The 72,089-nt window shown below is 37.2% G+C and overlaps 1 protein-coding gene across 4 annotated transcripts; it reads left to right on the top strand.

Moving 5' to 3' along the window:
• Nucleotides 1–34,577: 34,577 nt before the first annotated feature.
• On the top strand, nucleotides 34,578–66,917 carry FAM204A (family with sequence similarity 204 member A). Of its 4 annotated transcripts, none has more exons than XM_028826911.2 (9): nucleotides 34,578–34,628; nucleotides 34,970–35,171; nucleotides 40,455–40,693; nucleotides 41,227–41,314; nucleotides 41,440–41,470; nucleotides 41,655–41,754; nucleotides 51,568–51,657; nucleotides 66,325–66,431; nucleotides 66,729–66,917. In XM_028826911.2, exons 3-9 carry the CDS (start codon nucleotides 40,460–40,462, stop codon nucleotides 66,778–66,780), a joined length of 702 nt encoding a protein of 233 aa, XP_028682744.1. In that variant the 5' UTR covers nucleotides 34,578–34,628; nucleotides 34,970–35,171; nucleotides 40,455–40,459; the 3' UTR covers nucleotides 66,781–66,917. The 4 variants fall into 4 exon arrangements, with proteins under 4 accessions (XP_028682744.1, XP_015003775.1, XP_028682743.2 ...); XM_015148289.3 differs by having other exon boundaries at nucleotides 40,452–40,693; XM_028826910.2 differs by lacking the exon at nucleotides 34,970–35,171.
• The last annotated feature ends 5,172 nt before the right edge of the window (nucleotides 66,918–72,089 follow it).

The following is a 72,089-nucleotide window of genomic DNA, read 5'->3' as shown; positions in this document are numbered from 1 at the left end:
ACTGTTGGTGCACACTAGGTTAATTTTTTTTTTTTTTTTTTTTTTTTTTTTTGAGACGGAGTCTCGCTCTGTCGCCCAGGCTGGAGTGCAGTGGCCGGATCTCAGCTCACTGCAAGCTCCGCCTCCCGGGTTCACGCCATTCTCCTGCCTCAGCCTCCCAAGTAGCTGGGACTACAGGCGCCCGCCACCTCGCCCAGCTAGTTTTTTGTATTTTTTAGTAGAGACGGGGTTTCACCGTGTTAGCCAGGATGGTCTCGATCTCCTGACCTCGTGATCCGCCCGTCTTGGCCTCCCAAAGTGCTGGGATTACAGGCTTGAGCCACCGCGCCCGGCCTCACTAGGTTAATTTTTAAAGCATTTGTAGAGATGGGGTCTCCCTATGTTGCTCAGGTCAGTCTCAAACTCCTGGGCTCAAGTGAGTTGAGCTCAGTCTCCCACCCTGGCCTTTTAAGGTGTTAAAATTATAAACTTGGGCCACCTCACCTTGCCTATTTCTAGGTATGTTTAATGTGAATACTTTTAGCTGCAATTGTAATCACTACTAGTCATCTTGTAATCTAGGAAACAAACATGGATTTAGAATGGCAAAATAATGCTTGGAAATAACCTCTCACAATTTGTCTCTTCTAAAGGAAATTTAAAAAGCTTTCATATATTTAAGGTGAATGGTTTCTAAAATTTGTGATACTGCAGGTCCAGTTAATATCTTAAGCTCATTTATATAGAATACCATAATATTCAAAGTTCCTGGATAAATAGTTCTCAATTAAGTGTGTTAATTAATTCTCAATTAATTATGCTAATTTATACTAATTTCTAATGCAATGAGAAAATTGAAGATTAACCTGGAAATTTGGAGGAGCAATGTTTCTGTTAACTAAACAGGAATACATTATACAGGCAAGAGCTAGGCAGGTTCTTTTTATTTTGTTTTGCTAGTTTGATGCCTATGTAGTACAATATAATCTGAAAACACCTAACTTCAGTATCTAATCCACCTGCAAAATTGTGAAATCAACTCCACCATTCCCTTCACTCCCACCTGTATTGTTTGTCTTCAGCATTCCTGAAATTTTCGAAAGCTGTTATTAACGATGAGAAGATCATCTCTAGCCCTAAGAGGAAAAATAAGACTAGGTTCTTCTAAAGCATTTTGTCAGTGTCTGCCTAGGCTGTTGAAAAGCCACAAAATTGCTAGACTTGTTGACTATTGAAGGAGACTAAGAAAATATGAGTAATCTTTGTTTGCTGAACCCAAACTAAAGACTCTAAAGGACGTGCTTATTGTGACTGTGGCTTAAATTACAAGGACCACTAACCTGCAAAGTTTCAAATAGATGTAAGAGAAAACTGGGGTGGCTGTTGGAGATGATAAGCAATGCCGTTCTTAACCATTGTACTAAGCAGGGGGGTCTGCCCTGATTTTATGATGTATTGCTGCATTTTGCACGCTAGATGGCATTTATAGAGCTTGAGGGGCTAAATTTCTCTATGACTTACTGATATTTACCATTTATTTGGTAAATTACATTTACCATTTACCATGATATTTACCATTTAGTCCATCAGTTAATAACGTGTGTGTGTGTGTGTGTGTGTGTGTGTGGACTGTCCATCCCAGGCTCTGTGCTAAATCTTGATTATATAGAGATGAAAAAGTATAATCCCAGCACTCAAGAAGTTCTCACCCAAATAGAGGTGATGGATGTCTCACAGTTTTCTCAACAGAAAATTATTGCTTAGAGAACACAAGTTATCAGCAGTGGGGAAAAAATATAAAAATAATAAAAAATAAAAAACTATGAGGAAGAATGGGAGGAATCAAAAGAATGGAGCACTTTGAGAGTCTGATTCATGGAGCAACAATTTCCAACTCAGTTCGCATTACTGACCTATCCTAGACTCATGGACAGAAATATTTTGTGGGTTCACATAGGGTGGAATAATTCATCTCATTCCGAAGCTGTAAGGAAGGGGTCACTTTTGCTTCCTTCGCCTCGAGGCTGCAGGAGAAATATTTCCCCATGAGCTAGTAGAGAAGAAGCCACTGGGAATTTGATGTAATCTTTATTTCCCCTCTAAAAGGCTTGTTGACTTTCATTTGGTTCTAACCTTACTTTTAACTCCTAATGAAAACAAATGTTCTTCTTCTGAGGTAGGGCACCCATGGACCTGGGATGCGGGGAAGAATAACAAACAAATGTTTCTGAAGTACTTTAAACATCCAAAATGAAATCTGCCACATTAAAGCCAAGTGTTACTAATGACAGGAACTGCCAACGTGCTAAGAACAAAGCAAAGTGCCAAGCACTTCTCATTCATCTTATCCTTTTCAATTTATTGTGCCTTTCTTTAATGGTAGAACTGATCTTGTAATAAATTCTTCGTCATAAACTCCTTGGTTAAAATCTTGTGACTGTTCATTTGCATAAACCATGAGGTAGATTTCTGCTGTAATTTAAAAACTTAGCAAGTGAGCTATAATTCATTTACCGTTAACATCCAAATAAGAGCTATAAACCAAAAGAAGAAAATGAGTCATGGTTGCATTCCAAGATATATTAAAGAACGAAACGTTATTTTCAGTACATTGGGATTAACTATTATTTGCAAACTCCACCGCTTGTAGCCCTCTCTCTCAAGACAGAAAGTGCAAAAACACATGATTAATCCCAACATGTTGCTTATTAACATTAATCTAGATTAGTGTCTCCCAACCCTAGTTTGTTTCAACTGCAGGACATTTCCAACTACCTCAAGAGATTTTATGGAATTCTTTCAAATTCCTAAAGCACAATTAATTTTAATTTATATTAATGTTAAGAATAAATATATGCCATATGGCAGATTAAGGGAGAAAAAATATTGGAAAGTCATACTAACAACTTAGAAAAAGATTCCAAATCATTAGCCAACTTGAGGATTTAGATAACACTTTTTAAGCTGCAAACTCTCAGTAAACAGGAATGTAGTTCTAGAAACCAAGAAAAAATGACTGAATTTTAAGTCCTCATATTACATATTGAGGTCTCTTGACAGAACACTTTTCTTTATACCACACAGATTTCTAGTTTCAAAAACATCTACAGATATCCTTGTTCTTTCACAGTTTAGGTAAAGATAATGTTTTGCCCTCCACTACTGTTTCATGGTTGATCATACACTTCTGCACGTGTGTCTTCCCTGATAAATGATACTGGGGCCATGTCTGGCCATGGAGAAAGAGAACTGAAAAGGCTATCTCAGTGAATGATCTTCCCTAAACTAAATTTCAAGTAGAATAAGGTTCTACGACACCACTGAGAGTTCACTATTAGCACTTGGGGAGAAATGGGTCATGGAAACAGCTGCTACGTTGATCTTGCCTCCCCAGCCACAGCGCCACCTGTAGAAACTAAACGATGCATGGCCTTGGAGTTACTCTGTCCCGCTCCCAAGTAGAGGGAGGGATGGTCAGGAGCCAGTGGTGGAGGCGATAAAAGAAAATTAGTGGTTCACCATAAACAGAATTGAAAGTAAGCCGTGTGGGTAGTAAGTGCCTGGGAAAACTGGGTGAGTGGGCAGGTAGACCACGTGGATGGAAACTGGAAAACTCACAGTGGAGCAGTTTCAAATGACACCTACAGAGGGAGGCATCTGAGACCCAAAAGCAGATCCAGAGAGAGGCTCGCTCACTCTTTTAAAAAGACCAGCCCTTATACGCAAGTTAAATACAAAGATATTCTGCTCATTATGTCATTCAGGGGACTGAGGAGTAATTTTAATGTCATTCAGGGGACTGAAGAGTATTTTTTTTAAACCAAAATTTCTTCCCCATTTGTGATAATATGAACCTAACTTATATTCTGATTTTAATACTTGTTCAGAAGAATGCTATTGGAAATAATCTTTTAATGTTTTGAGCATATATCTAATTTTTAGTATACTTACAATGAAGTGAATTTACTGAAAGCATCATTATAAAAATAGCTAAGGAAGCTATTAATAATTTGGAAATTCTGAAATTTTAGGTCTACCTACTGAAGAATTACGCCAAACTTGTATTAAACTCACTGACCCTAATCTGAGTAAAATGCAAATCAGGATAGATATGATGTTTCATGCTCTTGGGCTATTCTCTGAATCTCTTCCTGTAGGTGGCAGACACAGAAAAATGTAAACAGACTTTGAAGGGGTTTCTGGTCCCTGTATCATGGCCAAGAATTTGACAACTAATTATTTTTAGTTGGTTCAGGAACAGTTGTTCATCCAACAACTTTTGTAAAACTCTTCAGCAGACTAGGATCTTGGCCTCCAAAAAGTCACAGTTCCGTGTAATAAATAAATATGCCAGCAAATAAGGTTAATACAATATAGTAGAGGGCTGCAAACAAGGTATGTACACAAAAGCCTAGATGCTCATGGAAGGGAATGATAGGCTCTTTCTAGGGGTGATGGGGAAACATTCTCAAAAAAGACAGTCTTTAGATTCCTAAACGAAGAATAGGAGTGACCAAGTATAAGAGAGGGGCATGGAAGGCCAAGGGAAGAGCAAATGAAAAGTCACAAGGGTATGAAATGCATTCTTCAGGGAAGAAGGAGGAGAAACACATGCCTGGGGCACCGAGTGGATGGCGGACAAGCAGAAACAAGGGCAGGGGTACAACATGGAAGGGTAGATGTAAAGCGGAAAAGTTCTGGAAAAAAAAAAAAAAAGCTCCTAAAATGCAAAAGTGTCCAGGAAAACAATATTTGACTTGGCAACCATTCTAGCCTTGTACTTATTCCCAATTCTGAAGCTTCTTGTAAGTAGTTTATTCAAGGGATACTAACCTAATAACAGAAACCAGCAAGAAAATATACCTTTCTCTCTAGAAATATGCTTTACAGTTTATTTGCTGTATCACACTCATTTTATACTGAACTCATGGCTTAGTTTTAGTATTGGAAAATACTTACTAACAAAAAACTAGAAAGGATTTGTGCCCTGATTGTTAAGAAGTGCCAGATTCCTACAATTCTGTTGGAAAATTAAAAGACTTCAAGTGTACAAATTTAATAAAACCACCATCCACATTCACAACTGAACACTTTCCAATGAGACCAAATTTTCACCTCCTGTGTTTCCCCTAGCTATAATCCTCCCAACTCTACTAAGAAGCTGCTGGGAAGTATGCCTATCATGAAAATTGCTCAATTTTCAAAATGATCTCTGAATCATAATGGAAATCTTGGTGGTTAAGTGCCTCCAATAACATAAAAACACCTCCCAGCCCCTAAACAGGTGGTAGAAAGAAGTCAGAAATGACTCTTACAATGGTCTTTTTTTATCCATTTAAATTTCAGTATATCAGGCAGCATTAAGAAATATTTTTAAATATAGAGGATGATTACACAGGTTTTCTGTATGATAATATTGTAAGAGAGATAGCTAAGTGCCTGAGTTAAAATCCTGGATCCATCACTTATGAGCTCTGTGATCTTGGGCAAGTTCTTGGGCAACTGACGCCTCTCTGTGTGTCAGTTTCTATAAAATGCATGCAACAATAGTACCTACTAAATAGGGTTATTATAAGTATGTGGAGTATCTTCTATTTGCCCCTTTAGTTCCACTTCCAACCTTTCTCCAACCTGCTTCTGTACCCTGGGAGGCCGACCTGTACAAGAGGCATCAATGGGCTCTTTGCTCTCCGACTTTCTGTTGGATTTGGCTAATGAGAGTATGGGCAGGAGCGCCAGAGGCAGGAGGACAGTGAGGTCAGAGTGATTATTCCCCTTGTTCCCTGCCTGTTAGGTTGCCATGGGTTGTCTGCCACCCAGTGCTCCTGCCTAGCAGTCTCTAGGAAGGGGCTCTCTCTCGGTACCTCTAACCACTCCCTCTCCGAGGCCCTTCAGGCAGGCCCGGGGGTGGTATAGGCTCCCTGCTGCTGTGAGCCAGGGTGTTGCACAATCCCCTATTGCATTTTCTAAATCCCACTCACACCTTTGTAAATATTCCTTGTATTCAATTCGCTTCAATTTATCCAATTTGAGCGTGCCATCTGTTTCCTGCCAGGATCCAGACTAATAGAATGAGTTTCTCTTTGTAAAGCACTTAGAATAATAGCTGGCACATGGTAAGCACTATATAAGTATTTGCTAAACAAACAAAATAAATGAGATTTAGAAACTTTTTTGTAGTCGACATTAAACATATCTTTCTGTATCCTGTCATACAAAGCAAAAATCTTCAGAAGCTTTTTCCCAAATACAGCTCTCTTCTCTTCAATAGGCTTTTTGTATGTGAAATAACCATCATTCTATTTTTAATCATGTTTGTAGTGCTTTGGTTGAAAAAATTCTGTTAAGTAAAATATTATTAAAGTTTTTTATTCGATAGGAGCCGATGGGGAATTTATATAACTATATTCATTGTAATCGTTATGTATAGTTCTTTTCCTGTTTTAATACTTTGTTGTCCTTTATATACCTTTTAGCACAGGTACAGTATTGTCTCCTTTGATGTTTTAAAACAATTTGGATTGTAGACATGTATGTTTTTCATTCAAACCATCAAATAGAGCAGCATTTCACATTTTAAATGTATCTGGTAAAAACAATAGGCTTGTTGCTTTTCTGGGTGAAAGACAAGAGATTTTTCATGCTGGTTCCACTTTTTCCATCCTTCATTTCTTGAATCTGAAGTTCTGAATGTCTTCCTCACCCCCATTTGATCCCAGGATATTTTTCTGTTTTGTGTACTACTATTTTTTAAGTCACTTAAACCAGAGCAGCTGCGGCCTTCTAGTTTGAGCTCTCGTTTACTTACTTCCGTTTTGACAGGGGGTTACCTCAGATTCATCTTAGCAGTAACATCTCCATTATTTTAAAATTCTAATTCATTTCCTAATATTTTGGTATGTGGCCTCGAGTAAGCTGTGAAAAAGACAATCTGAGACTTTATGGATCTGGGAGTCTCCTTTCTTTTTCATTTATGTGTGAATGACAGCTTCCTTAAGTGGGGTATCCCAAGGTCTCCCACTCTTTTCCTAAGCGTTCCAGAGATGTTAGTCTGGCATCTTGTAATGATTGCTATCGCAGAATATGATAAATGTGGTCTGGTTTTTACCATTTTGAAGTTAAGTAAGGTTAGTGGCTAGAAGACCATCAGACAAAAAAAAATTTTTTTTTAACTCCAGAAACAGACACTTGGAAAATATAAACTTATTTTTAAAAGGTACTATTTATAAAGCAACTAAAAATATAAGATACCTAGGAATAAATGTACCAAAGATTATTAAATCTTACTGAAATACATTTAAAATGACCTAAATAAATGGACAAATTGCACAATCATGAATAGGAAGAGGGAGACTCAGTACTATAAAGATGTCAATTCTCCTTCCTAAAATCTATGTATTCACTGTAACTGGGACAATCGTTTATCCATATGGAAAAAAAAACATTCATATCTCACACTGTATATAATAAAGTCAATGTAGACTCAAGATCTAAATATGAGAGGAAAATGTTAAGACTTTTAGAAGAAAATAAAGTAGAACATCTTTATTACCTTACGGTAGGAAAGGATTCCTTAAGTAAGATGAAAAATCACAAACCACACAGAAACATGATCAATATGACACATTAAATTAAAGACTTTTATTGATCAAAAACATCATTTAAAAGTAAACAAACAAACAAACAAACATAAAAGACACAGACTAGGAGAAGGTATTCCCAAAACATCTAACTAACAAGGATGAATAAAGAACTCAGTCAGAAAAAAGACAATCCAATAGAAAAATGGACAAAAGACAGGAACAGACATGTCAGAGAAAAAATATGGATGACTAACAAACAGAAAGATGATCAATCTCATAAGAATCAAGGGGCCAGGCATGGTGGCTCATGCCTGTAATCCCAGAATTTTGGGAGGCCGAGGTGGGCGGATCACGAAGTCAGGAGATCAAGACCATCCTGGCTAACACAGTGAAACCCCGTCTCTACTAAAAATATGAAAAATTAGCTGCGCGTGGTGGTGGGCGCCTGTAGTCCCAGCTATTTGGGAGGCTGAGGCAGGAGAATAGCATGAACCTTGGAGGCAGAGCTTGCAGTGAGCCGAGAACGTGCCACTGCACTCCAGCCTGGGCGACAGACTGAGACTCTATCTCAAAAAAAAAAAAAAAAAGGAATCAAGGAAGACCAAAATAAGACACTGTAAATACCATTCTGTGCCAACTGGATTGGTCAAAAAATAAAAGTTCTGAGAATATGAAGTGCTGGTAAGAATGTGAAACAGTAGACACTCATATAATGATGGGTGGGAGTATAAGTTGATACAATCACTTTGGACAGCCATTAATATTACAGAATCAAGATGCATGCACCCTCCTGTGACCTGGTAATTACACTTCTAGAGTAGTGAGCTCTCAAACTTGGCAGTGCATCAGAATCTCCAGGGGGCTTATAAAATACAGATTGCTGCCCCCACTCTCAGAGTTCCTGATTCAGCAGGTCTGTGGTAGAGTCCAATTAAAGTATTGTATTGCCAAGCAGATCACAAGTGATAATCAGGCTGCCGGTACAGGACCATGCTTTGACACTATTTTAGAGAAACCCTTAAACATGCATTTCTGAATTCATGTATGAGAAAGTTGGTAGCGGCATTTCTGGTAATACCAAAAAATTTAACAATCCACATATTTGTGGAAGGGAGAATTAAAAAAATAAATTGCAATATGTTCATAAAATATTGTTCATAAAATAAATGAACAGGAGCTATGTGCATCAGCCTAGATGAGTATCAGAAAATATAATGTTGAACTCAAAAAGTTTTAGAAGAAAACATAGAGTATTATTTCGAGTTCCAAAGCATCAAAACTTAAACTACATATTGTTTAACAATAAATGCACTTACATTAAAAAGTTAAGATAATGATAAAACTCAATACAGTGGGCCAGGTGTGGTGGCTCAAGCCTGTAATCCCAGCACTTTGGGAGGCAGAGGTGGGAAGATCATGAAGTTAGGAGATTGAGACCATCCTGGCTAACACGGTGAAACCTCGTCTCTACTAAAAATACTAAAAATTAGCCGGGCGTGGTGGCGGGCACCTGTAGTCCCAGCTACTCAGGAGGCTGAGGCAGGAGAATGGTGTGAACCCCGGAGGTGGAGCTTGCAGTGAGCTAAGATCGCACCACTGCACTCCAGCCTGGGCGACAGACCAAGACTCCGTCTCAATAAAACAAAACAAAACAAAACCTCAAAATAGTGGTTAAAATGTGGGGGTGTGTAGAGAAAAGTAAAATCAGAGAAGGGTAAATGACCAAGTGTCCAGTGGTATTTGGTAATGTTTCCTTCTCTCCTTTCCTTCCTGCCTTCCTGCCTTCCTGCCTTCCTGCCTCCCTGCCTCCCTGCCTCCCTGCCTCCCTCCCTCCCTCCCTTCCTTCCTTCCTTCCTTCCTTCCTTCCTTCCTTCCTTCCTTCCTTCCTTCCTTCCTTCCTTCTTTCCTTCCTTTCATTCATTTTCTTTCTTTCTATGGTCTCACTGTGTTGCCCAGGTTGGAGTTCAGTGACTATTCTCAGCCTTGATCATAGCTCATTGCAGCCTCAAACTCCTGGCTGAAGCCATCTTAATGCCTCAGCCTCCCAAGTAGCTGGGATTACAAGTGTGTGCCACCACACCCAGCTTGTTTTATTTCTTAAACCAGGTGGAGCTTACACAAATGTTTGACATATTATTTTCAGATTGTTCATGATATATGAAATAAACTTGAAATGATTCAAATACAAAACTTAAAAAGGAATCTAAAGTTTTTCTCTCTAAAAGTTGAAAACTCTCGGCCGGGCGCGGTGGCTCAAGCCTGTAATCCCAGCACTTTGGGAGGCCGAGGCGGGCGGATCACAAGGTCAGGAGATCGAGACCACAGTGAAACCCCGTCTCTACTAAAAATACGAAAAATTAGCCGGGCGCGGTGGCGGGCGCCTGTAGTCCCAGCTACTCAGGAGGCTGAGGCAGGAGAATGGCGTGAACCCAGGAGGCGGAGCTTGCAGTGAGCCGAGATCGCGCCACTGCACTCCAGCCTGGGCAACAGCGTGAGACTCCGTCTCAAAAAAAAAAAAAAAAAAAAAAAAAAAAAAAAGTTGAAAACTCTCACCGGGCGCAGTAGCTCACGCCTGTAATCCCAGCACTTTGGGAGGCTGAGGTGGGCGGATCACGAGGTCAGGAGATAGAGACCATCCTGGCTAGCACGGTAAAACCCCGTCTCTACTAAAAATACAAAAAATTAGCCAGGCATTGTGGCGAGCGCCTGTAGTCCCAGCTACTCAGGAGGCTGAGGCAGGAGAGTGGTGTAAACCCAGGAGGCAGAGCTTGCAGTGAGCCAAGATCACACCACCACACTCCAGCCTGGGTGACAGAGTGAGACTCCATCTCAAAAAAAAAAAAAAGTTGAAAACTCTCATGTCTCGGTTATAAGTGACTAAGAATATTTCTTGGTTTATGATATTACTTTTTTGCAGTTCTGAAACGTGTTACTCTGGTGTGATTTGATCTTTTTGTACTTTTGCTATTTGTTCAATCTCCAGAACATTTTTCACACAATTTGGATATCCTTGTTATTATCTTCTATATCAATTATGTTTTTTTGAATTTTTCATTTCTATCACATATATATCTGAAATCTAAAATTACATTTTAAAAGACTCACTTCTGCTAATATACATTTATCATGTATATTATATCTTCCTCAATTTTTTTATTCCATTCTCTCTTTTCTTTCTGAAAGTTAATTATATGTATGCTAGATCTTTCAGTACTGTCCCACAAGTCCCAGAAGCTCTGCTCATTTTTCCCAGTATTTTTTCCTTTATATAGATAGAATTAGTTATATTGATCTGTCTTTAAATTCTCTCAATTTTTCTTCAGTCATTTCCATTTACTGTCAGGCCCATAAGGCAACATTTATTTCAAATATTGTATTACAGTTTTTGGTCTTAGAATTTTTATTTTATCATTTTAATAGTTTCTAGTTCTCTGAGATTTTGTATTTGTTAATTCTTTACAAACCTATTTTCCTTTACATTGAGGAGCATAGTTATAATAGCTGATTTAAAATTTTTGTCTGCGAATTATTTATCTGAGTGTCAGTCTGCATTGATTGTTTTTGGCTTACGTTTTCTTTTTTTCTTCATATGCCTAGCATTTTAGATATTATCCAGAACACTGTGAATGATATGTGGCAGAGCCTCTGGGTTCTGTTGTATTCCTCTGAAGAGTGCTGATTTGTTTTAAGCAGGCAGCTAATTTAACTATTTCAAACTCTAAACTGTCTCCAGTGTGCAGCAACAGAAATCTCTGATTGGTTCTTCTAGCCTTAGCTGGGTTATTTGCACACATGGTTCAGGAGTCAGCCAATGACTTGTGCAGAGTTTATACATAGAACATGTTACTTCCCCCTCTTTGGCTCTCATTTTTCCAAGATTAACCCCTCCTCACTTTCTGGTTACTATAATCACCATGAACCCTGTCTCCTGACTCTTCATGCCAGTAAGACTACAGATTTTCCATTCATGGTTTTTTTTTTTTTTTGAGACGGAGTCTCGCTGTCGCCCAGGCTGGAGTGCAGTGGCCGGATCTCAGCTCACTGCAAGCTCCGCCTCCCGGGTTCACGCCATTCTCCTGCCTCAGCCTCCCGAGTAGCTGGGACTACAGGCGCCCGCCACCTCACCCGGCTAGTTTTTTTGTATTTTTTAGTAGAGACGGGGTTTCACGGTGTTAGCCAGGATGGTCTCGATCTTCTGACCTCGTGATCCACCCGTCTCGGCCTCCCAAAGTGCTGGGATTACAGGCTTGAGCCACCGCGCCCGGCCTCCATTCATGTTTTAGTAGCCTTTATTTGGCATGGATTGGGACTGGCTTTCCAGCAAAGAGCTCTGATAATGGGAACTTTCCCACTGTCATCTCCTTCTTCCAAATGCAGATTCCCCTCCATTGTCTGCCTGCTTGGCTGCTCTTCAGTGCCTCTGGATAGCTGCTTTTTGTATTTTGTCCAAAACCCATAGTTGTTATGTGTAGGAGGATTACAGAAGCCATAGCTTATTTCATTTCTAGTTTGAGTTTGTTTGTTTCCCATGTTTTTTTTTTTTTTTTCTTTCCCCCTCCATTATTGATTACTTTTTCCTCTCTGTGTCCCAGGGCAGCTCTTCTGTGAGACTCTGTGCCCAGAGTCTCACAGCCTCTCCTGAAAACAGCCTCAACAGACTTCATCATTCTAAGCACAGAGGGTCAAATCAAATCCAAGGGGCCAGACAGGGGATGAGGATACGCTATCAATGTCCTTGTCTTAGTTTTATTTGAAAGCAGCATAGTTTATAGATCAGCAGCCATTTATTCAATTCAGCAAATATTTGCAGAGTGTGTATAAGGTACAAGACTGTTTTAGGCCTTTTGGATACATTGATAAACAAAAAACTCAGGGATCTTTGCCCTTGGGGAGTTAAAATTCTAAAGAAGGACACACACAATAAACAATAGACATAATAAATATTATAGTATGTGGTATACAAGGCAGTAATGTCCCCAACTTCATCCTCATCCCCAAAGCAGTTTTGATTGTTTGAAATCAGTCTTTCCCAACACCTTTATCTCTCTTCACTTTGTTGACTCGTTAGAGTTGTTTTCCCAGAACTGAGAAATAGGCCATGAATCCTGAAGGAAAAGCTCTCTGCCTCAGCTGCTGCAGTGACTCAATTTCACCACTGGATGGGGGAAAAAAAATAGAAGGAGCTAAAGAGGAATCCTAAAGGAATAGAGGGCAAAGGAAAAACCACAGTTCACGTATTCCTAAATCCAACCTACTCTCCACTCGCCATGTGACTTCTAGTTTACTTGTAGTGCAAGGATCATACAATCAGGTAGTTTCATCAGTCTTGTACTATTGTTCCTAGAAACTGAGAAAGTATTTTTTGGGGGGGCACAGATTATTTTTGTGTGTGTGTGTGTGTATGTATGTATGTATTCTACTTGCCTTAATACTTGTATTTTTCATATATGTTATATGTAATATATATGTGTATGTGTATGTATTTTATTTTACTAGCATTAATACATTTAATGTATTAAATTCATTAATACATTAATTTACTAGCAATTAATACATTTTACTAGCATTAATATATTTTTCATGTATTACATGTGTATACGTATGTATGGGTGTATCTATTATAGGCCTTCAACAAGCCATTTTGTGTTAATTATTTTCTTATTTTCTGATGCTTTGACATTTTGGGGTCTTGCTGATCATGGAGAGACTGCCCCTTCCAGAGGTAGTCAATACCTAGAGATAGTAAACACCTCCCAGGAGTGAACCTTTCATAAACAAACCAACCAATCCAGAGCCCCTACCCTCAACCACCTCCTTTATCAAGCTCCCCCTCTCAGGGACACTATCCCCCTGCCCCACTTACCCTAGGGCCAGGTATCAGGAGACTTGGGGTGGTTCCTGTCCCTCAGAACCTGTGGAAATTGTCCAAACTAGCCCATCCTAACTGCCTACCCTGCTTGTCTTTCTCGCAGAAACTTCAATAAAGGTTCCTGCCCACGTTTCCCTCTCACCCCCTCTGCCCTCTGCCCGATTTGGTGCTTCTTCCACACGGCCTGTGTGGTGTACCCTGCCTCCTGTTTCTAGGGACCCGTGAATATAACTTCCTCCTTCATGACAGTTATTCTGTGTCTGCATATCTCAGCATACTTGATTAAAACAAATCCCAGGTACATTTAAAACACAGTGTTAAAGCCTTTTCGAGGTATAGTGTCCTCAGTATGATGATTTTACATATATGTACACCATCATCATTGTCATTGCTCACATTAAATAAGTTTACTATGGTCCAAGCATTGTGCTAGGTACTTTGGGGTATTTAATCCTCATGATAATCCCTCAAAGTAGATGCTTTTACTACTCCCACTTTACAGATGAAGAAACTGAGGTGTAAAGAGGTTAACTCACCCAAGTTGGAAGTAGGATTTAAACTCAATTCTGCTTAACAAAGCCATTATTCTTAACAGAAGGTCAGTGCACATTTTTTGCAAAAGGCCAGATAGCAAATATTTCAGGCCTTGTTGGACTTATGATCTCTGTTGCACCCACTCATCTCTGCTGCTGCTGCTGTAGTGCAAACACAGCCAAATATGATGCATAAATTAACGGGCATGACCCTGTTCTGATAAAACTTTATTTGTAAAAATAGGTGGGGGGCTGGGATTTTGTACGTGTGTCAGTTTGGCTGCCCCTGCTCTTAACCACTCGGCTTCACTGTCTCCGTGATGGCAAAGACTCTGATTAAAACTGAACATTCTTCTCCTCTCCCACTTCATAACAGTGCTCATCAGAGGCAAGTCACTGGACCACTCTGGGCCTCGATCCCTCCTTTAATTCTTCACTGTGAACTTCAATCCCTTAGATCTTGGTGGGAAGAGGAACTTGACCTATGCTGTAGCTCTGAACTTTATAATTCTGGATTTTCAAGAACTGAGCTCAGCCACAAGGAGTTGTGTACCATCATAGAAAAGGATAGAGTATGTCAACGTCCATAAGGTGGCTCCATCTGTCTAAAGGAGACATTCAGATGAAAATTGTAAAAGAGCCTTCTCTTCTTTTGTCTCCAAAGCAGTACACTAAGTGGTCTACCATGCTGTAGCCAATGGGTGGACAAGTCAGATATTCTGTTTAGGGGAACAAGCATGCTTACTGAATTTTAGTATGCATCAGGCCATCAGGCACAATGCAAGGCATGTGAAAACCCTTATTTCACCCACAATATCCCTATAGAGGTAGGTATGGTAGTTTAGGGGTAAAGGAGGAGAACTGAGACGATGTCTATATCCAGAGGACTGCAAGCAAGGGCCTCTCTGGACAATGCCTCATTTGGGAACCTGGCAGATCCAGAAACTAGCTATCATTAGTATGTCCAGTGATGACAAATTCAATTACTAAATGAATAGGCCATCTGTTCTGACACATTGGCCAGAGTATCAATGTATTTATTTGTCTGGAAGTATTCATACCTAATGTGCAGTTGGTTCAATGAACATTTCTTGAACACCTCGTATGTGCTAAGGCCATGGGAACAAAGATATAGAAGAGGACATAGTCTTTGCACTGAAAGAACTTTCAGAGTGTCACTGCATGACGCTGAGGGATATGAGTGCTGGGGGAGATGGTGAGTCAGGGACAATCTGAAAGTGAGTCACATCCCAGTACAGACCTACCTGCTGGGGCACACTCATCTGGAGCCTACCTATGGGATAGACGGAGGACACTGAACTGGCTGCCCAGGAGATCTATAGCCTTTCCTCTGCTCCATCTTCTTAGGAGACATTGAACACTAATGATAATGGCTCGTATATCTTGATGCACACGGCACTGTTTGCTAAGTACCTTACATACATGGCCTGGCAAACCAAATCTGCATTCTTGAGTGTGATAGTGTAGGCCTCCTATGATCGAGCCCCAATACTACATGCTAGCTTTTTCTGCTCTGTAGGTACCCTACCCTGCAGCCATACTGCATTGCTCTCCATTAATTTCACATTCCAGCTTTAGCTGATACGATACCTTCCACCTGGATTGCCTTCCCTGATTCAGTCTGTCATTAAGATGGTCTTCTTTCCATGCCCAGCTCACACACTCACTCTTCCTCGAAAATTTTCCTTGACAGGGATCTCTCTTCCGAACACCTGTAAAACTTTGTATCTCACTCAATGGCACTTAAATCTCTTAAAAAATAAAATCAACACTCTTCGTTCTGATTATAAAAGTAAAACGCTGCTCAATGGAAATGACTCAAACAAGAATGGTGAAATTTTGGCAAAAACATCACACTCCTCTCATTTTAAGTTCCTCAAAGACAAGACTGCATTTAATTCATCTTTATATCCCCTGGAATCTGCCCACTTTAGCACCAGATTGTCTACTCTAGCCTTCATTCACAGTAAGAATTACATAAGTATTTATTTATTTGAATGAATGAATTATACTTAGGATTTTTATTGCTAAACCTAGAGCTGATTTTAAAAATTTATATGAGGTTTATGATTAATGATGCTATTAACATGTCTTTACTTCTAATATTATAATATCTTTTCTCTAAAAAATTACTGATACAATTATTTTGTTGCCAGATTAATGCAACGTCTGTACTTTCTTGGAGTGTCAGGCCAAATCCATCTCTGATCATTTGTTATTACTGGAAATTCTATTGCCTCTATCTTCAGACCACTTTAGAGATGAATTACTTAATTCATGCTGAGAACATTTCATTACTTCAGGTTGTTCACCTTTCAAAGTTCCTCAGGTATCTGCAAGAATTTGTAGTTAAAATATTCCAGGGTTGTAGGTCTTAACTTCGTTGCAAATTGACTACACATTTTTATCGTTAAATCATAAGCATCAGGTGACTTTCACATTTCTGCTGAAGGCATGTTTCTTATTAGGCTAAAGCTGTTCAGTCTGTACAATTAATGGTTCATAGCACACTAAGGAACATTTATTAATTTTCATTTTACTTGTTTTTTTGAAGGTTACTTGTTTTTTTTGAAGGGGGTTAAGGGTTCTGAGATGGACTTATTGAAATTTTAAAAGGTGTAAATAGGTAAATATTATGGTCCTTGAAAAAGCGAGACATTTTCCCCTTTAAGCATGTGATTAATATTACTAATAAAAATGTCATCAGCCTTCCCTGCCAGGGTGATGCAGTTAGAAAGACATTTCGTATGTACGTGTGTGGTTTGCTTTCCATATCTAATATGACATTTTGAGAGACAACTTAATGTAAGAAAATTACTTTTAAAAATAGATTCTTGATGCTTTGTTGTTCTTATTCAATAATGCTAAAGGAAAATTGTATCTTCCTGTACATTTACTTAAGATTTTGTCTGACTACATTTGGTAGCTTATATCAGTGTTTGAGACATAAGAATTTTGTCTCTCTTATCAGATCATGTAACATGAATACCATTCTTGTTGAAGTTTGAGTTTCTGGAAAGCAGGCCTCCTTCCTATGCTTTTGTGGATAGATCATTTATCTTATACTTAAATTTGGTTTCATTCATAAGCTAGTTTCTTAAATTATTTCTTATGCTACTATTCATAGTATATGGCATTGGTTATATATAGCAAACTAATTTTGGCATAGATCAAGCAGTACTTTTTAAACAGCCATATTGAGATATAATTGGCATACCATTATAGTTCACACATTTAACAAGCATAATTCAGCACAATTCAGTGGTTTTTAGTCTATTCACAGGGTTGTGTAATCATCACAACCGTCTAATTTTAAAACATTTTTGTCACCCCCAAGAGAACTCCCACACCCATTAGCAGTTACTTCCCACCAGCCCTAAGCAACGACTAACCTACATATTTTTTTTTGAGACAGGGTCTCACTCTGTTGCCCAGGCTGAAGTGCAGTGACGTGATCTCAGTTCACTGCAACCTCTGCCTCCTGGGTTCAAGGTATCCTCCTGCCTCAGCCTCACTAGTAGCTGGGACTACAGGTGCACACCACCACACCCAGCTAATTCTACTTTCTATCTTCATAGATTAAGCAACATTTTAGCAACACATCTTAATTATCTCAAAGTCTTGGTGATTTCATGACCTTATTAAAACTAATATATTCAACATAATATTCGGGTATATGACATTTTTTATCTTTGTACAATTTTTATCTTTAAAATGGAGCATCTGGTTTATCACAATTTCAGATCCATAGTTTAATGGCAGGAGTGTTAGGTTTGCCTGTGCTGTCCTTCTGCTTGGTTGGTACTTTAAGAGCTTTACATTTGCATCTACAAAAATGCAGAAATGTTAAGTTAGAAATATGGTGAATATTTGAATGGTTAGCACGAAACATACTCACAGCAGAACAGCTGAGGCAACTGTATCGTCCTTCCTTTTTATTCTTCAGTTTCTTCTCACTGCCTCCCAACACATAAACACACACACAGACACATACACACTCACACACTCACATTCACACACACACTCACACACACACAGTAGTCAAGGTCACATTTAGTGAGCAGAATATATCCAGTGACAACAAGAAGTAGCAATACATGTCTAGTATTGATATATTATTATGCAGACTGTAAAAATAACATGTGCTGTGTATTTTAATTACATACACATATGGCTTATTTTTAAATCATAGTGGGAGTTACGGAATGTTCTCGAGAGGTTAGAAGTGCTAAAGCAGAAAGCAAAACTATATAAAATAGTATTCTAGGTAGATGTTTGATTCTACTGATTTTACTCATGGCATTATCAGAAAACCTGGAGATCATCCATCTAGCTAATCATTTGTTCCACACGTATTTATTGATTAATGACAACATAAAGGGCATAGTACAAGACCCAATAACAATAAACAGCTAGAATTCAGCTTCCTCGGGAACTGTTGTCCAACTTCAGCACATAAGAGTGGTCTTTCTTCTCACAAGGAAAGAGCTCAGTGAATCATGAATCTTGTACTTTTTCTTGAAAAACCAAAGCCCATATTTCGCAGGAAAATTCAACATAATTGGTATATACCCATCTTTTTAGGTGAATTAGGCCTTAACTGACAGATAACCCACTTTGTTCTAAAATTCAACGAACTCTCGGAAAATCTTATTCCACACAATCTTTTGAATATGTCATTTGCCATTTATATTTGATGGCCTTAAGAAAAAAAACTTATAAAAAGGTATTAATGCAAGTAGATAATAAAGCTGCATTCTATAAATCTATAGCAGCTTACAGTAATCATTAAAGCATGCAAAAGCCTTTCATCTATTCAAAAATATGCAATGCACAGAATGTCTGCTAAGGTGCATGACAAGTCAGAGTTAAATATATATTAATAAATGAATTAGCTTCATAAATAATAGCCATAATGACATTTTAGGAGACAATAAGTCTGAGGATTGTCAGAAAACGGTTGATGTATGAGCTTCACGTCTCAGTGATTCTTCAAAATGAATAGGCTTTCCGAGATAGTTCAGACCCGCGACCAGCCTATTTCCTTGAATAATTTACTTGTTGTCAATTTGTACAGCCACATTACACATGCAAATTGTGCTGCCTGTGCAAACACCACTTGGAGATGATAAAAACAAATTTACGAAGGCTATAGAAGAAGGATTTATTTCACTTTCTCACCCAGGTCAAGCAATACATGTATCTGACGATTGTGTGTACCCAATTTTGTTGTAATTATATCAGCAAATTATTCCTTATAATCTTATTATTTTTAGCAGTCTCCTTGTGCTTGGGATAATTAGCTTTCTTCACTCAGTGTAAAAACAATTCAACTTGCCAGCCAGGTAGGGCATAGCTCCATTATCTGTTTTGGGTTTAAATTTATTCCCTATATTCTTGGACACTTTGTGTAAATTAAAAATTTCATAGTCCCTAATACTGTACACGCTGTTCATTCAGTGATGAATTAAGGCCCCTAAACCTCTCCGTTTGCTATTAGATATCTCACCCACTTTATATGTTAATCTGTGCTAATGAATTCCACAACCCCTAGCCACAGTGAGATGACTAAAATTATTACCACTTACAGAGATATGCCTTTTTCATTTAAAGTTCAATTCAAATTGCTCGCATAAACAGTCTGCCACACAAAGATACCTCCTATAAAGGAGAGTTACTTACCTATAAGTAGAGTTCTCTGAAGGTAGTATTATCTTTGGATGCACATTCCTGGGTCACGTGCCCTCAGGTCTGTGGCATGAGGGGAGAGAATTCATCGCTGATGGGCAGGTCTTTCTTTCCTTGGGGCCCTTCATTAGCTGTGTGGCCTGTATTCCTGAGGGTTATTTGTGCCACACCTCTTTACCCAACCAATCCTTTCCTTAGCACAACAGACCCCAAGGAAATAGTGGGGTAACAGAACCACCTAATGAGAATTGTAGGACTGGTTATCATCAACGATGGCTGATGAGCCAGAAGCAGCTTCCATCTTTATAGAAGTTACCTATAAAATAAAGTGCCCAGTAACTAAAAAAAAAAAAAAAAAAATCCAGTTTTTTTAAACATATAATATATAATTTAAAATCTATACATTTTTACTTTTTGCAGAAATAGCATTTTCATTATGGAAATAATACATTCTCATTGTGGAATTCTCATAGTAGAAAATATAGATAAACAAAAAGAATAAAAATCATACATTCCCACCAATGGTCCCACCACCCCGTGACAGGCACAAGTGGTTTCTGGTATCTATTTTTACAGACTAGTTTTCTACTTAGATACCATCTTAAGATGACAACAAAATCACTAGTCTTATCAGGTCCCTCTTCAACCCACTCCAACCAGAGGTTCCAGGACAGGATGCCTACCTCCTTTGCCCCTATGTCTTCCACTTAACTCATTTTAAGAGTGCTGTTTGCTATCTTTGCCTAAAGTTGAGTGATTCCCAGAGTTTTGGGTGCTGAGCCCTTTGCTCCTTCCACCTATCTTTCCTCAACAGAATATCCAAGCAAGTTCTCATCCTGCTTTAGCCCTGATTTACTCTCTATAATTACCACCTTCTGAAATAATCTTCCAGAAATGATGCAGTAAGACACAGAGTGTAAAGCACAGTCTGAGGTCAGCCCCTGGGCCAGACCTCGCTGTACCTTGTATACCTGGATTGTCTCAGTGGTACAGGTGGTGCTGCGCTCTTATTGCTGCCTCTGCATTTGATCCTCACAACTGCTGTGCAAGCTGGCAGAGCACGTGCTGTTATTCCTGTTTTGCAGATGAACATCTAAAGTCTTGGAGGTTAAGTAACTTGCCTGGGAGAAAAGAATTGGTATCCAGGTCTTTGCAACTCCTGAACATGGGACTCTCCATTTTAATTATTGCTCTTAATTGTTGCTTATGATTTTGGAACTTAGGGCAGTTGGTATGTTTTCAGTATTTCTTCTTAAAGATGGATTCTTTCTGAAGGTAAATCTTTGGAAATCTTTTTGGTTAGGGATTCAGAGCTTCATACATTATTTTATTTTGAGGTTCCTTAATTATTTATTACCTTGAGAAGGCTATTTACATAAAGCAAATATTTTGCTTTAGGAGAGTTTATAATAGTCTACCTTTTATAGGATTCCCTGCTTAAAAGTCAAAACAACTTCTTGGGAATGAGAGTTTTCCAGTCTATGGTTAAGAAAATACTCACAGATTAACTTAATTCATTATCACACCTGGATGGAGTATGATCAGGGCCCAACTTGAGTCCTTCCCACTCTTTGCTTCTCTTTTTGCCACAGGGTCACTTATAGCATTACACACTCATGCAGTTAAGATGGCAAATCCCATGTGATATATAGTATGGGAATAACATCAACTTAGAGGAACATTTAGTACATTGTTTGAAAATGTGAAGCCGTCACATGGATGATAGATTGAGCCGCCTACAATTAACCTGAGTTAATATTTGGCAGAGCCAGATGGATAGCTCTTAACATCTAATCTCACGCAGAGTGCTTTATGTTGTTCATAAATAAAGAATAATAAAAACGAATATACTTGAATTCAGCATCTTCTCTGGAACACAGTGTGTTCGCCTAATTGTCTTATCTCCATTTCTGAATTGCAAATGTGAGTTTGGTTGCAGCAAGACCAAGCCCAGAAAAACATGAAGTAGGTGAGCGTGGCTTTCTGCTTCTCAACCATCCTCATTAACTCCTTTCTTCCTCCTCCCAGCGTGCCCCGGCCCCTTCTTCTTGGGTGCCTTTGGCCTGCTAGCTCTCCTCTCATTAAAACGACCTCCCCGAACCCAGATGGTCATTCAGTTTCACTGCAGTGCAGTTGGATAATGAAGTTTACTGTGTTCTCGCCCCCAGGATTATTTTTGTTTCGATAGGGGAAAACTGTGGAGAAGAGATTTAGGGACCAGGAAGACGTTCCCGGTGGCTATCAAATGATGTTGTTTGGCTCCAAGTTCTCAACTGTTATGCACATCTTGGTTGTAGAATTGTTGAATGCCATGTGGAAGATCTAGGTACCTTGTTTGGTTTACTCATATACTAGATGGAGATAACAAGAAACCTCCCCGCTATGACTGTTGTGAGAATTCAATTAGTCAGTGTATGTAAAAGCACTTGGAATCGTTTGGCAGTTAGGAAAGACTCAGTTCGTTTTTAGAGATTCTTCCATCCTCGCCCTTCTCTTCTTTCCTGGGGGAGGCAATGTGGTATAGGAGAAAGCATATGGGCTTGGGAGTTAGGTGATCCTAGGCTCAGATCTAAACTCTGCCATTTGCTAGCTATACGATCACGAGCACATAACCTTTTCTGAACTTTAATTTCCCTTAGTTTAATTTAGGGATAATCAGAGTATCATGTATGGCTGTCATGAAAATTAAGTGAGATAATGTGTATGTTATGCTTAGCATGGCGTTTTGTACCTAGCAGACACACATTAGTGAATTATTATTCATGCTAATAAACACAAAAGACATAAATATATTGAAATTCAACAGCACGATTTTTAAGCTATTGCCTCTTGTAGTCACTTAACTATGAATGTCAGCTTGTTTGCATTTAGTAAGAGTTTCTAGGCTTATGAACCATAGGTATCATTTCCTTTCTGTGAATATTTCCCCACTATTCAAAAAAAAATTTAAAAATCCAATAGTATATATGGATAAAACATTTTAATGAAGTTCTAAGGAGGTGTTAATGAGTGGATCGTGGCTATAAAAGAGATGTAATATATGGCAAAACATGAAGTATATGTTAATAAGACCTCAATGAACAAAATAGTAAACAAAAATAAAATCTAAAAATTCTGTCAAGCAAAATTATGGAGAAAGATCTTTAAGTTTTAATTTAAAAAATTAGTAAACATTGATAATTTTTTTTTGCAGCATCTTTCAAGTCTTATTACCACTTAAAATAGTTTATGATTATTTCAAAATATATTTTAAATAATTCTCTTTATATCAGAAAAAGAATCCTATGTATATACCATATAAAATAATAATATATAATCTACAATAATTTCAGAGCTGTTTCATTAAATTGGTTCTAGCTGTTTCCATTAAACTTCCTGAGTTTCCTTCTTTCCTTTCTCCATAGAATCAATGGCCAAATCCTTTATATTTGTTCCCTCTTTCTCATTTTTTTCCAGTCTATGCTTGGAACAGAAAATACGATCTTTTGTTTTTGGATTCAGTCCTATTGCCAATACTTTTTACTTTATTATTGTTACAGCCAACTAGCAGGCTTCCCTAACTACAGTCTACAGGCCTCTATTAACCTACCTTTTCAGAGAGAGTCTCCACAATTTGAACTCCACTCACCTTTCCCATTTTTCTGATGATGAAACTGAGGTTTGGGGAAGCTTAGATTGTTGAACACAGTCATACATATCTTTGTGATTTCAAAGTCCTAGGTCTTATCATTAAACCATGCTACTCTTTCCTAAACATGGCCGAACATTTTCCAAATTTTTCTAAGATAAATTTTCCTATCATATATACCTATTAAGCTCTTTACTTCCTCCTAAGGCCGGTATATATCCTACCTTTACCAAAAAACTCTTTGGAATCCTGAACTGATTACATTGTTTTCTATTTACTGTGATCTTGATAGTTTTATTTTAACATTTATTTTAAGTTCAGGGGTACATGTGCAGGTTTGTCACACAGATAAACTTGTGCCATGGTGGTTTGTTGTACACATTATTTCCTCACCCAGGCATTGAGCCTAGTACTCATTAGTTATTTTTCCTGAACCTCTCCCTCCTCCCACCCTCCACCCTTCGATAGGCCCCAGTGCGTGTTGTTCCCCTCTATGTGTCCATGTCTTCTCACATAATAGTTTGTTCTAATCTCAATATAGCACTTAACAGTTTTTTGCTTTATATTAAAGTTATTTACTTCTGTCTGTATCCCCAACTAGATTTTAGATTCTTGGATGGCAGGGAGCATGTCTTTTCTGTCTTTTTAAAAAAATTTTGTTTTCAGATAAGGGTTCTTAGAATTATCTGTCATATTTAATTATCCTACCCTTTCACACAAAAATAGTGTTCTCTAAAGTACTTTGACATTAATAGATTTTAAGTCAATGTTAAATACATGGAATCAAAATTTTATTTTAGAGGAGAAGTGAGGTTCTGTTTTTAAAGAAATCTAAGTGTGTTTTTTTCTGCTCTAATGGCAATTTTTAATGAAAAACAGCAATTATTAATTAGGTCTTCTTACACAGAATAAATTTTCTCAACAAGGATATATTCTGTATAGCTAAGAAAAATGTATGCCAAGTTTACTCGTTATTCATCATTTAAATATTTACCAAGTTCCCAGCATCTACCACTATAGATAATACAGTTGTCAAAGTGGTACTGAACATAAAATGTAACAGTCCTTGATCTTAAATAATATAAACTAAAATGAATAAACTCTAACAACAACAACAACAATGATGACGAAAAGACTCCATGAAAAACACAAGGGATGTTTAAGGAGGTATGTAACTGTTTGAATTACAAACACACTTCCCAAATAAGCTTCTGTGTTACCAACCAACCTTTCCATACATAATAACTGTAGACTTTAGAAAGAAGCAAAATAACTGTTCTAAGGCACTGGAGAAGAAACAAAAGCAGACAAACACTGGAGAGGTTAGATACTCAGAAGAAGTGGAAGGCAAGGGATTAGTTTACCTTTTTTTTTTTTTCAAGCTTTTATCCTGAGACCAGGTCATAGCCAAAGCTGGGTAGGAAGGCTAGAAACTGAATAGAAATCTTACTTGGGGAAAGAGTTTGGGTCAATAACAGCTGCTATAAACTGAACTGGAATCTTGAAAAGAAGCGAGGCAGAAAGGGTGAGCCTAATTTCTACATATAAGCTATGTACTAATCTTTGGATGACCGTTGAATTATGCAAGTGAGGGGCAGACTTTAAGGAGCCCAGCTAAGGCTAAAATAACTGAGCTTAGCTTTGAACTGCCACCTATTGCCAGGGAGACAGAGCTTACAGTTTGGGCTTAACCTAGTTAGGTGTCTGCTTAAAAAAAAAATATATATATATATATAAAAATTTTTTATATACATTATATATTTATTTATATATAATGTATATTCATTTGAAGAAGCATAATAAAATCCAGAGTTTCTACAACATATCCATCACAATTTCTAGCATAAAGTTCAGAATTACTTGTCATATAAAGATAAAAAAAACATGAAGCAGCTTTAAGGAAAAAGAAAATCAATAGAGACTAATTCTGAGATGACACCAAAGTTGAAATCAAAAGATAAGAATTTAAAAAATAATTATGCTTCAGGACTGAAATGAAAATATATTATAATAATGAAAAGATAGAAAACCTTAGTTGGGAGATATAAACTATAAAAAGGAAATAATAGAAATTCTAAAACAGAAAAATAAAATATGTAAAATAAAAAATTCACTGGATGGCTTAGATGCAGAATGGATATGATAAAAGAAAGAATCAGAGAACTTGAAGATAGACCATTAAAAATAATATATTCTGAAGAACAGAGGAAAAACTTTTTTTTAATATATGGTTTTTTTCTAAATAGAGATGGGGGTCTCACTATGTTGCCTAGGCTGGTTGTGGCCTCCTGGGCTCAAGTGATCCTCTTGCCTTGGCCTCTCAAAATGCTGAGATTACAGGTATGAGCCACCATGCCTGGCCTATTTTAAAAAATGATCAGAGCCTCAGAGTCCTGTAAACAAATATAAAATATCCAAAATTGGAGAAAAGTAATGAGAGAACAGACTAGAGACATTATTTGGAGAAATAATGGCTGAAAATTCCTCAATTTTAGCTAAAGATATAAATTTTGTAGTTCAAGAAGTTCAGTGAACTTCAAGCAAAATATTTAAAACATAAACAGCATATTTAGAAACACTACAGTCAAACTGTTGAAAACCAAAGATAAACAGACAGTCTTCCAAGCAGTCAGAGAAAAATGACACATTCCATATAGGGGAATAATAACTTGAAGGACCTCAAAGATTGCATCAGAAATAACAGAGGCTAAAAGACAATGGAACAACAATTTCAAAATAATAAATGAAAAAACTATCTACCCAGAATTCCATATCCAGAAAAAGCGCCTTCAAGAATAAAGATGAGTTCCACTTCTACCTAAGACATAGAAAGCTACAAAGAGCATTAATACCATCGTAAAAATAAGAAAGTGTCATATAAATGACAAAAGTATAACTTTCCTTGAACCCAGAACACTAAGTTCACAGGGCAAACAAATAGCTATAAATCTAAGAAATGACAAGCTCCTTCAAGGAGCAATGATACGGGAGCACTGACTCACCTGGGAAAAGCACAGGAAGAAGGAACAAAGAAGAAATAGAATAAATACAAAATATCTAGAAAGGTGGTAGATTTAAATGACTATACCAATAATTACATCAAATATAAATGCTCCAGCTACAACAATTTAAAGAGATTGACAGGATAAAAAAGCAAGACCCAAGTACGTATTATCCATAAGAAATACACCTTTTTTTTTTGGAAACAGGGTCTTGCTCTGTTGCCCAGACTTGAGTGCAGAGGCATGGATCTTGGCTCACTGCAGCCCCAACCTCCTGGGGTCAAGTGATAGTCCCATCTCAGCCTCCAAGTAGCTGTGTCTGGCTAATTTTTGCACTTTTTTTTTTTTTTTAGAAGCGGGGTCTCACCATGTTGCCCAAGCTGGTCTCAAACTGCTGAGCTCAAACACTACACCTGCCTCAGCCTCCCAAAGTGTTGGGATTACAGGCATGAGCCACCATACACTTTAAATGTAAATCATATATATGTTAAGAATAAAATAATGGATAAAGATATGCCATGCAAATACAAATTTTTTAAAACCTAGAGTGGCTATCTGGATATCAAACAAAATAGACTTCAGAATAAGGAATATTACCAAGGATAAAGACGACTATTACATAACAACAAAAAGGTCAATTCACAAAGACGTCATAAAACCCCCATATATATGGGCACCTGAAAACATAGCTTCGAATACCAGAAGCAAACCTGATATAAATGAGAGAAGAAATAGACATATCCATAATAACAGTTTGAGAATTCAACATTCCTGTCTCAGTAATCAATTAAACAAGTTGGCAGAAAATCAATAAGGAAGTACAAAACTTGAACAGCACGAGCAAGTTGAGCTAACTCATGTCTGCAGAACAATCCATACAACAACAACAAAATGCATAATAAAAATCTAAAAATTATTTATATATAATAGCAATGAAAAGTTGGAAATTGAAATTAAAAAGAGTTCCAACACAGTTTATAACAATTTATAGCATAAAAGCCATGAAACAGTTTTAAATATAAAATATGTGCATGATCATATGTTTGAAACCCCAAAATATTCATGAGAGAAATTAAAGAAGACCTAAATAAATCTAGAGATAAACTTTTCATGGAAGACTCAATAATGTTAAGACATCAGTTCTCTCCAAATTGATCTATAGGTTTAATGCAGTCCCAATCAAAATATTAGCAGCATATTTTTGTAGAAACTGACAAGCTAATTCTAAAATTTATATGAATAAGCAAACAAACCAGTATAGTAAAAACAATTTTAAAAAAAGAATGTGGTTGGAAGACTGACATTACTTGATTTCAAAACACATCATAAAGCCACTGTCATTAAGACAGTGTATATTGGAGAAAGAATATATGCATAGACTAATGGAACAGAATTGAGTCTAGAATATATATGGTCAGTTTGATTTTCAGCATAGGTGCAAAGGCAATTCACTGGAAGAAGGAGTTTCAATAAATCATGCTGGAACAACTGGACATCCAGGTACCAAAAAATAATCCTTGACATATACTATATCATATATATAGTTGACGCAAAATGGATCATAAACCTATAATCTAAAACTATAAAAATGTGTAGCATAAAACAGAAATAATAAAATTGAAAATAATTTTTGTGACCATTAGCCAGTCATGGTTAATGGAGACTCAGGGCGCTGAGGCGGGAGGATGGTTGGAGCCCACGAGTTTGAGGTTGCAGTGAGCTGTGGTTGCCTTGAGCTATGGTTATGTCACTGCACTTCAGCCTGGGTGACAGAGTAAGATCCTGTCTCTAAAAAAAAAAAAAGAAAAAAGAAAAAAGTTATAATAAAAAGCAAAAAAAGTCTTTGTGTCCTTGGACAAGGCAAGGATTTCTTAGAATTTCCTAGACATAACATCTGAAGCATAAACTATGAAAGAAAAAATTGATGTTAAACTTTAGCAAAATGGAAAACTTTGCTCTTTGAAACACACCGTTAAAAAGTCAAAAGACAATCCAGAGACATCATAAGTTATTAGATAAATTAAAATCGATACACAATGAGATACCACTATACACTTACTTGAACACACTTACTTTTTATGTCCATACCAAAGAATGGGGAGCAACAGGAATTTTCATACGTTACTGGTGAAAATGTATAATGGTACAGGCACTTTTGAAAACACTTTGGTAGTTTCTTATGTAGTTAAATAAAAACTTATCATTTAATCCAGCAAACCCATGCCTAGGTATTTACCTAAGAGAAACGAAAACTTTTTTTTATACAAAAACCTTTATGTGAGCATTTTAGCATCTTTATTTATAATTAATAATTGCTAAAAACTGAAAACAATTCAAATATCCTTTATCTGGTGAATAGACGAACTATGTATAGCTACACAATGGAATACTACTTAGCAATAAGAAGGAACAATCTGCTGATACACGCAACAACACGCATGATCCTCATATGCATTAAGCTCCTTGAACTAGGCCAGACTCCAAAGACTACAGACTATTTGATTTCATTTATATGACTCCATTCCAGAAATGGCAAAACTATGAGGACAGAGAATACCTCAGTAGTTTATAGGGGCTGGGGAGGGAGAAGTGGTTGACTATATATGGGCATGATGGCAACTTGGATATATTCTGTATACTGATTGTGGTAGTGTTTACATGATTATATGCATTTGTCAAAAATCATAGTGTATACAGAAGGCGTGAATTTATATTGTATGTAAATTATAAAATTATTCCTCAATACACTTCACTTTAAAAAAGATAAAGATATTTTCAGATAAAAGAATACTAAGAAAATCCATTGCTGGCAAATCTACACTACAAGCCATGCTAAAAGAAATTATTTAGAATGAAGGTAAATGAAAGCAGATGTAAATTCAGATTTACAGGATGGAGTGAAAAGCCTTGGAAATAGTAAATATGTAAGTGTAAAAGACTATTTTTTCCTCTGTATTCCTTTAAAATACATAATAGTTTCAAGGAAATAAAAATATCTTAATGTGAGATTTACAATGTGTGTAGATGCAGTGCATATGACAACATTAAGAGTGGGCCAAGAGCTTTGAAAGGACCCACGCAGTTCCAATATTTCTACATTTCACACAAATTGTTAAAATGTTAACTTTAAGAAGCCTGTAAAAAGGATGAGTACTGTAATCCCTAGAGTGACCATTTAAAAATAAGACAAGGTATAGATAAAAAGCCAATGTATATATTTGATCTGGTTTGAAAGGATGAAAAGATATTTAGCAGATACAAAAGAGAAATGTATTTCAGGCAAAGGAAATAGTATATAGTAAATTCCACTTAGCTTACTTTTCCATTCTTAGGACTTCCATAGTTCATATTTACATCATGAACCTCACAATTATAGTACTCATGGTTTAAATATTATTATGTCTCAGACTACAAACTTCTTGAGGCCAGTTTCTACACAGTTCTTTTTTTGCATCTTCAACCCTTAGCATAGTGCTGAGCGTTGGGCACATAGTAAGGACTATGAAGATATTGACAGATAATCTAATACTCTATCAACATTTATGGGTTTCTTAGTTTTTACACGTGAAGGAAGGAAGGAAGCTAATATTAGCCACTGACTACATGCCAGGCTCTATGTTAAAGTTTTACATGTATTCCTTCATTCAGAGACATTAATCAGACAGTGGGATGTTTTTGAAAGGTGAAAGTATTAAGAAAAGGAAATTAACATAGACTTCAATATAACGAATCAGGAATAATTGAAGAGGATGCCTCGAATGGGATCTGATCACTCACTAGATCCTGAGGGGGAAGGAGAGAGAGAAGACATTCTGCTACTGAAGCCTCTCTTTTTATGAGTTCCCGGTGGGTATAACGTGCCACTGGGCAGTAATGATATCCACACTTTATTGGTTGCATTGTGCTGGCATTTATCAGGAACCTCTTCTTAAAAGAGGCAGTATGTGGACAGTGGAGACAGCAGGATCTTTTGAGTCCAGTGAAACTTCCCCACTCTGGTTCTGCATGTTACTAAGCACATGACATTAGACAAGTTTCTTAAGCTCTTGAAGTTTCAAATTTTCTTAGCTATAAAATGGATACACTAATAGCTACCTTATAAGATTACATAAGATATTAGATACAAATTTCGTAGCCTACAAAAATGCTCAATAAGCCTCCCTCTCCTGTTCTGCTTTCTGCCTATGTACAACCTGTTGGAACTGAAAAATTAGAATTACTAGACATGACCAATAAATAAAAAGCGTTTTTCTTTGGCAATGTTCTGTATTACAGAAATTTTGTTTTCTCAAACGTCAAGTCCTGTTGATATCGTAGTGTTAGTTATTCGACATATTCTTGGAAGACTAACATGGTTTATAGATGCTTCAGTTTGCAAACCTAAAAAAAAAAATCCAGATAGAGGGCCAGGCACAGTGGCTCACACCTGTAATCCCAGCACTTTGGGAAGCCGAGGTGAGCGGATCGCAAGGTTAGGAGATCGAGACCATCCTGGCTAACACTATGAAACCCCCCGTGTCTACCAAAAAAAAACCCCAAAAAATTTAGTCTGGCATGGTGGTGGGCGCCTGTAGTCCCAACTACTTGGGAGTCTGAAGCAGGAGAACGGCGTGAACCCGGGAGGCAGAGCTTGCAGTGAGCCAAGATCAGCCACTGCACTCCAGCCCGGGTGACAGAGCCAGACTGTGTAAAAAAAAAAAAAAAAAAAAAAAAAAAAAAAAAAAAAAAAAATCCAGATAGAGAAATTGTCATTCCTTAATCATGAAGGATATCAACATGAATCCTGAAATTCAGAACTCCCTAGTTTCAATTCTTTTGCTTAAGTCACTAAATCACTTTTTCCTCTCAATGCCAAAAAAGAGGTGTTTGTATAGAAGGAAATTAATATTCTCTTTCTCAGTTTCAGCAAGAAGTACATTTATTATATGTTCAACAAAGTTGTATTCACTTTTCCAACTTAAAAATATTTAAGGGGTTTCATTATATTTTGAGAAATTATTCATCAATCAGGGATTTAACAGCCACCAAAAAGAACTCCACAATTAATCTTTTATAATATGGGTGTGACTCTACACTAAAAAATTGTTAAATGTAAGGAAAAGCTGTTCATAAACTATAATATTTCTTGGCAAAGAAAAACTGCTTTGTGTTTTTAAAGATATGGTTGAGAATTTAAATGAGAGCTACATGCTTGAAATTAGTGCCAGATGCAACACAATTCAAGCACAATTCGCTAACTGCATCAGATATTTCACTGTGATTTAGTAAAAGGTATCCAACAATTCTACATTTCATAGAAATCTCACAAACACAAGTATTTCATTCACAAAACTCATGGCTTGGCAGGCTTCCAGGGCAGGAATTTGCTGGAAGAAAGGTAAATTTATTGATCAACATAAATCAAAGGACTGACATTTTCCCTAGAAAACTGACAAAACAATAATATTCAGAAACTGAAGTTCTTACAACCAGAGCGAGAAGAAAAGTCTGAGCTATTATTTACATTTATTATAGGCATCCAGTATTGTGATAAACAATTAGGTAGTTAAGAAGTCTCAAATCAGCATTGAGAAACTTAATTTTAAAATGTTAGATATTTTTGAAATAGGATTTTCCAAAAACTTTTGCAATGAAACCTGGTGTTTGTAAATCTTTGTAGTAGTTATAATTATATGCCACCTCTCTCCCTTGCATTTACTAATATATGCACTAAATAATGAGCATTCTTTGATGGGATCTATATAGAAACAATTGAGTTTTACTTTTTGTTTTTGGTATTTTTTTGAGATGAAGTTTCGCTCCTGTCACCCAGGCTGGAGTGCAGTGGCGCAATCTCAGCTCACTGCAACCTCTGCCTCCCGGGTTCAAGTGATTCTCATGCCTCAGCCTCCCGAGTAGCTGGGATTACAGGCACGTGCCACCATGCCCAGCTCATTTTTGTATTTTTAGTAGAGATGGGGTTTTAGCATGTTGGCCGGGCTGGTCATGAACTCCTGACCTCAAGTGATCCACCTGCCTCGGCCTCCCAAAGTGCTGGGATTACAGGTGTGAGCCACCGTGCCCAGCCCCAGATCATTCTTAAATATACAAACATTAATTCCTTCCTACCCCATGCCTCAGTTCTTCCCCCTCTGCTATCTCTTTTCCCATTCTGGTTATATTTCCACCACCAGCAATTGTTGTGAGCTGAATGTTTGTGCACCCCTACAATTCCTGTCTTAAAGCCATAACCCACAGTGTGGCTGTGTTTGGAGATGTGGCCTCTAAGGCAGTAATTAAGGTTAAATAAGGTCAGAAGGGTAGAACCCTGATCCAACAGGATTAGTGTCCTTTTAAGTACAGAGAAGAGACACTCGAGAGCTCTCCGCACAGCGCACACAAAGAAAAGGTGATGGGAGCGTAACAGGGTGAGGGTGGCTGCCTACCAGGCAAGAGAAGAGGCCTCAAACAAAACAAAACAAAACAAACACAACAAAACCTACTTTGATGGCATCTTGATCTTGGACTTCCCAGCATCTAGAATTGTGAGAAATAAATTCCTGTTGCCTCAGCTACCTTGTCTGTAGTATTTTGCTATGACAGCCCGAGCAGATGAAGAGCAATTAAGAGGCCTGATGCAGTTACAACAGCACTCTTAGGCACACCTTTTTGTTAACTGTTTAACTTTTTAAAGATTTGGATTCAAGGAAAATCCTATTGAGAAGCTGAAGAGATTCGGCCAAAAGAGTTTTATACAGATCCTTAACTCATTCAGCCTTGCTTCTACTTTAGAATCAGAGAATGTGAACAGGAAGATGGACTTCAGTGATCCTAACTTGTTGATTCAGGTTTTACTATGATGCTGGGGTTATATAAAACTGATCTCTAAACTTGGTGCATCTTCTAGAAGATGTTGGCAGTGAGGTGGTGTAGTGGATAGTTAAGTAATAGGCTTAACCATCCGTTGATGCGAAATTGAGATATATTACTGAGTGCAATGCAAAATTTTATACACATTCAGCTTTCTTTGAAGGAAGACATTATTATGTTAACAGCAAAAAACAGCTGAGATTGAAAATTAGTGCGGGCCAGGTAATATGTTAAAGTCTTTATGTGTACAGTAATCTCCCTTATCCACAGAGAATACCTTCCAAGACCCCCCAGGAGATGCCTGAATCCTGGAATAATGGCGAACCCCATATACGGTTTTTCAATCTGATAACCAAGATGGCTACTAAGTGACTAAGAACCTGGTGGCATAACAGCATGCATATATACTAGACAAAGCAATGATTCACACTGCAGGATATTTCATCAGGATACCCAGAATGGGATTGCAATTAAACATTTGAATTGCTTATTTCTGGAATTTTTTACTTAATGTGTTTGGACCTTGGTTGACTCCAGGTAACTGGAATCAGGCTAAGAGAAGCCACAGATGAGAGAAGCCTACTGTATTTTCTTTCTTTCTTTCTTTTTTGAAACAGCGTCTGGTTCTGTCGCCCAGGGTTTTCTTATATAATCATCACAAAATTAGCAAATAGGTACACTTAATGTTATTCTTATTATAAAACAGATTTCGGAAAATGCAAATATTTCTAAAATAGCACTATTCCCATCCCTATCACATAGGATACTTTATCTTCTTCACAGTGGTTTTCTCGTTTTTGTTTTTGTTTTTTGTTTCTTGTTTCCTCATTTTCTATGTTCTCCAAGTACTCCCTTCAGGGCATAACACAGCGCCTGCCACAAAAAAGAAAAAAGAAGTTCGGTAAACTTTTGGTCCAGTCAGCGCCATCACCAGATGGTAAGCGCCATGAGAGCAGGAGTCTGCCCGTTTTCTGCTAACCAGAGATTGGCATGATGCCTGGTACAAAGTAGACGCCCAATAAATAGGCGAAGAAAGAAAAAAAAAAACCAAAACAAAAATAAAAAAAGGAAGAGAGGGAGGGGAATGGATGAAATGAATGAAGACGTTTGCAGAAGGGCCTAGAAAGAAAGCACTGCAACATTCTCCCTCCTGGTGGCATCAACTCTTAGTTCAAGGTCTATCTATGTCAGCCCTTTCCTCGCCCAGACGCACTGGCCGACAGCAGAGAATGAAGAAAGGACAAAGTCTTTAAAAATGTTCAGAAGAAAGAAAAAACGGCAAGAGAAAAGAGAGAAAAAAAAGCAAGGAACCACCTCCTTCGCACGGACTAAAAAGGCACGCCCCACGAGGCCGGTTGCCAAGGCGACCCTAGGGCCAGAACGGCCCCAGCCCATTGGCTGAGACGCAGGAGCCAATGAGAAGGCGCGATGTTGACGGGGTCTTAAGATGGCTGCCGGGCGACCCTTTCCTGACAGGTGAGTACGGCTTATGGAGGGTTGGTTACCCGCCGGCTCGGGCTCCGGCATGATGAGTTGGGAAGGCCTCTTGCCGGCAGCCGAGGGGGGCGGTATGGGCGGCCTCATAGCTCCTCGGCCGAGCCTCCCGGAGCAGGCTAGAAAAGCCCCCGGCCCGGGGCCGCGGAAGCGACGGCGGGGCCATCCTCAGCCTTCCTCGGAAGGGGCGTCGCAGCGGCCTCCCCAGCCTGTTATGAGGGAGGGTTTCTCCGTCCCACTCCAGTCAAAGTGAGAGGGGATTGAGGAGGCTTTCGATAGGGGAAACAGGCTCATGTTTACAGTTGCTGTATCCCGGAAAACAGCTCCAGTTAATGGGACTGCCAGCAGGCTAGACATCCTTCGCCGGAAACTGCAGCGCTTAGTTCTGTGCCCGAGAGGGGATTCTGCCTGTTTTGGGATTGGAGTGGGGCATTGCCGCCAGAAAGCCTGCAGAATTCCCGGTTGTGCAGCCAAGCAGGAACAGGTGTACCTTACTAGACCCATCCTCTTGCCATCTTGGACCTTGTAAGTATTCTCACAGCGGAATCGACTTAAAATGAGCCTTGAACTGTTAACTTGGTTTATTGTCTTTCCATGCAGGATCTTGGGTCTGGGAAAATGTTTTTCAGGCCAAGTAAACGAACACTCTCTTTAATTAAAACAGTTGCATACATGCAAAATCTTGCTAAATAAGTAGGTTTTCTGGATTGGCCGATTGTCAACCTAAATTCGCTTTCAGGCCTGTAATTCAGTTGTCCTTTCTGTACCTTTTTTGAGAAAAGGAGCACATTCATTTCATAAAAGTAAATAGGATATTTACGTTAATGTTGATGTTAACATGCTTGAAAATAGTAACCATTTTTAAGTCACCGACACTGATTATGATGTAAATTACAATCTTCAGATTGTTAAATGTGGTGGCTTATAATTAGTATATAAGTGAAATTAATTTTAGATCAGATGAAGTTCAGGCTTCTGGGATTACTTCTAATCAAATACAAAATATGGGAAATAAGCCTTATACAATGAAAATGGAATTTAAATTCTGGAATAGAGACAGAAAACATTTACCCATCGAGCTGCTCAAATAATATCTTTTGAGTTTTGGTTATAAGCAGCTGCCTGGTTGTCCAGAAAATATGACATTATTACTCAAACCTCGGACTGTGACTTTGACTTTGATGTATGTAACTTAGTATAGCATCTTACATAGCTTTCTGTACTCAAAAAGTACAGAAAAAGAATTCTTAACCAAATTTAACAAGTCTGTAATTATAGGCTAAGATCGTTCTCAGACCGAGTCTCAAATCCTTGTCTCCGCTTACAACTCTGCCCTGTAAAAGTTCATAATCTAAAGCCATGGGGCTATTTTTGTAAAACAAGTGGATCAGAATTCATTAGGCAAGTCAGTTATCCTATCTGTAAATTGAGGGCGGAGCGGGCAGGGGAGGGGGCAGATATAGATAGTAATTCCTAGTGGAAGGTTTGTTGTGAAGATTAATGGTAAACCAAGGCCTGCCACACTGTTTGTATGCCATGTGTAGCAGTGACTTGCTTTGTTTCCCCTTTCTGGTTCTTGTGTTTCCTGTTGTAACTAGGGTTCCTTCCCCTTCTCAGTGTCCTGAAGTGTACAGCATCTCTCCGAAAACATTCTCTTGGCTGAGTTGCTAGGTAGAGGAGAGAAACCTTATCTACTGGGATACTGGGCTCTAATCAGGATTGCAGTCCTGGAGAGAATGGAGTGATACATCCAGGAGTGAGATGACTCTGGGCATTTGGGGCACTTATAATATCAAAATCTTAAAGAGACACTTTAGAGCTGTAAGACATCTCAAAGATCATTTGATCAAACCTTTATTTTATAGCTTAAGAATGGAGGCCCAGACAAATGCAGTGACTTTTAATTATGTTGCTCAGGACTAGAAACCATCTTCCAACTTTAAAAACTCTTTTCCCCTGTAATGAGTGCACAGTCTAGAACAGTTTTTATTGTAATTTGATTTCTCCCTGGCTGCTATATTTTGAAAGATTGTGTCTACTAAACCTTGTTTATGAATGTTTTTTTCTGATAAAAGTCAGGCCTATAACTACCATTGAACCTCTGATTATCATGTGGTGAAGAATAGTGCTTCGCTAAATTTGTCTTTTCCTGTAATGGTGAATGGTACTGTCTCACTGAGGGGAAAAATAAAATAGTTTGGGCTTTTTGAAATTAGCTTAGAGACTCCTGTTACTATATTCATACTTAGATTAGGAACTACTGAACTGTACCCTGTTTTTGAGTCATTGTTATCTGACCAAATATGATAACTAATGACGATGGGTGGTTTTCAAGGGCAAACAGACAGACAAAAAAACCCTAGTTATTCAGACTAGGACAGTATATAAATATTTTCAGTTCGTGGCAAATTGTGTTAGCCGAGGACTAAAGATGTGTTCTGCATAGTACACACAGAAGGTCTTTGAGGATAATTGTGGGATGGAATAAATCTTAACTCTAGAGGTGGAGGGTGTGTAAAATGAAGAAGGTGATATTCAAAACCATAGAGAGAAAAAGGATTCTGAGTCATTTACATTTTCCTTGGGGCGAAAATGATTAAATTGAAAATTATTTGGGTTGCAGGGTAAAAAAAACGAAAGCTTATGAATTAATACATTGGCTGCTACATGGACTTGGCTATAATCTATAGTAAAAAGATTTAAGTTTCTGTTTCTCTGATATTCCACGTCTCTTGAGACTGGCTGAGTGAATTTTCACAGTTAAAGGGTAACTTGGGATTATCTGCTTTAAAATAAAGAAATACACTCTGAAAGACATGAGTAAGAGACACAGATAATCATCCTCCACAGCAGCCAAAAGAGGAATAACAGGAGGCCTAACATGGTGCCAGTTGGAAACTTTGTGAATGACAACTATATGCTATGAATAGAAAGACTATTTTCAAACATGAGTCCAAAGCAAAAGTCACTAAGCAGCCACTCCATATTGGCTGATCTGTAATTGGGCTGCTGCTTACACAGGCAACTCCATTTTGCAGGCTGCACAGTGAGTGGCAGCAGTTATCCATGTTTATCAGTGACTGCTCAGTCTCCCTTGTGTTTGGTTTTTTGAGAGTCATGGGAAAATGGCACATGACTTTAAAGGTTTTCAAGAGTGGAGTCCACAACCTACCTGATTTGGATTTTGCCTGGATTTAGAGGTGGATTCCACTTTTTTCAAGCTATTTTAATTTTTTTTTCCTTTGGGTACACTCAAGAAATTACCATACCAGGCAGATGCCACATCAGCGGGAGCTAAAAATATATAATTTTGAGAAAATTTAAAAAGCCATAAAAAATGCCTACTTGAAGGCTGATTAGCAACAACAACAGCAAAAATCTTGCCTTCTTCAGGGCAACTGAGACTGTTCCCCAGAGGGAGGTATGTTTGGGTGCCCAGAGCATAGACTATCACCCTGCAGAGATGCTAAAACAGTGGTTTGGTGGGAGACCTGTGCCATTGCCCACTGGAGAGGCACACGCATTTCATAAGCAGTCACATCTGAAGTCCAGGTCAAGGAATACTTGGCTCAAAAATTGAACAGAAACTTGCCATGTGTGTAGATGTCATTTCATGAGGCTAGGGATTTTTGCCTGTTTATATACTTCTGTCCCCAGAGTCTTGAAGAGTGTCTGGCACACAGATGGGCATGTAAAATATTTTATGGACAGGAAGGGAAACACTTACTTCTAACATAGACTCCAGTGATGCTAAGAAATCCAAACCTGGAATTTGTTACTGTTTTAAGTCCTTAAATGATAATGAGCCTAAAGGTATATTATATGCCGGTGGCCAAATCATACTGGAACTTATTACTTCTTCCTTCCCCTTGCTCTCAGAACAGGAGAAATCTTTTTCATTAATAGCATGATACCTATTTTTCAATATTGTCATATTTTACATGATGTCTTTTGTGCTCTCAGAGTATCTCAAGAGTACTTCTGTCTCAACTTTAAAAATCCACAGACAGGTTTAGGGATAGATCTGGGTTTTATGGGGCCTGGAGCTCATATAACTTCGGGTCTCTTCCTTTAAAAAAAGAAATGCAAATTCTGAAAGTACAGTACTTTGGAAAGACCTGTGCAAATGAGGAATCTTGGAGCTTAGGTTACCATTATCTTCCTGGTAATTTGCCCTCATTTTATTGCTCCATTCAGAAAACTAAACATTAATATTTGTTATAGACACTTCATCTCAGATTGTGACTATCAAGGAAGGAAATGATGGCATCAATTGCTAAGTGAGTGCACCACAATTATCAGAAACTTCAAAACTATCTTACGAACCCAGTCACTCATAATAGAAATGATAAAAATGTAATACATGGCCATAGAAATAATAATAGCAAAGAGAACTTAACATTTATTGAGCCCCTAGGACCTCCTAAACACTATGTTGAGGGGCTTATCTCATTTAATCCTCAGAATAACCCTATAAGCAGTATAATTATCCCTGCATTACAGATAAAGAAATCGAGGGTCAGAGATGTTAAATGATTTCCTCATACTACTAGTAGTGGCAGAGTCAAGATTCTATTTGGAGCAGTTAGATGCCAGAGTCCTTCCTCATAAAAAGCCAACAGAATATTTGGTGAGGATATTTCAGAGAGCCAGCAACTGATGAGACTGGACCAAAGCCACAAAAAGTAAGATCTGATTCTTCGGACCTGGAAGGAAGTCTTGAAAAGATAACATAAATCTGTTATCGCAAAATCCCTGATGTGTTTGTCTCAGAGAGAATGGTGGTGGTTTTTTTTGTTTGTTTGTTTTTTAACTAGGTTAATCACAATATGGGACAGAAAACTGCAAAACAGATTTCCGTCCTTCCATTTTATTCCTTCAGGTTGATAGTAAATCATGAGCAGTACAACCGGCTTCTTTATTTTAAGCATCTTTTGAAGGAACTGGTTTTGACTCAATATATGTGCTAAAATAGACTGTGCCATGGAGATCAATAGTGAATATGTACTTGAGTATTATACTTTTAGCAAATGATAACAATTTTGCTATTTTAACACGTTTTATTAAACTTAATGGTTCTCTCTACCAATGGACTGTATAGCTAATGCTAAGTAATATCTTGAACTTTACCATTAGTTTCCCAAATATAGTATTGTTACTTTAAAAAGTGTACATTTTTGTTAAATTGTTAGGATTATATTTCATTTAATATTATTTTAGCAAACAATATTAAACTAAAAAGTAGGATATCTGTTTTACTACCATACCTTCCTCCAGCTACTTACATAGCTTAAAAATTTTCCTTTAGTTGCTTTCCTGCTCCTTAGACAATACGCCCTCTGGAAGCTTGGTCCATTAAATATAGGTGAAACACGCAGTTTTATTCTCTAATTGGTATAGCTTCAAATATGGTATTTTAATCCTAAATTGCTTGCAAAGTATGTTGTTAGGTTTTTAACATTCTTGAGCAGTGCATTACTGAATTTCATGTTTTTTTAGACAAAGCTACTCATATATTAGAGAATTAAAGCTCTATTTTCTTTGCCCGTAGGTGTGTGTTGTAACAAACTTGTTTAAACAGCTTTTAAACTTCTAAACTTTTTTTTTTTACTTACACAAGTGAAGATTTTAATTATTTTAATATGAGTTCATTCTATACCATTTTAGATGGGGGAAAAAAAAAAGTTTAGATGGACTGTTCCCAAACCATTGTTACAATTATTAGGCACCTGGAATGTCTTCTAATGGTCTTAAAATTATTTCTATGGTTATTCTACATGTGTAAATTAATCTTTTTCCTCATAGAAGAAAAGATGTGGAGTGGGCTGCTACCTCCTGGCCTAAATGAAAGTGATGCTGAGTCAAACTCTGAAGATGAAGCTACGTTGGAGAACTCTGGACTTAACTTACAGGAAGATAAAGAGGATGAGAGCATCAGAAAAACAGAAATCATAGATTTCTCAACAGATGAACCACAAACTGAAACAGAGTCAAATGTAAATGCCTATGAAGAGTGTCCTTCTGGAATTCCCGTAGATATGTGGAATGTAGGTTTTCTCTGAAATGCTCTTGCTACAGCCTGTGCGTGTACACACCCCTGATTGTGTCTCTGCCCTGGTCAGAATGTGCATGTGTTCTTGGGACTTAACAGGGAGGGAGATGGACTCAGAATGCTTTTACTATTCTCTGAGGCATTGGCCACTTAGATACTTGCTTTTATTTTGTTTTGTTTTTCATAGAAAGACAAAGAAAAAAAACCCCAAACCACTATGCAGGATTAGCTGTTTGCCTAGCGTGGTACATGAAGAGTTTCTGTCTTTATTTTATCTTTTATTTATCTTTTTTGTTATCTACATGAGCTTCACTCTCAAATTATGAAATGACTTATTTCAAAACAAGTGAATATCAAAACTCAGGTTGTGAGTCTCAGAGAATAGAGCTTCTCAAGAACTGACTACCATCATTAAATTGGTATCTTTATACATGCTGAAATATAATTGTTTTATTACTTCATTATTTTTTAAATGCATGTTTTTCTGGAAAGTGTATTTGCTTCTCAATATTTTTTTCTTTTACATAGAAATTTCAAGAATTGCATAAAAAACATACTGAACAGAAAAGCACAACCTCAAGATTCAGAGGGAAAAAAAGAAAACGCTCCAGAAAAGGTGTTTTGTTTTAATTCAGGTTGTTAGTCGTGCTAATGCTAAATTGTGACTGAATTTAACCATTTTTTTAAAATATGATTTTGAAATTAGTGAAGTTAGGTATTGACACTGTGAATTCTTTTCAGATAAATCGAAGAATGAAAAAGAATCTCATAGGTAGGTGGACTTTAAAATAGTTATATATTTTAGGCCATTGTAGAAATTGTTGAACTAATTGTTTCTGATCGTAATCAAACATATATGAACTAGTAATTGTAGTATAATTGTAGTAACCAATTAAAAACAGTAAAAGTAAAGACAGTATATATTGTATAAAACAAAACTTACTATCTTCTTTTAGTGAAACATCCTCAAATGAAACCCAATGGAAGGAGCTTACTCAGTATTTTGGAGTCAATGATAGATTTGACCCACCTGTTAAAAGGAAAAAAGTTGAGAAGGTAATATCCTTGTTATTGCATCTTATACCAGCTAGGAGGATACGTTTGTAATTAGCCTTGACTAAAGTACTTGTTCTCATTAATTCATTCAGTTAAAAAGTTAAGATGCCTACTACGCACCAGAAAAGGTGCTAGATAAGTAAATAGTTACAAATTATTAAAAAACTGCTAAGAGAAAGAACGGGCTGTTGTGAAAACATTAAAATGGGGGCTGTACTTTAGCATGGATGGTCAGGGAAAGCCTTTCATAGAAGGTGCCATGTCACTGAGACCTGAAGGATGGAAAAAACTGTTTATATAAAGAATGCTAGCACAGAGGCATGGGTAAAGATCCTAGAGAAGAGTCGTCCTGGGACATTCCAGTAATCGTAGGAAGGCCTGCCTGTCTGGAATGGGATCAGTGAGGAGGAGGGTAGCCCACTATATGATTATAGAGGCAGGCAGTCATTGACCAAATTGTGTAGGACCTCAAAGGGCTTAGTAAAAAAATGGGTTTTATTCACAATGCAGTTGACAGTCATAAAGGCTTTTAAGTCAAGGGAATGACATGACCTATGTTAAAAAGATTCGTATGACTGTTACCTGGTGAACTGATTGTGAGGCAGCAAAAACAGATGAGAACAGAACAGTTAAGAGACTTCTAGGCATAAAATGATGATGGATTGAGCCAGAATGGTTCTGCTGAAGAAGGAAAAAAGTGGATGGATTTGAGGCATATTGTATAAGTAAAATTGATGATACTTGCCTCTGGATTGCTTGCGAGGTGATAGGGAGGGTTTGAGGTATGTGGAAGGAAAGAGGACCATTCAAAGCTTTAGCTTAAGCAGCGGTGTGAATAGTGATGTTACAAAGAGAAATTTGGGGAGGGGAAAGGATTGAGAGTGGGACTTAGCCAAAGTTCAGCTTGGGACTTGAGTGTTATTGGAAAGCAGGAGCAGAGTAGATGGTTAGTATAATGAGGGTAGGGGCTCAGAGGAGAGCCTGACCTTTAGATGCACATTTGTAGTTGTCAGTCTCTAGACATACTAATACTTAGTAGAGGCTTGTGTGAATGAGTAACTCACTTATTCACACAGGGAAATGTTGGAGCATGAAAATCAAGTGCTGAGTGCTAGAGCTGGAGGCACAGGGGGCTAGTTGAAGCCCAAGTATATTGTATCCTGTGTGTAATAGACAGATGCCTCTTTCATGGATCATTGCTGTAGACTAGTGTGTGTACCTAGAGACCTTTGTCACTTTCTGATCCATCTGTATTTCTTCCAAAGTACCTCTGATTTTAAATCCATCATTGCATGGTACTGTGTCATTGAGGGTGCACACATTAAGGAACTGTCAAAACAGAATTTTACTGTGAATTTCTTGATTCCAACTTTGCAAAAGTTTCTTATCATCCAAAAACAGTCCCTGGAACATTGGGGAATTGGAACCAGAATCTCTTTCTGCCTCAACTAATTATTGCTCCTGAGCAATCTCATTTTTACAAATGTTCAAGCAGGTGCAGAAATGCTAAATTTCTTGCAAAGAAAAATCACTGGTACAGTTGAAACTAAAAACCAGGTTTCATGACAGCAGTCTCAGTTTCCTAGGCTCAATGCAGAAGGGGTGATAACTGTTTGCAAGTGTAATTGCCATTCTCTTGTGATGCTGGTGGGCCGAACAGTGGCTGTGTGACGGGAGATGCTCTTGACTGTACCAAATGTGTTCTAAGGCATTAGGGAGGAGGACCATGCTGGTAGCCCGGGTCCGGGTGTTATCTCTGGCAGACCTGCCGTAGAGTTCCAGCTGCTGGATGAATTGTTCTTTTGAGGGAAGGAATGGTCAAATATTGGTTCTATTAGGAAATATTTTTTTAAATTTTACTTGTGAATTAGATGGTCTTTGAGTTTCATTTGTTTACCATGTTTGTTAGGTTTTCTCATAACTATATTGACATTAGAATGTCTAAATTGCTTCTTAGTGAAGTTAAAGCCATGAAATGAACTTCCTAGCTACTCTAAAAAGTAGAAACTTAGACATGATTTTTTTTTACAGTCTATCTTTATTAAAATTTTATTATCCTACATATAAATTGTACCTTCTTGATACTGGCTAGATGCCAGGCTTACTCTTATTCATTGTCTAGGATTTGGAATTTGTATGGAGTTGCTTTAATACAGGTTACTAGGATTCTTTGCACAAAATTAAACAACTCAATTTTAGGAACCAATGTTCTATTTCACATTATGCATTAAATGTGTTCTGGAAGGAAATTATAACCCAAACACTATTGTGAAAGTGAGGTCTCTGTGTAAGGGAGACTGCTATAAGTCCTTTTGTAACTGCCCATTGATCTGTTTTATACGTTTGGGTTTTCTTAACTTTAGATATTCATCCTTGTGATGATATTCATCTTAACAGTAGCTACTCGTCCACATAAATTACATCTAGCTAAGGAAGTTATGGTGGTTTTCTAAACAAGGAGCCTGAGCTAACCAGGCTTCTATCTGTCTAGGATTTTCCCCGCATTTAATATTCCACAAATAAACCCAAGCATAAGAGGAAAGGAAGGACTTAGTGAAGCCAGATTCTTTCATATTCTCTTGGTGGTTCAGTATAATTGCATGCCAGCAGGTTCCCACTCATTCTTTGGTTTGGGATCGTTGGTTTAAATGGCACTCCTTTGGCTGTCCTGCTAAAGTTTCTACTGCAAATCCAACAGAGTAAATAAACTTTAAAGAATGTCCACATTGGAGATGCTGAGATAAAAATTAAATAAATGTAAATCCAGCACATAGTAGCGACTGCTTATGAAATCTAGAGATGATCATGAAAATCTGTGATGCAGTTAGAACAAAACTAGCATGAATTTCCATCCACTATTTTATTTCTCTGGAGCAGAGAGCTGATCTGTTACCATATCTGAGAGAACCTTTTTATTTTGTATTTACTCAACCCTCTAGAATGGTAAAACAAAACAAACTTCTTAATCTGTGTCTATCGTGCAGTCTTTTTTTTCTCCCTGTTTTTCTTTTTTGGAACACTGCCAAACTGAAACTTGCTCAACCAAGAATGTCTGTTTACAGCACTGCTGTCACCTGCCTCTCAGACAATGCAGAGGCTTGTATTTTTTAAACATAATCTCCCTAATATCCAAAGCTGTTTTAAAGTGTTCTTTGTATTAAATACAGCTATAATTGTGTTTCTGGCAGCAGTTCTGGGACTTACTAGTAATTCTGTAATCATAGCATAATTATTTTGAATCTGTGGGAATTTCTTTAGAATAAATTTCACTCATTAATTTCACTATAAATGTCTCAAGTATTCTTTAGTTGAATCAGTTTGATTAGTCAGCAGTCATTATTGAAGTAGTTTTATGTATACCTAATGGATACTTTTTGGCATGAAAAACCAGAGTTACTTTATTAAATGTTAGAGTAATTGTACAATGTCTTTGATGAATTTTTCAAGTTTTTTATGAGAGGAAACTGCTATTGTATAGTGTAGCTTTTTCGAACTTTTTTTTTTTTTTTTTTTTTAAGCAGAGTGCTTTTTCCAAACAGACTCTTAACATGGTTCTCCAATACATAGATCAGTTAAAAATCTGGCTTCCTTGGGTGGGTGGAGGGAGGAGGTATAGGAGAGGGAGGTTTAGGGGTGTGATGAGAGAGGTATGGGGAGTGTTGAGGTGGTACCATGAAGATCTCCTGGTATCAGTTACAAACCATTGCCTCTTGGTTCCTATGTGATTCCTGTGGGGTGGGTTGATAGGTCCAGTGTTATTCTCATACGGATAAAGAAACCGAAGCTCAGCATAATTTGCCTAAGAAAACAAACCAGGTAAGAAGTGAAATGAGACTTTAAACCCAAGTCATTTGGTCCCAAATCTAGCTTTTTCTGAATGGGGTTTTTATTTACCTGACTCATATGATTTTTTTTTTTTTTTTTTTTTTTGAGACAGAGTCTTGTTCTGTTGCCTGGGCTGGAATGCAGTGGTGCGATCTCAGCTCACTGCATCCTCCTCTTCGCGGGTTTAAAGGATTCTCCTACCTCAGCCTCCTGTAGCTGGGACTACAGGTGTACGCCACCACACCCAGCTAATTTTTGTATTTTTAGTAGAGATGGGGATTCGCCATATTGGCCACGCTGGTCTTGAACTCGTGACCTCGTGATCCTCCTGCCTTGGCCTCCCAAAGTGCTGGGATTATAGTCATGAGCCATCGCACCCAGCTGACTCAAGTGATTTTAAGTAGGTATGATTATATATATATATAAAGTTAACAAAATTATAAATAAATACATGATTTACATTTACGTATGAAAGTACCTCTTCCCCTCTCCCCCACTGCCCTTCTTTATGAAGAGATTGCCTTATTTTTTCTTAGATATTTAGGTTCAGTAATGCAAACTTCAATGGATAATTCATTTGTGTTAAGCTTTAAAAATTGAATATATTAACCGAATAAATATTTAGTAGCAGAATTTTCATATAAATATATTGTGGTATAGTTTGACTTTAAAAGCTTTAACCATATATAAAAAGTTATTCTACATATGCACATATAGATGTTAGCCCACAACGTTAAACCAAGTACCCACACATTTCTTAGATATTTGTAGTCCTATCTTCTTGACATTTATGGTAAAACTTTATTAATTGGCAATTGTTGCCTTGTGGGTTAGATACTTCGTTTAGATGAATTTTTCACCTGCGGCCAAATTGCCATTCCTAGGTTTGTGTTGAGATATATCTTAAATTATGTTTTGATTCTAACCAAAAGGCAACTTAGAAGCACACCAAGGCGCTGCAGGCTATCAATAGCTCCTCTGTGCCTCCTGCCACTCCTGTAGTATGGAAGACATCCTAGATAAGTCAAATAAAGGCTACTCTTGAGTCTAGCTTAAAACTTTTCAAAAAGCCTTAATACTCAGACTCTAGTTCATGAGACTATTTACTGACAAAGTTGAATGCTTGAGTCTTGTACTTGGGTCTGAGCTTGAAGTATGATACAGTCTGTAGCCTTATAGAGATAAGCCTTCTCTTTTGCGATAATGGTATCCTGATATTTAGGTTTAATAATAGGAGCAGCTTATTATTTATTGAATGACTGCTATATTCTAAAAATGTGGCTAGGTATTTTATATATATGTTCTTTGACTCATCATAATCTTGCAGAGAATGTGGTTTTATTCTCATTTTATTGCATGTGAGATAACTGCAACCCACAGAGGTTTAGAAACTCATTCAGGGTTGCTTAATTCATAAGTATAGGAGCTAGTCTGAACCTAGGTCTGACCCTGCCAGCTGTGCTCTTTGTGAACTGCTATGAACTTACAGTCTTTAAGGAGATGGGAATGTTTTACTAAGTGTTTTGAGTGTATTTGGAATATTAATATGTTCTTATGGAAACAAAGTTTGTACATGGAACCAGGAGTTTTTCAGAACTAAAAGAAGCTATTACATTTTATTTAAATAAATTGCCAGAAAGAGAGATAAAAGGGCTAAAAACAAAGTTGAAAATATGATAGAAATCTAGAATTTTTATTTATAGAAGGGTTACTCATTCAAGCCAGTCTTTTCATTACCTTTGAGGAAACAGAGGCTTATGAGTCAAGTATGTCATTTACCCAGAACTTTGACCATATCTCCTGTCTTCTAGTCCTGTGCTCTTTCCATTGTAATATGCTATTACCTTTAGATTCTGCTCTGAATGGCTGGGGGAATGGAAAGGCTTAAGAATGGAAGCTGTTAGTGAGCAGGTTGCTGAGATGAAAGGTTGGAGCAGGTCTAGGTTGATTGCTTCCTTGCATGAGATTGGATAAGTTCTGAGTTGAGGTCAGGCTATGCAAGAATTTGTAGTGCAAGGAAACTTGTAGTTTGATATTAATGTTTTGTACAAATACATTTTGACACATACAAATATGCGTCAGTGACATTTGAGGCAATGCCTAATATTCTGCACAGGAAAGTGAGACTGTTGTATTTACATTTTTAAAATAAAATAACTATTTTCAATATAAATTAAATAGTAAAGTTCTAGGTGCAGGTACTATTTTAAGCTCTGTGAGCCCAGGATGGAGAAGATACTCCCCGTGCCCTTGAGGAATGTATATATTCTAGTACCAGGATAGATGCATATATAAATGAGTACAATACATGTACCTTTTTTTAACCATAGGGGCATTATTACTTCAGTATTACTGTTGTGAATTCTCTTGGAAGCTTCTCAGAGTAGTTGGTTGTAATAAATGTTCCCAGTTTGAGTGGGGTCCTTTTAGTATGAATGCAAACATGGATGACTGCAGTGTGAACATCGGCTCAGTAGCACAGACTGAATTAATGTCTTCTATGTAGAAGGAACTGGGCTGGATTCTGGGACACACCAAGCCAGTGACACACAGCCTGCTCCCACTGAGTATAGGACCCAAGAGGGGAGAATACACAACTTGCTGTAGTGTGTCAGACAAGTTAAATGCTGAAGGGACACAAGGTACAGCAACAGTACAGTGTGGAGAGCCTTGTGTGGGGTTTGGGGAGGGTGATGGGGTCATAGGAATGTAGGACTGAGGAGCGCTACATAGATAGGGAAGGTAACATTCGACGTGAGCCTAAAGGAATGATTAATATTTTTCCAAGAGAAGCACATCAGAGGCACAGGGAACATTAAGAAAATGGTAAATGTGGCCAGAGATTAAAAAGCATAGCATTGCTGAAGATGGGGCTGAGAAAGCATTTGGGGACCCCTTTGTGAAGGGAGTGGGGTGTTATTCAAAGGGAATATGAAGTAATGCTTTAAGCTGGGTAATGATATCTGTTTCAGAAAGAGAAGACTAGTTTGGAGATTGTTATAATATTCCAAATAAGGGATTGCATGCCCCTGAAGAAGCACAGAATGAAGAAATGAGAGACCTTTGCCAAAATAGAGTTCAGATAGGAGCAAGGGGTTGGAAGCATTGAAGATAACTCAGGATTCTATCAAGGGTGACTACGGAGGAGGAGAAGTGGGACAGCAAGTATTGGGCTTGTTACAGACCTTGCCTTTTCAGGCCTTCAGTGTGAAGATGATTAGCAAGTAGCTGGAGATGCAGATATTAGTACGGGGGAAGTCAGGTGTTTTTAATTATTTAGAGAGCGCAACCAGCTCATAAAAAGTAATTGAAGCTCCAGGACAGAGTAGATTACTGGGGAAGGTGAAAAGTAAGACGAAAAATATGCTAGTCAGAAACTTGAGGAACACTGTGATTAAGGGACAACCAGAGGAGATAGTGGGTAGTTTTGAGAAGGAGGACATGGCCGACTGTGGTGGCTCATGCCTGTAATCCCAGCACTTTGAGAGGCTGAGGCAGGCATATCATGAGGTCAGGAGATTGAGACCATCCTGGCTAGCATGGTGAAACCCCGTCTCTACTAAAATACAAAAAATTAGCTGGGCGTGGTGGCATACGCCTGTAGTCCCAACTACTTGGGAGGCTGAGGTAGGGGATTCACTTGAACCCAGGAGGCGGAGGTTGCAGTGAGCTGAGATTGCGCCACTGCGCTCCAGCCTAGTGACAGAATGAGACTCTGTCACCCAAAAAAAAAGACACAGTTGACATATATTTTAGCATGCATCAGAATCATATGGATTGCTGGGCCCCTAGTCCAGAGTTTTTCACAGAAATTGCATTTGCATTTCCAAGAAGTTTCCAGGTAATGTTGATACTGCTAGTTCAGCACTTAAACTTTGAGAACCACTGGCTTAGAGTTTAGTTGATAATGGTAATTGTGGGTTGCAAGTTAGAGAGGAAGAAGAGGAGGATCTAAGAAGGGACTGAAGGACTGTGCCAGGGAATGAGGTTCCAGTAAAGGCAAAGCAGATGCATTAGGTAAAAAGACTTAGGGTGAGTGGAAGAATTATATTCAGGGAGTAGAATTCTAGATTATGAAGTTTTGGAGGTGGAACTTTCGGGCAGTGTCTATAACATGACATACAGCAGTCTTACTCCAAGTGCACTGATAGACAAAGAGATAAGGAATGTGTGCCTGAATGTAACTCAGTGTACTACTTTCCTCATGGAGAAATTCTAGTCCTCCACCACCCCCAGCAAAAGCCATCTAGACAAACTGTTTTGTTGTTGTTTTTAAGAGACAGGGTCTTGCTCTGTCACCCAGGTTAAACTGCAGTGGTGTGATTATAGCCCACTGCAGCCTCAAACTCCTGGGCTCAGACAATCCTCTTCTGTCAGCATCCCTAGTAGCTCTGGGACTAAAGGTGTGTATCAGCACTCCCGGCCACTACAAAACTGTGTTTAGTCATGAAGCTGATTTGTATTCTGGCACAAGCTCCTCATCTTTACATGGACCAAAATAAACGGTTCATGGGTAGGCACTGTGTACAGACCAGACCTGGCCCACAGGCTGTGACTGAAGCGGCACTGACCTAGAGTATAGATTTCTGAAGTGCATGAAGTTAGAGGTCCCAGGGTGGTGTTTGGACCATTAGGAGAGGAGTTCTGTAGAAATGGAAGAAAGAGATGTTTCTGGAGACTGGTAGATGATCATAGGACAAGAATGGGAGGTGAGCATTAGATCCTTATGGCCTCAGGTCAGACTATGAGGCACTGTTGAATGGTCTCCAGCTAAACAGCAAAGCAAGCAGAAAAGTCTGTTGCCCTTGCAGGTATTAAATACTTAGGTGGGGTCTGTGAGAAGGAATCATCTTCTCTTAGCAACAGACATCAGTGACGACCTTACTGGTCTTTGTTTCTGTAATCTGTTTAGGCAAATTATGTTGTTATTTTTTACATCTCATCTCAACAAAGGCTACACAGGAACAGAATTCTCTCCGTTGACTGGCATAATCAAGCAATATGCTGATGGAAGAGACATTCTTAGGACTTCTGTTATTAAATAAGGAAAAGTCTGTAAGAGGTAGAGTATTAACAGTGAATGTGGAAGTTAAGAGACTAGATAAGACATTGTTGGGATAAAATTTGCTTCTAAGAAGCATATATTAGACCATATTTTAAATTTTTTATTATCTGTAGTAACTATTTTCACAAGCTAGAACTGCAGTTATTTAAGTCTAAGCATCTTTTTATAAATGTGTGATGCATTCTACCCTAGTCTGTTTGGTAATCCCATTAAAATATTAATTATAATTTCCTGAAGTATCTTTAGTAAATAGAAACATATACATAAGAAAATAAAATCAATCTTATGTGTAATTTTCCTCTGCTGTTTAATATTCAGCCTAACGGTCATAGTCAAAGACTGTGGAGGCTATTGATTGAAAGTCTTGAGCTATAGGAATGGGCAGTAAGAAAAGAGACAGAAGAAACTTGTGGTTGAGAATGCAGGCTCTGAGCAAACCTGAATTCATGTGATGGCTTTACTGCTTACAGACTGTGGCTTTGGCCAAGTTCAGGAGTCTCAGGCTCTGTTTCCTCACCTTTAAAACAGGATAGCATTATTATTCATGGTGTTATTATAAGAATTAAATGAGCCTTCTTACAGTACTAAGCCCAGAATCTGCCACGTAATAAACGCTGCATAATTTTTAGCTATTGTTTTCATCAACATTATTGTTGTTATTAAGGGAAAGCATAGGCTTTGATTCACAAAAGTCTGGATTTGCATCTTATTTTTATTAGTTCAAGAAGTTATATGACCTCAGGTAAGCCATTTACTGTTTCAGCCAGTACCAGTGGGAATGGTAGCAGCTACCTTCTGGTGTTACTGTGAGAATTAAATGGTCTACATGTGTAACACATTCAGTATAACCCTGTGACATGGTCTTGGCTAGCAAATGTTTGCTTTTCTTCCTGCCCTTAATTTTAGGTTTCTTTTCTTTGTAGTCAGGCCTTGAAAAGAGGATAGACCAGGCTGTGGAGGAGTGGAATATTGAGAAGGCTGAGGAACTTAGCAACCAGCTAGCTACTCGAGAGGTGAGTCAAATGGGTTACACATTTTCTGTGTTTTCAAATTTTCTAAAATGAATGTGTATTCTTTTTATGATCATTAATAAGTTCAGCATTAAAATATTTCATCTAAGGTTTTCCTTTTTGTCCATTTTCTTCTCTCTCATTCTGTCATTTAAATCATTCTGGTCTAAAACTCTTGCTAGAAATAATGCATGATTGATACTGAACCTTAGATTTTACCTAGATCAGAGAGGTTTGTTTCATGTATGATTAAAATGCTAGCTTTCTTTTCCATTTGCATCTTTAACTCATTTGAACTCTGAGGGCAACTGTGTATTCTAAGGTCACATCCCTCAAACTTTTCTTAACCCTTGGTAAAATGCTTTCTTACTGTTTGCTCAGCACATCCCCCCTCAGCCCTAAAGAATTTTGAGTCTTTTTTCTTTTTTTCTATAGTATAAAACTAATAGATATATTGGATATTCTTTTTCCAAGTACAGAAGACCACAAGAAGATTCTGACTTATACTCCTGGAGGTGGGGTGTGGGCAAATTCCCCCAGTTGAGAATTAATGTCAGTATAGATTAAAGAGCTCATATTGGCATGTGTTTTTATTATTTTTGTTGTTTTGTAATTCCTTTTTTTCCTTTCTAGGAAAAAATCTCCACCATAGTCTTTTTTAGTGCCTTGATCCTTCCCTCCTTCACCTCAGACTTAAACTACTCCATAGTGTTTTGTTACATAGAGAGCATCATGGGTTATCTGGGTAAATTACTGGCCACACTCGCTATTCGGACTTTTTATCCTAAACTGAGACCAGAGATAACTTTGTGATTTCTATGGAAGTACTGTTGCACTCTTTCATCGTTAGATCTGATGTAAAAATATCTACTGTGGATGGATGGATGTTGTGATTTTTGCATTTTTCGTTTTGTCTTTTTCTTTTTGACTGCAGGCTTTAAGTATCTTGTGAATTTTTTATTTTGGCATAAGGAAAAGCAAGTTCAGAAAGGGGATTCAGAAATTATCTTTTTTTCTTTAAACCTTTTAAAATCATTTGTCACATTAAATACTTCTGTGTTTAATGTGTGTGAATGTGTTTGTGTGTGTGTGAGAGAGAATATATATTAATGACTAATGTAAAGGAAATTATAAAGCCATGGACTTAATTTAGGGAAATAGCCAAGAAATAACACAAATGGCAGTTATTTGGCCTTTCAGAAAATAAGCTGACATTTTATATAAGGTATTTTTTAATTGTAAAATGTGCGTAACATAAAATATACCATCTTAATCATTTTTAACTGTGCGGTTCGGTAGCATTAAGTACATTCACATCGTTATCCAACCATCACCATCTTCCTCCAAAGCTTTTTGTCTTGCAGAACTGAAACTCTGTACCCATTAAACTCTGTACCCATTCTCCCCTCCACCCAGCCTTGGGCAGCCACTCTTCTGTCTCCATGAATTTGACTGCTATGGGTATCTCATATAAGTGAAATTATTTAATATTTGTCCATTTGCATCTGGCATATTTCACTTAACATAGTATCCTCAGATTTACTCCATGTTGCAGCATGTGTCAGAATTCCTTTCCTTTTTAAGGCTGAATAATATTCCGTTGTATGTACTTCTTACATTCTGGGTTTACATTGCATTTTGCTGATGTATTCATCTTTCAGTGGACACTTGGGTTACTTCTACCTTTTGACCATTATGAAAATGCTGCTATGAATATTGGTGTACAAATATCTGTTTGAATGCCTGCTTTCAGTTCTTTTGGGTATGTACCCAGAAGTGAAAGTGCTAGATCACAAAGTATTTTCACTGTTTTTTTTTTCTTATAAGATACAATTCTCCCCTTCCCATCTTATAAGTTCTTGTGCGTGCAATTTAACCATTACTCTATTTCATCTCTAAGGTAGCCATATTTTGATTCATTGAGTATAGCTTTCATTGTGTATAACAGCATTTTATTAATCTATTTTAGAATAGAAAGGTACAGGTATCTCATTTTTAATAAAGTGAATTTGAAAGTGTGTTGAATGGTGCCACAAACTCAGTAGGATTTCAGTGTTAGTTGTTATTACAGTGGCTTCTTCAATATGAATAAAGTAGGAGTCCTTCTCCCTATGATGAGATCTGTGCTGAAAATCATCTTTAAAATTCTATTCAACAAACATAATCTGTTTTGTTTGTTAGTAAGTAGACTCTTTTGGCACTTGAAACTTTTATTTCCATAGAAAGGCTTTTAGAAATAGTGGCTTCGTTTCTTGACCAGCTTGGAAGTATAGTTACTTCCAAGTATAGTATATACTTTCAAGTAATTGTACTTGAAAGTATAGCAAAATTATACCAGTAGTATATCTAATCTCCAAATTTTGGAGAGTTGACCATGAAAATGTCAGGAAATGGTGGGGAGGGGCAGTGCCTGTGGGGTTGGAAGAGACTCCAATGCATAGATACCTTTCTGGCTCTAAGGATGGGGGAGTATAGTGAGGAGTGGCTGAAGATTTAAGGGAGCTTTCAGGGACTGAAAAGCACACAAGGCAGCAGTAACCAGTCCCTAGGGATACAGAAGCTGGTGGAAGTCTGGTCTGAATATCTACCTCATTTGGATCAGAAACAGAACCTTCTAGAGAACTGATACTTAAATGCATTACTAGTGATGATGAAGTATTCCATGTCCTGCCGTATGTTGAACAAGTGTCTCTTGAATCCCTTTAACAATTCTGGAAATGTGTTACCAGTTGCTGTCAGATGCTGCCTGCTCTGGAGTCTGTGAGATAGTTCCGAGTAAAGCATAAGACAGGCGCATAAGAAAAACTAACAGAGACATAGAGTATGGCTGCCCTATTGTTCTTAGAAATGGTATGGAATTTTTCTCTTCGCTGGTCTCTTCAGGATCACAGGACTTAACAGACTGGTGTCCTATTGCCGTTGCTTGTCCATTCTTCCTTTTGGAAGATCCCAGAGTTGCGTATTGTGTGATCTCTTCCAAGTAGCAAGTGACAGACCAGCAGAATCCCCCAAGTCAGTCAGTTTCCTCAGAGTTTGCTTTGCTAAAGGAAGAAAAGGTAAGGCAAAGCCTAGTCTTTAGGGTTAAAATGTGGACTCTGTGTGATCTATGCACAACTGTCCATCTTTTTATCTTTTTCTGCTTATTAGTACCCCCATCTGAAACAAGGGGAATTCACAGAGAAGCATTTATTTTACTGCAGGTTCGATGCTCCTTTTAGTAGAGTTAGTAATGCTGAAGTTTTGAGTTGAACACATTTTACTTAAAACAAAAAACAACAACAACAACACCCTTTATATTTTGCAATTATTTCAGACTTTCAAAAAGTTGAGAAATTTGTAAAAAGATTTCCTATTTACCTTTCCCTCAGATACTGGAAATACATTTTACAACATTTGCCTTCATGTTTTCTAGTTTGACATAATTTATTTAAGTTTGCCAGGTGTCCCACTAATTCCATTTATAGCAAAAGAAAGTTCTTTTTCCTGGTCAATGACTTTGCATTTTGTCATCATGTTTATTTAGTTTTTTTAATCTGGAATGTTTCCTCAGTCTTTCTTTGTTTCTCAGAACCTTAATATGAAGAGGCCAGTTACATTGTAGCATGTCCCTTACAATTTTGATTGTCTACTGTTTCCTCATGATTAATTTTAGGTTATGCATTTTTGGCAGGAAAATCCCGGGAGTAATGTGTGTTTCTCAGTGTCAGCGATCCAGAGACTCATGCAGTCTCTTTGTCCCTTTCCTGATGGTGTTACTTTGATTAACTACTTCAGGTAGTGTCTCCAGATTTCTCCACTGTGACGTTATTGTTTCTTCCTTTGGAATAAATAAGTGTCTTGTGGGGAGTTAGGAGATAATCTGAGACTGTGTAAATGTTCTCTTTCTCATGTTTTCCCCGTTTGTTTTAGTGTCCACTGCTGATTTTCTTGCTTGTGACAGTTTTTATTATGGTGACAGCCAGATTCCTTTTGATCTTTAAAATATGACCTCATTGTACTTTTAATCGTCACCTGGCAAACTAAATCTAAAACTTGGCTTAAGTGAGCTATTGGATTATAGAATCTTTTATGTGTCTTTGTTAAATTTCTCAGTAAATGTGGACAATTGGGATTTGGATAAAGTTTTCCTAAATGATGCACTGGGTTGGTGTAGGGTCACCATGTGACATTCTGCCCACCAGCAGTTGCATATGCACTCTGTCCTTGTCTGCCGCGTTACCATTCACTGCAAGCTTTCCTTCTATGTGCAGTTTGAAGCTGTTTGTCAAAGCATACAGAACTAGTGCCTTAGAGGTTTCAGAAATGTGAGTTTCCTTTGAGGATATTAGGATTCTTTTTTTTTTTTTTTTTTGCTTTGTCATACTGCAGTTTTAGAAATGGGAATTGTATGATACTGACTAGATGTTTTCCATTTTTTAAGGGCTATTTCCTGTCATACTTTTTGACAAATGAGATTGCTTTAGAGATACATGAGATTTTCAGCACTTGTAAATGTAAGAATAGTAAATGTTTTCCTCAGTGTTCTTTTTAGGTTCATACAAATAAATTTATTTGATGTGGGATTATAGCATTCTTTTAATCAGATTATAGCATTCTGATTAAAAGAAAAATAATTTAGGCCCTGTTCTTTGCCCTGTATAAGTGGAAAAACATCTGGAAAATGTTTGCAGTTCAGACACAGGCATTGGAAAGATACCGATGTTACTTTCATTAAGCACCCGTGAGGAATAATCAAGTTGGAATTTTTGAATGAATAGTTTGGTTTGAGATTTAATTTTACATATTTATCTCCTTGGTACCAATCACTGTGGATATGAGATGGGATTTTGAGAACTAAGTGTGAGTTTGGGGACAGAAGCCCTTTATGAATTAAATGTATACGTGCATGGTAGGTGTCCTTTTGGAAATCAGGTATATTGGTTTTCATCAGTACCGTTTTCTTTTTTCAAGCAGCAGTGACTGGGACCTGCTGATAAAGCCTTTGCTTAGAGGCACAGATCTCAGAGTTCTTAAAGCCTTTTCCAACCATAATAAGTGAAACTAATTTTTGATGTTTAACATTTATAAGCCTATGAAACCAATGGGGCAGCATCAGTATTGAGAAAAATGAAGCCAAAAGTAGAACCATGTCTGAGAATAGGCCTTGAAAGTAGTTCTTAAAAAGAAAAAAAAAACCACACACACACAAACGGTATTCCAAAATAATACTGTTAGTGTGCTCCTATTGTGATACAGCAAGAACATAGTTTTCCAGAATCATGTTCTCTTGAATTAATGATGACATTAAGATGTGTAGAATCTGGTTTGGGGGGATGGCTCAATCACGTTCACATGTTTGAAGCCTAGATTTTGCCATCATCTTTGGTTTTATCATGTAATGTGGTTGAGACTGTCCCTCCTGTTGATTACTTTGTTAAAAGTCTTGGAGGAGAGATGAAGTAGAAACATATAGTTGGGTTTGTGTCATACTGATGAAACTGTTTTAATTTGAAATATGTGTGTGTGTATGTGTATAAAATACACATTCAAGTATTTGAGCATATTTGTGGCTTGTTAAACTCAGACTTGGTTTGATGTACATTTCATTCATTGATAATGATCATTGAAAATGCCACGCTTTGGTACTTTCTTTTCTTATACATTATGTTTATTAAAATCTAAATCATACCAATTTATAGAAAACAATAGAAACAAATACTTTAAGATTAAGTGCTAAAGCCTAGATTTAGCTAAGGAAACAGATTTAACTAAAAATTGTAATAAATAAATTATTTTAATTTAATTTTATAAAGTTTATTTTATTTAATAAATTAATTTTTTATTATAAATGAAGTAGAGTGCTTAAAATTTTGGATTTTAAAATACAGGTAAAGTTAATAATGTTAAAGAAGTAGCTGCTTACTACTGATTACTTAGATTGAACCTCACATAAAAGGGAATTTCTCTCTAGGCATCTTCATGTTAGCCTGCTGTAGATAAAAACCAACTTGGTTTGGCTGCAGAACAGTGAGTGTCTGCCATCCAAAGCATCATACCTATTGCTCAGGTTGATTTCCGTTATACCTGTATAGTGTGATGGCAGAAATGAATGGGGAAAAAGAGGTTGCCTGTGAATTTCATTTTAGCTTTTTTATGCCCTTAAAGATTATACTTTTTCTGTAAATAGCTGAAACAGGATGGTCTTTGACGGCAGAGTAAACCTGACTCCTTGAAAACACCAGAATTTCATGTTGTAACATAATAGTTTTGCACAAGCTACAAAGAGTAATCATATTGGTTTTTGATGATTTGCAAGGCATTTAATATAATATTTACATCTGAGATCCTATGGTTATAATGCACTGCCATCTTTGTTGAATCCAAACCCTTTGATTTAGAGTCATGATATGATAAAATTTTTCATATTTTAAAGCTCATTTTTTGAACTTATAAAAAAGGAACTAAGGCAATGACTTTAGCCTTTAGTGCTGTTGAGCTTAATATTATTGAGTATATAACCACGGTGTATCACAGGTAGAAATGATAAATATATCTATATCTCATTTTAATGGTACCCTCTTTATAGATGTAAGTGTGGTATTGGCAGAATGAATTGTGCCAGGAATTGAATTTTAATTTGATTATAAATGAAGTAGACTGCTTAAATTTTTGGATTTCAAAATACAGGTAAAGTTAATAATGTTGAAGTAGTAATAGTTTGTCAATATTTCAAGAAGGTAGGAATGGCCATTAAAAAAAAAAGTTTGAATTGTTCAAGTTTTATTTTATAACTAAGTGAATTAAATGCTTCCTAAATTTGGGCAGACTGTTAATTTGTAGCCTAATCTCTGTAAAGCAATTGCGTAGAACATCTGAAGGCATTCTCCTAGAAGAGGACTGTACATGAACATTTGAGGAGACAGATTTTTCATTTTATGTTAACATCTGAGAAGTAGTCCTTTCTCAAAAGTGCTGTGGATGCTGTAGCACTTGCTCTAATATTCAGGAGGACTTTTCCAGTCAGTTTATTGTTAGCTTTTGGTTTCCTTGAGAGGGTTCGACTACAATTCTTCCTTTTCATTTCAGTTATTAGTTTTATGTAGATGCAAGTGCTGTTATCTTGGTGGAAAAGGAGCTTGAAGTCCCCTCCCCCTGGGGGAAAAAAACCCTCTCCCCAAATAATACAATTTTGATCAGAGTACCTAGAGTGTTACTGTATCTGGAGTTCAAAACATTTGTTTAAATTTTGAACTAGAGATGTTCTCAAACTTAAGTTTAAAGTTACTTCTAGTCAATGCCATTATGTTTGCATCAAAAAAATAACTGAAAAAAAGTGAATTGAAAGACAATGTTATAGTGAAGCAGATCTTTTTTCTGTTTTTGTGAATACTTTGTGTAGAAATGTCTTGACAACCATGTTTCTGAGGTAAAACGGTTTGCTCAGATACGAAGCTTAACGGTGTATTCCAATTAACTGTTCTAACAATTGACCCCTGGAACCTGTGACCCTGCGGAAAGGTTGCAGGTCTTTTCTATTGTCTTAATTGTGATTTCTAGCCACTGAAGACTGAGTAAACATAGTAAAAATGCATTAAGTATTATATGTATTTTAAGGGTTTAAATTTAATATCTCCAAATCAACATTTTATTTTTATGGAAAGGAAGTTGTTTCATTGCTAGTGTCAGGGATGTGTATGATGAATATAATCTAGGTTTTACTGTAAAAGCAAATGGTTGTTTTTTGTTTAAATGGTTATTTCATACAGAGTCATCTAATATCTGCACTCTCCGGCAAAATATATTTTATGTCTCTCTTTCAAATTTTACTACTGTGCCTTCTGTCCCTTACTTTTTCTTTTGTTTGCTTGTTTATTATTACACTTTCCAGTAAAGCAGTAGAGTTTAGGAGACCATTTTCTTTTTGGTATATTTCACTAATCAGCAATGAGAAAGAATCTAGGAGACTGGGGAGGGAAAAAACCTCTCACCAAATAGGCTTGTGTTGGTCAGCAGCTAATTCATCACCTAGGGAAGGTGGGAACTCTGCCTTTGGGAAGGGTATGTGTGTCTGTTGAGGATCATCTAGGACTCGCTGTAATTCATTAACTTTGGTCATTTTTCAGTGCTTTTTAATTTAAAAGTTCCTCTGTGTATCATTTTGTATTCCGCACATTATCTAGGGGGGCATTTAAAGGGCTATTTTAATTATTTGAAGCCTTGTTCTCCTTAGTTCTTACAAGTAATTCAGCTATTACATGTAGATCAACAATTAGCAAAGTTTATGGAAAATAAGCTGTGTCTTCCCAAGTAGGAGAGGACCTGGATGAATTTCTTTACATCTAGTTTAAAGATATGTTTGTTCCCATACAAAATTGTGCACAGCCGTGACATTGCAGCATTTTAACATCAGAAAAATAAGGCTAGTGTTCAGTAATGGTTTTTTTCTCTCAGGTTTTTAGGTGTGCTCATTCAGATCTCATTACATTGAGGATGTTTTCTTTTAACCTTTGGGGTATGATTGGGTGATCACCTCGAATGGCGTTCCTTATGCTCTCCTTTAATTATGTTTATCTGTGCTTTTAACTAACCTTAAAAGATTTCAGATGTTACAAGTCTAATTAAAGAGACAGACAAAGCACAGTTTATACTGTAGATTTTTTCTGCAGTTCAATTAATCAGCATGTTTTCTCTTTTAATTAAAACCATTTTAGTAAATTAAAGCCCACAGCAAAACACATATATAATTTGTTTGTAATTAGCTCTTAATTGGTGGTAGTTGAAGCTTAGCACCCTTGGTTTCTTTCTTCATGATTGCCATTTTATTAGCAGCCAGTCATTAATTAATCTTTTTCTAATTAGCTTATAAAACTGTTGATGGCACATTATTGTAAATGTGATTTTAAGTTCAAAGCTTGTTAATAGGCTTTCTTACTTAGAAGAACGGAGATAAAGAAATTGCTGAAAACAGTACTACAGTTCTTTAAAAAAACTGTCTTTCTTATGGGGGCTGTGTAAAGCATCTAACAGCTTATGGTTAATTTTTTAATGCTTTTTTCCCTTATGAATGGCATAAGTTGCTTGAATATAAAGGTCTGTATCCAGGAGTAATTTCAACAGTAGAACATCTTCTTCTCCCTCCTTTGGAATACTGTAATCCACATATAATTTGAAGCCTTAATAGTCATCATTAAAACAGGTGTTATGTAAATGATTTCACTGTGAAATCAGAGTTGAGTATATGAATCATATATGCACATATACACACATATATGAATGATATGTGGATATACACATATATGATAAAAGATATTTGTATATATATCTGATGTGTTTTAAAAACAGGATTTGTTGGGTTATGCTTTGAAATAAAGTGATAGGAGTTGTAGGTATAAAAATAAATGATAGCTGTTTATACAATTGTACATACATATAGATATATGTAGTACACAAACATGCAAACATATGCAAACCTGTCCATGCACATTTTAAGGTGACAGTGAAATTAGGTTATTTTTTAGAACAGAAAATGATTTGATTTAAAGAAGGAGTTAAGTGACTGGATATGGCCTAGTTTATTTGCTTCACCAGGGCTTTGGCATCTCAGGTGTGACCACGGAGGGAAAGGTACCAGTTCAAATGTAGATGTCTTGAATTTACTAGAGCACATACCATATTGAATTGTGGTTTGAGTGAAACACATTGGTCACATTGTATTCTTTGTTGAAATATACCACCAGTTTCTTAAAATTCCTTCACTGCATGGCATTCTGAGCTGTTTTTTAAAAATCAATCTTAGTGCAGCGTTTCGAAAGTTATTTTTTAAAAACACAGTATTACCAGTCATTGAAAGTGCTTTTTCTTATTTGCTTCTTGAACTTTGTACGTTATTTCAACTTTGGCTATTTCTTTGCTTGTTTTTTGGAAGGCATTTTATGATGCTATGCAAGAGACACTAGAAAGGGATAGCTGACAAGGAAAAAATTAAAAATTGGATAAAAAGTAAATGAATAATGTCATATTACTAAAAAGATGAGAGGCTAATTTGTGCCGACTTTTTGCTAATTTTGTTCAAGCCTCAAAATGAGGAGCTGTCACCCGTTCTGTGTAGCACTGATGACAGTGCCAATGATCCATGAAATAAGCTGCCGCTGGCTTTGTTCTGATAAGAATGAACAAATCTGCACAATGTTCGGCTCCCAGAATCTCATTTTCATACTTGCATGCAGGCTAAAAGAAATAAGCTGTTTGCAGGCTTGATTAATCAGACATTGGAGGGGTTTTTGTCTCTTTGATCTCTTTCGTCTCCTAGGTAACTTGCTTGACATTAATGTTGAGCTTGAGTAAAGACAATCAAGAATTGTCGACCAAACTGATATAAAAATTAAAGACCTTAACACTTTAAGTACTCCAGTAATGGTTCCGCTTTACTTCAGAAAACATCTGTTTTCATTTAATTAAAGAACAAAAGAGAATGGCATAAATATTTTTCATAGAGACCTATTATTCCATAAAAAGTTAAAGTATGATAATTGGTATTTTTAAATAAGTGCCTTGAAAGTGTTCAAAAGGGAGGAAAACTTTAAAAATCTGTTACAAGCTAGTAATTTTGAGATGAGTAAAATATATTCTGAAACGGATAAGAAATTTACAGTTATGCTAGATTAAGCGGTTTGAATCAGATGCTTCAAATGATTATCAGCAAACTTTATAATGACAAGATTTTGCAAGAAAAACTAACTTAATTTGAAGTTTGTCTTTTAAAAATCTGTACTATGTTACAAGGATGTGCCATTATATCTATTTTACAACCCAATATGATTTACACACGCTAAACCTGTAAAATTGAAAGGAATTTAAAAAAATGTCGCCGTGCATTTGCTTGAGGTTATGCAGACGCTTTTACAAATCTTCCAAGTGGCTGTAAAGATGAATGCCTCAAGGGTCCAGCCAGGGCCCTGCTTTTCCAACCAGCTAAAGCCCTTATCTTAAATCCAAGCAAAGTACCATTAATCTTTTTGAAAGACCTTTTATGGCTTTTAATATATCCCAAATTAGAACATTTTACACCCTTGGTTCCTGAAATATGGTGATAAAAAGCCTTTAGAGCTTAATTTTCCTTACTGCATGCTCTGACCAATTTGCAGTTCTTTGTGATAATGTTTAGACACCTTAATTAAAATGCAGCAAAATATTGGATGTTCTATATGGAAAATGCTGATACTTTGGCTACACATACAAGAAATTTTGTATATATTTTTATTCATTTAAAGAAATTTCTTTCCACATTGTGTTGCTATAGTTATCTGATGACCCAAAACCATTTTTTAAATATAAAACCATTGACCAAGGTTTTGTGATGTTTACATTGAGCATGAAGATGCATTTTTCTTTTTATAGAACTGAAAGAGGGATTCTTTTCGGCCTATTTTATTTGTTTATAATACTGCAACACAGCATGATATTCTTTTATATTCTGGAACCCAGGTTAGTCATCTCGACTGGGAAACCATTTCTTCTCAACTGCCTGTTTCATAGAAGGTCTTATTATCCTTTTATATTTTCAGATATTTTTTCTTTCTCCAGAGAAATAAGTGAGACACATTCATTTTAATTATATGAAGGACACAAAAAGGCTATGAGTTTTCATCATCATTACAAGCTATAAGATGTCTTTCTGTGGAGAATACATAGACCAGGTTTGTTTAGTGTTTTATCAGCTGAAGAATAGTTTAACCTAAGCCAAGGTAAAATACAGTTAGAAAATACACCTTTTATAGGATCAGGTCTGTTTGAAAGTGTTGCCTATGTACCTAGTCGTTTATTAAGTTTACAAAATGATAGAGCCCTCTCATGTGAATGGCTGTTTAATACGTTCTAATGAATTATTTTTAACAAGCATATACTGTATTAAGGAACATATGCTGTAAGTATTTACCGTGATGCTGGTTGTGCTGGATTTGGCCTTAGCTTTGCTAGAGCACTAAAAGCTTTTACAGTCTTAGAGTACATGACATGTCGAGGGGAAGAGTCTATTGAAGTCAAATGACTGCATGCCCAGACATAGGGATCTGCTCTTTGGCTTGGTTTGGCTGTCCTAACCAGGACAACCATGTTGGGAAATTCCAGTGAGAAAAATGTAAGCCATGTCTTAATTGACAACAGTTTTAAAAAATAATTTTCTCACATTGTTAATGTGGTACATGGCAAATATGGCTCAGATAATTTTTGTTTCTTACAGTATAGTCTCAGTTGAAATATAAGAGAAGCTAGCTGAGTGGGCCATTTTTGGTGGGTGGTTTTAGCAAAACTGAATTTGCATTTGATAGGAATGGAGTTAATGGAAAAAATATAGATTTTTCTGTTTTACCTTTTGGCGATGGGGAACAGGAAAGACACTGAATTGTCCACTTGAATGTTGAGAGACCTATATGCATCTTAAACACAAGTAGCCAGCTATGATTTACAGCAGAAGATAGTTTATTAGGTATATTTACTGCTCCCTTCAGAGCCTGCTGTACCTCCACATTTCCCAGCCCCCTTGTATTTAGTTGGAGCCATGTGAGTAGTTCTGACCAGTGGGCTCTGAGCAGAAATGATTTGTGTCACTACTGAACTAAAGCATCGAAGAGCCATTGTGAGGCCCTCCAGCTCTTGTTCCGCCATGATAATCCTGAAAGCCATATGTTGAGATGTTGGCATCACAAGTTAGAGGAGAGTCCTGCCCATCCACAGGGACTTAAAGCGAGACAAGAAATAAAAGTTAGCTAGTGAGATTTGGGTATTTGTTGGATACTGCAAGGTTGACTAGCCTAACTAGTTGACAGGTGTTAACTTGATTTTTTTTTTTTTTTTTTTTTACATGTATGACAAATGGATAGTTTTTCAGTGGATAGGAATTTCATCTTAATGATAAATTATGCCACAGCCTCCTTCCAGAGTTTCATTTTCTCCTGGGATGATGATGATACAGGCTTTTGATTCTTAGCCTTTTTTTATTTGTTGACTTACGTGGACTTTTCTACAATAAAGAACTGGAAACGAAAAGAGAACCAAAAGAACAAAGCCAGTACTAAAGCAGTCAAATGTAACTGCCAACTCCTCCCCAGCCCCACAGTTTGAAAACAACCCATTTTGCTCAATGCTGTATCTCCAGCACCTAGAACAGTGCCTGGCAAAATTATGCATTTGTGCCTTTGTAAAATTTGTTGAATGAATGTTATTCCTTTGAAAAAGAGGAAGACAACAGTAGCACTGCTAAATATGGATTTGAGTTTTGGGAAGACACTGAGGTCAGTCTGCTTTACAATGACTCATCCTTTCTTCGGCACCTTTCCTGTTGATGTTGACCAATTTGGCACTGTAGTTCAATTGTCAGCTTCCTTCCATTTGTTTAAGTTCTTTATATATATGTTCTTAACTGTACTGAAAAATCAAATCTGTTTTTGCCCTCATTTATAAACTACAGACAGTGCTTGATTACTACTTGTCGATTTCATCTAAAGGAGACTGTTCTCCAAGATTAAGCTGAAAGACATGTCAAGCGTGCCAAACCTTGCTCTCCTAAGTTTGCTTCTTTGCTTACACATGTGCTCAACCTCCTGCCATGCCTTACTATTGGCAAGCAGATTCCTAGAACTTAGGCTTTAACCTGTTGACTTTAGAGTGGCTTCTATGTCATTTCTTCTTTTTTGCAAGTCTGCCTGTCTACTAATGTGCATCAGTTGAGTACAAGGGATAGAAAAGGCAAGAAGCACCAAAGAGGTACTTAGTTTTTATTGTTTAACCTGGGTTCTTAATGGGTACTCTTGAGCTGTCCACATTGGTGGGCATTTTAAAAATAAGAGCACACTAAAAGTAGAAGATATCGTCACAGTGCTTATCCTGGAGAGACTTGCTGGGGAACAGCTCTGCAGCCAGAGCGCTGTGTAGAGCAGAGTGTGTAACTGAAAGTTGAAGGGCTGGAGAAACAAGGACTGTTTTAGGTTGAGTTAAAGAAGACTTCTGGGATGGGGGATTTCACTGTGAATGGACCTTGTAGGACTGGCAGATGGGTGTAAGGGGGGCACACATAGAGGGCCCTGCACAGGGGACACTTTAATACTGTGGTCCTGGTGCCCAGCCTTTTCACCTTAGTACCCCTGATATTCTTTTTTCTCTCAGTGAATTAAAAGCTGTTGCCCATCATACAGAGTGCATTTATGAAGTAGTAATTAGCTTTCCCATGTTTTATTAATCACATCTGTGACTGCCAATCAGAGCTTCTGATCAGCATGAGATAACTGGTGTGACCATACTGAGTTGCTGTAATTCTAGCCCAGAGCAAAGAAACTTGATGTCTCTGTCAGTGTCTGCAGCCTTATCAGGGGTAAATTCCTGTTCAGCCTACTGCAATGCTGAAATAGCTTGAAGATCCTCATTACTACCTTTGTGGACCCTCGAGGGGCCTCAGTTTGAGAAGGATTTCCATCCAGGAGACTGGTATAACTAGGGTAAAGGGTCTATTGGGAGTCACAGGAGATACGGGTCCTATCTTTGTATTCATTATACTTTGAGAGGGACTGAACGTAGAATTTCTAATTTCTAGACATGGCTTTCTTACCCATAAGTTCTCAATTATTTGTATAAATGTGATTACTGTATTAGCTGGAATATTTATTTTCACCTTTTTTTTTCCTCCTTTGTAATTCTTAGCTTGGTGTAAAAATTGCCAAAGCAGTTGCCTGCCACAACTTTGTAAAAGCCAAAAAAGAGGTTGAAAATTCACAGGCTGCCCGAAAAAAGAAGAAACTCGCATGGGGGTGAGTTTACTTAAGATTTTTAGTAGTAATTCTTCTGACTTCATAGAAATTGTAGAAATTCTGCTAATATATTTTGTGATCTAGTTCATGTGTAACTGTTACTCACTTTTTTTCTTTGTTGAAGGTTTATCAGATTATAAATATGGAGGTGTTTCTTCATCCTGTTTAATGTTTATTTTGTAATCATTGGAGTATGTGAAAAATTTTTGTTTGTTTTGCTTTGGTCTCTAAACGTGTTCAGCGAAGTATTTTTTTATTTTAAGAAATAAATTGAGATTTTTATGTTCTCCATTTTAGATTTGAAGCAAAGAAGAGATGGGAAACCAAAAGCAACATGGGATACATGTAACTTGCCAGAGTGCTTCAAGACATTTGTAGACTCAGATGCTCAATTTACTGAGAATGTTTTCCTGCCTGTGTTAATACCTCAGAAAATTGATAGCACTAAAACAAAAATAAACATAAAATTTGAGATTTTGATTATCAGCTCTTTTCAGTCTTTCTTTAAGGATTTTGTCCTGTTGAAGTGAATACAATGAAGCATTCTGTTATTTGTATAAGAAATGTAAGAAAATATAGAAAGAAGAGGATAAGATTTTGTTTATTTATTTGTATGGATGGACCCTTGGCATAAAATCACTTTGGGCGCTTTTCATTCATTTGGTTTAGCATGGCCAGTGAGCGTCTTGTACTTAATTTTTTTTTTTTTTTTTGAGACAGAGCCTCACTTGCTCTGTCACCCAGGCTAGGGTGCAGTAGCACGATCTTGGCTCACTGCAACCACTGCTCCTGGGTTCAAGTGATTCTCATGCCTCAGCCTCCTGAGTAGCTGGGATTACGGGCGAACGCCACCACGCCCAACTAATTTTTTTTTTTTTTTTTTTTTTTTTTTTTTTTTTTTTGGTAATTTTAGTAGAGACGGAGTTTTGCTGTGTTGGTCAGGCTGGTCTTGAACTCCTGGCCTCATATGATTCACCTGCCTCTGCCTCCCAAAGTTCTGGAATTACAGGCATGAGATACCATGCAGGCCTTGTATTTTCTTATCTGTACCCAGTGTAACTACATGTTTACTGGAACTGTGTTTTTAAGATTGACAGTTGTTTATAATGGATTAGTCGTAAGTGCCAAAAAGTCTCAGTTGATATTATCTTTACAAATGACTTGGCCTTAATGTTATAAAAGTAGTTACTTTTTTTTTTTACTGGAGGCAGACTTGATATTTCAGAATTGCATAGTAAAAGCAATTTATTAAGTTTTGTGTACTTTCAGATAAACTATTACAATAAAGAAAGGGGCAGAATATAGTATTTGGAAGATGATTCAAATTCAGCAATGCCTAAAAATGTCTTACTAAATATCTTTCTCAGCTATGTCATTCTTCAAATTATGAGATGGTTCTTAGAAGAGAAAAATGGTGTAATTGTATTAAACGGACAATTATAACTCAAGATAATATAACTTTGAACCTTCTAAGAACTGATTTGTTTGGTTTTCCTCCCATTCCCCATTCTTCCTTAAAAGATTGAATGACTTAATGAGCCGAAAGAGAGGATCGATAACATGGGAAATCATTTTCATTAGAGGTACATTTCCTGGTTCTAACAGAAAAGGGGCTCAGGGAAATCATAAAACAAGCAGGTGAACAAGACCAGGTGTGTTGGCGCCTGCCTGCTCAGTGCCCAGCAGAGGTAAAGAACCACTCAGCATAGTTTTCATCAGTTCACCTCTTTTGTCATTGTCAGAGGTTTCCTACCTGTCTGATATAAACCTTCTCTGGGTTGATAATATAAATTCAGAAACATATAAAATGAATCATGATTATAATTATATTATTGTTATTTTTAGACTTAAAATAGTAACAAAATTTTATTTATGGTGGCACATTTAATGGCTTTTGTTCTATGTTCTGGAATAAGAGAACCTAGCTACTATTTAAGCATCCAAAAATCGTACCTTGCTTTTTCACTTAGTTGAAGAAAGCCAGCATAGAGAAAGCAAAGTTTTAGAAGATTATGTGTCATACTAATTCAGTATCCAGACCAAATGTTGGAAAGTCTTATTTTATGATTTAAGGAAAGTCTTATTTTATGATTTAGTATCCCTTGTTCCATTTTATAGATACGATCATGTAAAACTTACCTACAATATTCATTTCAAACTGCTAAATTAGGTAAATACAGACTTTTAGTATAGAAACCTTTCCTCTAAAAATCCATTATGGGGGAAATATTCACTATACAGTCCAGTGGTTTTGTCTGAAATCCTAAAAATGTTATTTTTGAGCAGGCGAGTGGTATAGATATTCTCACACTTGGGGCCCCAATATGGGCATTGCCCTTTGACTTCTGTCTCTTTTTTTTTTTTTTTTTTTTTCTGTTTCTACTCCTTAGAGCATTTAGTGACCAGTGACCCCTGCAGGCATGTTGCACTTCCCACATTGAGGCCTTGCCAGAGTGGCCTCCTGTAGGGTCTGACTTGGAATCCTGTCTAGCCAAGGAAGCCCTTCTTCAGCCTGCTCCAATGCCTGCAGTTGCCCCCTCAGCGCCCCCTTGGGGTTCTCATGTAGATGGGAACATTTTAGCTAAGCGGAAGGCAGGCATTGCAGCAGAATTAAGTGTAGCGGGGGCTCATTTAATAAAGGAAGCCACGTCTCCCAAGTCCTCACCCTTTTCGGGGCATGGGTTGTGGAAAGCTCTAAAATATTATGTATAGCAGAAGAAGGGGTTGGAGGGAAGATTTGTGGGGAGAGGTTGTCTTGGGTTGGCCCTGCTGACATGTCATTTGAGAGCAGTTTTATCCTTTCTAATAGCAATTACGCATTTTGCTCATAGGAACATTATTCCTTGAGTACACATGCTGCTCAAAGGATGTAGTCATTTGTCCATTCCATTCTAGTCATAGCAAAATAAGGATTCTTTTTGGATCAGTAATAACTTTGGTTCCTAAAACTTCAATATGTGCATTTACTACTACCAGAATGCCTGAGTTAGATCAGTAATGTAAACGTCAGTTATTGTTCACTGAGATTAATATGTTTCAGGCCATTGGGTATGGAATTAATGGAACTATGATTTACTCTTTAAGTACTTTAGGCTAAAACAACTTACTAAAGAATAGTAATTTTGAGCTTTACAGCACTGGTTCTGAGAAGTAAAGTTGGCAGTGCATTCTTGTTTGGGAGCCCTCAGGATGTTTCTGATTTTCAGCAGAACATTCTGTGTCTTTCACCGAAAGGAGAGATTGAATATATAATCTTAGGTTTGCTATAATTAGTTCTGATGACAGAGTTAAATACCTCAGCCAAGACTGTAAATCAGTACGTAAACAGGTTTCTGCAACTGATCATAAATCTCAAACTCCATATTTTAAACACACTTTATTTTTTTAGGCTGACAGATAAGGGAGCAGCAGGCTAAGGATAGGAATAAAATGTTATCTGAACTTTTAAGTCACAACTTAGAACTCACATTAAAATCTTCTGATTTTCTTTATACCTTTTGTCTAAAATATTATCTTTTAACTATTAGCTTATTAATAACTTTAATAAGACAAGTTTGAATTTAATTCTCAAAAAATGAAGATATAATTTATAAAACGTCCAAATTTTTGGTAAGACATTACTTTTTAAGAAATGTGATCTTGCTAAATATAAAACATGGTATGAGGTTGTTGTTTAAGCAAAATGAGAACTGTACATTATTTTTTAAGAGATGATAAAGTTTGAGGAGGCAAGCTGATGTTATGTCAGATCTCATTTTGAAGTTAGTGAAACCTAGTCTAATCCAGAACCAACTGAATCCAAGTTTTCCATTTTGGCAGAAGTTGCTTTTATTTTTAGTATCTGGCAGAGCAACAAATGCTTTGCATGTCAGTTTAATATTTTTTCCTGCCAACTGTTTATTCATTGGCTTAAAATTTACAGTCTACTAAAGTCTTAGCTCTGACTTTCATGAAACAAATAGTAATATTTGGACAAAATATGTACATGAAAATCTTTTTCCAGAACCAAATGTTGATTGGTATTTGTGACATCAGTGCCTTCTAGCATGGTGACGGGTCGAAAAATACTTTGAAAAGTCGAAGGCTGTGTAAACCCACGGCAGTGCATCTCAAGTGATTTTTATTATGACGTAATCAGAGTATCTAGGTTTTCAAATTTAAATTAGTGGGTGACTTTATGCTAGAAAGTAGAATATGTGTTAGAATAAGTTTATCAATATATATTCTTGGCCTTTGTAGGATACTGAGACAATAAGGTCCATTTTTCATTTTTGAGGTTGGGGCGCTCTATAGATTTTGATAAAATGTGCAGAACTGCATTCTTTAATCTTTATTATTTCATCCTCCCTCCACACTGCTTGCCTTAAAAGAAAAAAATACCTACACACATTTTCTGGTGTTACTACCGTAATCAGCACAGACTTCCTGGAAAGGGATTCCTGCCTTCAGTAAAGGACATGACAGCATGTGGCCAGTGGAGATTGCCACGAGGAAACTTGGAAAGGCATCGAACCATTTTGCTCTAATGTAAAAGTGAGGTGTGTTGTGTCTTTGGTATCTCCTCCTACTCCACTGTGAGTATTCTGGAGGTGTCTGTTCCCTTTCCGGAATTTCTTCAAATACAGCGATGCTTCAGAGTAGCTTCCTGCCACATTGGCTTTCACGATCTCCATCCCTGGAACACAGCTATAGGCTTCTGGGAGACAGTTTATTAAATGCCATGCAGAATGCTATGTTTTTAGATGTGCATGCAAAATCAAGAATTAGCTGACGAATAATTATCTTTTTATTAGTAGTAGTAGTAACTCATTTTTAGAGTCAAGTAAAGTTTGTTTTCCAGGTGAGATGACATTTTTAAGAAATTGAATTTAAGTATGTGCTTTTATATCCGGACCAGGTTTCTCAAGGAAACAGAATACAAGGGAATGAAAGGGGAAGGGAGAGTAATGCCCAAGAGAAACCTCAGCTCCTAAGTGCTCCCCTGCCAGGTTTCCCCCGTGCCTGCCCACTGGCACCGTCCTGGCAGCTCCAGCCCACACCCCCTCCTGGGCCCTGGGCTGCCTCTTGCTGAATAGCTGCAGGGGGCCTGCTATGTGACAGGTATGAAATGAGGTAATCTTTTTCCACCTCTAATTTCTGAAGGGTGTGTCTGTCCAGTTTTTACTTGTTCATTGAACTTAAAGCCTTAGAAACCAACAGCTACAGTACAAGCTGTAATTATTGATGTCTGTTTCATATTCATCTGTAAGTTCTGGCATGTGATCAAGAAGTTAATATATCACTTCATCTTCAGGCGAATGTGTCTCAGCTATAAAGGTTTTATTGTTTGATGGATAGCATACAATTATGACTGCCCACAATAAAAAGTGTTTTCATTTGTAAGATGGGTGATACCAGAAGTAATTATGAATGTCACAAGGAATAGTGAAACAATGAAGCTTTGCATTTCTTTGAATTGCTCCCTACATAATGCCCAAGGAACGTTTACTGAACGCCTACTATATGTCAGATAAACTAACGCTTGCAGGTGAAAAGATGAATAAGCACAATCTAATAGGAAATATATGTAAGCCATGTTTTGAACAACTCGATTTTCAGGTGGACTATTAGAAAATCAGTGAGTTTTTCTTTGCTGAATACAAAGACCTAATCTACATA

Source organism: Macaca mulatta, chromosome 9 (genome assembly GCF_049350105.2).
Source record: "Macaca mulatta isolate MMU2019108-1 chromosome 9, T2T-MMU8v2.0, whole genome shotgun sequence".
NCBI classification, from domain to species: domain Eukaryota; kingdom Metazoa; phylum Chordata; class Mammalia; order Primates; family Cercopithecidae; genus Macaca; species Macaca mulatta.
This window is presented reverse-complemented; position numbering and strand designations above follow the sequence as displayed.

What these genes read in the sequence shown, in the direction of transcription:
- FAM204A (XM_028826910.2), top strand. Translation starts at nt 40,460, where the DNA reads ATGTGGAGTGGGCTGCTACCTCCTGGCCTAAATGAAAGTGATGCTGAG. An exon ending in TTCCCGTAGATATGTGGAAT is followed by an intron (nt 40,694 to 41,226) that starts GTAGGTTTTCTC and finishes TCTTTTACATAG; the next exon opens with AAATTTCAAGAATTGCATAA. An exon ending in AAGAAAACGCTCCAGAAAAG is followed by an intron (nt 41,315 to 41,439) that starts GTGTTTTGTTTT and finishes AATTCTTTTCAG; the next exon opens with ATAAATCGAAGAATGAAAAA.